This window comes from Panthera tigris, chromosome X (assembly GCF_018350195.1).
Source record: "Panthera tigris isolate Pti1 chromosome X, P.tigris_Pti1_mat1.1, whole genome shotgun sequence".
Classification (NCBI taxonomy): Eukaryota; Metazoa; Chordata; class Mammalia; order Carnivora; family Felidae; genus Panthera; species Panthera tigris.
Genome location: NC_056677.1, coordinates 41,997,138 through 42,067,230, shown reverse-complemented (window position 1 = coordinate 42,067,230; position 70,093 = coordinate 41,997,138). Strand labels below are relative to the sequence as shown.

The 70,093-nt window shown below is 48.0% G+C and overlaps 2 protein-coding genes across 3 annotated transcripts; both read right to left on the bottom strand.

Annotated features, from left to right (window-relative positions):
- Nucleotides 1–30,034: 30,034 nt before the first annotated feature.
- SUV39H1 (SUV39H1 histone lysine methyltransferase) lies at nucleotides 30,035–47,977 on the bottom strand. 2 transcript variants are annotated; one of them, XM_042974258.1, is made up of 6 exons: nucleotides 44,929–47,977; nucleotides 41,114–41,259; nucleotides 38,975–39,637; nucleotides 32,702–32,848; nucleotides 32,490–32,619; nucleotides 30,035–31,766 (listed from the first exon to the last, which is right to left on the bottom strand). In XM_042974258.1, exons 1-6 carry the CDS (start codon nucleotides 45,122–45,124, stop codon nucleotides 31,633–31,635), a joined length of 1,416 nt encoding a protein of 471 aa, XP_042830192.1. In that variant the 5' UTR covers nucleotides 45,125–47,977; the 3' UTR covers nucleotides 30,035–31,632. The 2 variants fall into 2 exon arrangements, with proteins under 2 accessions (XP_042830192.1, XP_042830193.1); XM_042974259.1 differs by lacking the exon at nucleotides 44,929–47,977 and adding an exon at nucleotides 43,289–43,410 and having other exon boundaries at nucleotides 30,036–31,766.
- A 128-nt stretch (nucleotides 47,978–48,105) lies between these two features.
- WAS (WASP actin nucleation promoting factor) lies at nucleotides 48,106–54,848 on the bottom strand. The gene is made up of 12 exons (XM_042974257.1): nucleotides 54,659–54,848; nucleotides 54,200–54,340; nucleotides 53,266–53,352; nucleotides 53,063–53,165; nucleotides 52,909–52,950; nucleotides 52,766–52,816; nucleotides 51,945–52,119; nucleotides 50,879–50,921; nucleotides 50,519–50,672; nucleotides 49,922–50,325; nucleotides 49,545–49,659; nucleotides 48,106–48,332 (listed from the first exon to the last, which is right to left on the bottom strand). The coding sequence occupies exons 1-12, from the start codon at nucleotides 54,788–54,790 to the stop codon at nucleotides 48,277–48,279; spliced, it is 1,503 nt and encodes a 500-aa protein (XP_042830191.1). The 5' UTR covers nucleotides 54,791–54,848; the 3' UTR covers nucleotides 48,106–48,276.
- Between the last annotated feature and the right edge of the window lie 15,245 nt (nucleotides 54,849–70,093).

The following is a 70,093-nucleotide window of genomic DNA, read 5'->3' as shown; positions in this document are numbered from 1 at the left end:
CAGGGTGTTAAGTCTCTGCACTGTTTTGGAACCTTTCTTCCAGGGTGTGGAGTCTCTGATTTTTTGAATGTCTGTGTTCTTGAGTGTAAAGTCACAGAAGCCGTTTAGAGATGCTTCCAGAGTCTGAGGTCACTGTGTTATTTTTTGGTTCTGTGTCTTGTCCTGGGGTTGGAAGTTCCTGAGTTGTTTGGGAATTTATGTGCAGAGTGTCACCTTCTGAGTTGTTTGGGGTCACTATGCCAGGGAGTGGGTCACAAGGTTTATGTCAGAGCTCTTTGAGCTGTTTGGGTGTGAGGTCTCAGAATACTCTTCAGGGCTGGGGTTCCTGAGTGGCTCAGTCAGTTAAGCGTCCAATTCTTGATTTCGGCTCAGGTCACGCTCTCACAGTTCAAGAGTTCAAGCCCCGAATCGGGCTCTGTGCTGTGTCAGCACGGAGCCTGCTTGAAATTCTCTCTCCCTTTCTCTCTGCCTCTACCCCACTCATGCTCTCTCTCTCTCTCAAAATAAATAAACTTAAAAGTTTTTTAAAGAAGACTTCTCGATGCTCCTCTAATGTCTTTGAGCATTCTTTTCCCCACCTGCTCCTCCCTCATTAACAGTATGTCCTTTGGACAGTCCCTTGAGCACATACAGGTGTGTCGCCCTCATTCTGTGTCCAGGCCTCTGAATTGTTTTGTGATCTGTGTCAAGGGTACGAGGTCTTTGCCTGGATGTTTTATGTAGATCCCCGGTGGGGACATCTCTGAGCTGTTTTGGGGATTACTGTGTCCATGGTATAAGGTATGTAACCTATTTGGGGTTTGTGTCTTAGTGTGGAAGGTCCCTGGGGTGCTTTAGTGTCCTAGGGCATGAGGTTTCTGCGATGTTTGTAGTAGTCTGTAGCCAGAGGATGAGATTTATAAAATAACTGGTTATCTATGTCTTGTTACATGAGTTCTTGGGGGTTTTTTTTGCTTGTTTTTTTTTTTGTTGTTGTTCTTTGTTTGTTTGTTTTGGCCAGCCTTTGGCCAGAGTGTGAGGTCTCTAGGCTATTTTGTGGTCTGTGTCCACAGTGTGAGACCCCTGAACTGTTTTGGGCTCTGTGTCCCGTGGTGTGAGGTCTCCAAGCTTTTCTGTGCTCTGCGTTCAATGATATGACGTCCCTGAGCCACCTGGGATATGCTTCCAGGGGCAAGGTCTCATTCTGTTTCACAGCCGGCTGGTACTCCATGCTATAGCATGAATCACCTTGATTAATTTACCCTTTTTCCTCTAGTTGTTCGCTGCTCCCATTCTTTTTATTTTTTTTAATTAATTTATTTTGAGAGAGAGAGAGAAGGGGAGGGACAGAGAGAGAGAGAGAGGGAGAGAGAGGATTCCAAACAGGCTCCATGCTGCCAGCTCAGAGCCCGTCACAGGGCTTGAACCCACCAACCTTAGGATCATGACCTGAGTGGAAACTGAGTCACCTAGGCGCCCGCTCCTCCTTGTGCACACTGACCGGCGCATGTGTATTTCCTTAGAACACATATTTAGAAGTGGAATTGCCAGGTCCAATAAGTTATTTATTCAGCAATATTTATTTACTCCCTTTTGAGTACCTACTGTGTGCAGGGCAGTTTTAAAGTGCGTGTAGAGACACCACCACATGCACGATGGTGATACTAGTGGGGAGGGATATCCACTTTTATTTTGATAGATGCTGCCACATGAATTCACACTTCTATCAGTGGCATCAGGAGAATTTGAGTACCTCTTTATGCGCCAGAACTCTGCAGCGGGGGGGGGGGGGGGGGGGGGGGGGACACCCCGGAGTCGCATTCAGCTAAATCATCTGAGGATGGGGCTGGGACGGTCCATTGTGGGATATGAGGGGGAGCATGGAATGGAACGTGTGCAGGGGGAGGAAGACCTCCGAGTCTATTTAGTTGTGTTGGCGTGAACTGAAGATTGACTGACTCCTGGGACATTAACATGAAACTGCCCTTCACGGGCCGCACACATAAAAGAGCTTGAAGGGTGGGAATGAAGAGTTAACCAGACAGTGCAGCTCTGGGGCATACCATTGTGCGACATGGAAATGGAACGGTCTGCTCTGGGAGGTACCACGGGTGGAGGGAGGGTGTCGTGTATTTTGGAAGAAACCACTATGTATGTAGGGACACGAAAGGTCTCTTCGTTTTGCGCGTGCATCGGCTTGGCTCCAAAACGAGAAGACCATAGCGCTGCCCTGACCGACCTGAGCCTCAGTGAGGGCGATGGTGGACCCCACCCTCAGCCTAAACCCTCCACCCATCCGGAAGCCACCGCCCACCAGGATCTTACGTCTGGTTGGCTCTGAAGACTCGAATCAACAGCAGGGGTGGGGTGGGGTAGAAGGCTGCGGAACAATGATTGGCTCCGCTATGAGAAGGGCGGGATCAAGCTCTGCTCTGAGTGCTGATTGGCCACCGCAAGATGGCCCACCCAAGCTCTTCCAGGGTACCGAGGTTTTCGGGAATCACTTATAGGCTACGAGCGGGTCGTCTGGCTCCGTGCTGCTATTGGCTGCTGACTTGGCGCAGGCGCTATGGCCCCTGCGTTGGCGTTCGCGGTTGCAGAGGCAGGGCTTTGGCTACGGGAGACCATAGGTTCGAATCCCGCCTGGGAACTTCAGTTTGCGCACCTGTAAAGAAGCTGGCATTATTGGCTAGCACAGAATGTGTCGGGTAACCTTTTCTATTCTCTTCTACCTGTTCTCTTTTTAAAACAATGCTTATTGTGTCCCATTATATTGATTTCAGGACCCACTCACTGTTCACAGCAGCACTGAGAAAAATTCTTCACTGGGGCTCCTGACAGCTGTATTTCAGGCTACCTGTAGGTCCGAGTTCTGCAGAGAAGGTTCAAGGTGATCTCATGATTCTCCTCTAAAACATCTCCTCCTCCCCCCAGAGAGGATGACTTGGAGGCTCCCTGCCCCCTCTGGACCAGGCCTGAGTAAGGGTGTGTGGAGGAGTGTGTGTGTGTGCGCGCGTGCGTGCCTGTGTGTGTGTGTGTGTGTGTGTGTGTGTGTGTGTGTAGGGGAGTAGGGAGAGGGGGTGGGCCATAAATGCATCATAACTGCATGATTTCATGCTCTGGGATGGAGAAGTGTGTGGCATTTAAAGGGGAATTTTGAAAAGGGCAAGATGTAACTGAATGATAAACTTTTTAATGATGGGATTTTAGGCATGAAGCAGGGGAGGTGTTTGGCTGAGTGTAGGTAAGTAGAAGGAAAGTAGTTCTCAAGCCAGTCAACTCATCCTAAGGTAGCTCTTACATGCTACATGCAGCTTGGAGGTCTGTGTCACAGAGATCTAGGTCTTCCAGGTGTTTGTGGGGCTCTGTCTCAGGGTGAGAAGTCTCTAAGCTGTTTGGGGATCTTTGTATCAGGATGTGCAGGGGTTTTTTTTCTCTTAAAATGGAATTTCATTGTGTTTTGTTGGCATTTCTCTGACTACTGTTGGGGCTTAATACTGTTTTCTGAGCTTGTTGGCAAGATGTGTTTCTTAAGTTTTACAAATTCCCTTTTACATCCTTTAATCTTTTTGAAAAATTATTTTAAAATCATTTTAGACTTAGAGAAAATTGCACAAATAGTGCAGAGAGTTCCTGTATACCCTTCACCCTGCTTCCCCTAGTGTAAAGGACTTACATAACCACAGTGCGAGCTTAAAACCAGGAAATGAATACTATTGTTCATGAACTGTTGCTCACCTGTTTTCTGTCTGTGACCACGGTGTGAAATATCTATTTTGGACCCAGTGCTCTCTTGGGTTCTGTGTTGCATGCCGTGATGCCTCTGAACTTGGTGTATGTTTCTAGATGCTGGGTCTCTCACTTCCTTGGGGGTTTCTGTCTCAGAGAATGGTATCTTTGATCTGTTAGGGTCTCTTCAGGGCATATCCTCTCTGAGCTGTTTTGGGCTTTCGTGTTCAGGGTGTGAGGTCTCTGAGCACTTTTTTTTTTTTTTTTTTTGATACAGACAGCAAGTGTGAGCACATGAGCCGGGGAAGTGCAGAGGGAGAGGGAGAGAGAATCTCAAGCAGGCTCCATGCTCAGCATGGAGTCCAACATGGGGCTCGATCCCATGACCCTGAGATCATGACCTGAGCCAAAGTCAGACGCTTAACCAACTGAGCCACCCAGGTGCCTGGGTCTCTGAGTACTTTGGTAGTCTAAGTTCAAAGCTATGTGAAAAAAAAAAAAAAGCTATGTGTACTCCCAGCTGGTTTTTATTGGTCTCTGTCAGAGATTATGAGGTCAGTCAATACTTTTGGATTCTGTGTCCAGGGCAGGATTTCTCAACCTCAGCACTATTGACATTTTGGACTGGAAAATTCTTTGTTATGGAGGGCATTGTGGGATGTCGTGCTAGTTTGCTAGGGCTGTTTTTTTTTTAAAAAAAAAAAAGGTACCACAAACTGGGGGGCTTAAGCAACAGAAATTTATTTTCTCATAGTTCTGGAAGCTGGAAGTCTGAGATCCTGGTGTCAGCAGGTTTGTTTCCTTCTGAGGGCTGAGAACAACAATCTGTCCATGCCTCTCTCCTAGCTTCTGGTAGTTTGCTGGCAGTCTTTGACGTTCCTTGGCTTCCGCTGCATCAGCCCAGTTTCTTCCTTCATCTTCACATGGTGTTCCGTGTGTGTGTGTGTGTGTGTGTGTGTGTGTCTGAATTTCCCTTTTTTTTTTTTTTTTAATTTTTTTTTCAACGTTTTTTATTTATTTTTGGGACAGAGAGAGACAGAGCATGAACGGGGGAGGGGCAGAGAGAGAGGGAGACACAGAATCGGAAACAGGCTCCAGGCTCCGAGCCATCGGCCCAGAGCCTGACGCGGGGCTCGAACTCACGGACCGCGAGATCGTGACCTGGCTGAAGTCGGACGCTTAACCGACTGCGCCACCCAGGCGCCCCTGAATTTCCCTTTTTTATAAACACACCAGTCATATTGGATCAGGGGCCCACCCTACTCCAGGAATACGACCTCATTTCACATCTGCAGCGACCCTCTTTCCAAATAAGGCCACAATCTGAGGCCCTAAGGGTTAGGACTTCAACATATGAATTTGAGGTGTGTGGGGGGCATAATTCAATCATAAAAGATGTTTACCGTGGGAAAGAAAGGAAAGAGGGAGGGAAGGAGGGAGCAGTCCCCAACATCCAGTGTTGTCTTGGTACTCCCGGCTAGGCCGTGTTATTCTCCTGTTAGATATAAACAGTCTCAAGAATACTCTGAGACCAAGGTTACTCTGAGACCGTGATAAAATGAGACAAAGCAAAGCTACTTCATAATGTTGTCTAAGCACAGACAAAAACTGGTCATTGTGCCACCTCCCCAGATACCAAACATCCCCCTCTCTTGGTTAAAACGAATGACTGCTGCTTCTTTACTGATTTCCGCTTTATCCTTACTGTGGTCTGCCCTCGCTGTAGATAAGATTTATTGAGATACCTAGTCATCAAATTGCTCTCACTTTCTGACAGTGTCCAATCTAGAGTGAGCCCCACTTCTTTCGATCTTCCACCAAAACCACTCAACTGAAGTCCTGATCCTATAACTGGTTCTTTCTTTTTAAAAAAATTTTTTTTAATGTTTATTTATTTTTGAGAGACATAGACAGAGCATGAGTGGGGGAGGAGCAGAGAGAGGGGGAGACACAAAATCCAAAGCAGGGTCCAGGCTTTGAGCTGTCAGCATAGAGCCCCACATGGGGCTCAAACCCACGAACCGTGAGATCATGACCTGAGCCCAAGTCGGAGGCTTAAACGACTGTACCACCCAGGCACCCCTGGTTCTTTGTTTATTGTTTTTTTATTTTTTAATGTTTATTAATTTTTGAAAGACAGAGAGAGACAGAGCACAAGCAGGGGTGGGACAGAGAGAGAAGGGGACACAGAATCTGAAGCAGGCTTCAGGCTCTGAGCTGTCAGCACAGAGCCCGACGCGGGGCTCGAACTCACGGACAATGAGATCATGACCTGAGCTGAAGTCAGATGCTCAACTGACTGAGCCACCCAGGCACCCCTCTTTGTTTTGTTTTGTTTTTTTAATACTTTTTAATTTTTTTAGTAAGCTCTATGCCCAACATAGGGCTTTGAACTCATGACCCTGAGATGAAGAGTCACATGCTCTTCTGACTCAGCCAGCCAGGCACCCCTGATTGGTTCTTTCGGATACCCTCTTACTAAGGCGTCTCTTGGCTCCCATGGTGTGCGTTCTCCCTCACTGAAATGCATAATGAACCCTACTTGTTCAATTATAGGTATGTTCCCGGGGGGTCTTTGGCTAAAGGTGGCATCCCTGATCTCTACCCACTAGATGCCAGTAGCACCTCTCCCCTCCCAGCTGTGACAACCCAAAATGTCCTCAGGTATTGCCACATGTACCCTGGGGGGAAAATTGCCTCTGGTGGAGAGTCACTGGTCCAGGGTATGAAGTGTTTGAGCAGTTTGGGGGGCTTTGTCTCAAGTTTGCATTCTCTGAGATGTGTTTGGGTCTGTTCCTCAGGATATGAAGTCACTCATCTGTGTTAAAGTCTCTGTCCCAATGTTTGAAAGCCCTGAGCTCTTTGGGGTGCTGTATAAGGAATGAGTGATCTCTGCCAGAATTTGGACATGAGGTATTTGTGGTGCATGTGCGCACATGCACACACGCACCACCACCACCCCCCTCACACACACACACACACACACAACACCATCCTGGCTATACGCCAGTTCAGAAAGGCTGTGAGAAATGGGGGTCGTGTGATTGGTAGTGAAGTGCTCCGCATGAATTCACAGCCACCCCAGCTTCCTTGTCTAGACCAGGAAATACAGGTGGCCACTTCCTTCAGAACCTCTGTCTTGCCCTTTGTTCTGGAGGTCACAGAGTCTCCCTTGGTCCCATTTGTGGAGATTATGTTGTGGGGAGGTGTTTGTTGTGTCTCCTCGCACCAGCCCCAGAGTGGAGAGCCCTGTCTTGGGATGGATTGTTCAGATGGATGTTGGAGTCTATTTCTCCTCAGGCCTTGTCCACATCCAGGACACATGGGTGTTTGGGGCCTGGTAGAACCTGTTTCAGAGCCTGGAACCCCCAAGTCCTGGTTGGATAGAAAGGGAGTCCAGTGTTTTGGAGGTTTTGCAAGATTGCTCTGAGTACAAATGGACTCTCCTGATTTCAGCCCCCTCCCCCTAATCACGCATCCCTTCTGAAAGCAAAATTCAGGGTTGGGGAAAGGGGTGAGGTACAGGTAAATGCCATCTCTGGCCAGGGGGCCAGTGTGTGTCTGAGATGGTCTCAGTTGGACCATGGGAGTCATGTGCACATATTGCTTAATATAAACGTGCGTTGGGTTCAATAAAGAGTAAATATTCTCTAGAATTGTGTTTCCATCTCTGGTAAACCCATAGTTTTCCTTCAGCTGAACCTTTGAGAACATACATAATAGGCTGCACACGATGGGGCAACAGTGAGAAAAAACACTGTTTTTCTTGTGAAAACTGTAAATCCTGTTATAAGAGAGACAAGTTTGTCCTTTTATGCAAGAGACAGGGTCTGAGCTCTAGAGAGAGGCTTTGGGGGAGGGCGCAGGGCCTCGGTGAGTCAAAGAAGTCAGAAGTTAAAAAATATAGTTTGAACTAAATGAAAATGAAAATAAAACTTACCAAGTTTGTGGGATACAGCAAAGCAGGGCTTACATAGAGGAAATTTTTAAGGCATTTTGGCTTCTGTCTTGCTCTTTCTTGGATCACGCCCTCTAGTGGAAGCCAGCCATCCTGTCGTGAGGACACTCAAGCAGCTGTATGGAGAGATCTACTTACCAGAGAACTGAGGTCCCCCAGCCCAAAGCCATCACCAAATTGCCAGCAATGTGAGTGATCCAGCTTGGAAGCAGCGCTTCCGGCCCCACTCAAGCCTTCCAATGACTGCAGCCTGAGAGACCCAAAACCAGAGCCATGCAGCTAAGCTGCTCCTGAATTCCCAGCTCCCCCAAACTGTGTGAGATGATTAGTGTTCGCTGTTGTTTCAAGCTGCTAAGTTTTGGGTTCATTTGTGGCGTTTCTGAGCTCTCTGAGGGTCTCTGTCTAGGGTTTGAGATTTCTGAGCTTTTTGTGGCCTATATCCATATCTGGGTGTTGGGGACACTCCATGTTGCACATTTTTAGGTCTCTGATCTCTTTAGGGTCTCTCTCTGGGTTTTTAGGCCTCTGAACTATTTGGGGATCTGTGTCTGAAAGCATGGGGATTCTGGGCTGTTTCTGGTTCATGTCCAGGACGTGATCATAACTGTTTGGGATCCTTTAATCCCAGGGTATGATGTCTCTAAGATAACTTTGTACTTGAGTCCAGAACTTGAAGTCTCTGAGCTCCTTTGCAGTCTGTGTTCTGGGTGTGAGATCTTTGAGGTATTTGGGAGTCTGTGTCTCTGATTTCACAGCCGTGAACGCTTTGGAGGACTGTATGTAGGTTTTGTTTGTTCTTTGAGGTGTATGGAGTTTTAAGTCCCAGGAAGAGACATCACCGAGTTGACTGGAATCTGCATCCAGGTGTTCAAACAGTTTGGGCCCCTGAGTCCCTGGATATGAAGTCCCTGCTGTGTTTGAGAGTCGATGTCCAGATATTGATATTTCTGGTTTTGAGCGCAGGCGGAGCCTGTGTTTCAGGTTGCCAGCTCTCTGAACTATTTCTGGGTGTGTGTCCCAGTATGTAAAGTTCCTGAGTTGTTTATGGGTGTGTGTCCCAAATGTGTGGGGTCCCGGACATGGCTGTGGCTCTGTGTTGTAGTATATGAGGTCTCTGTTCATGGGTGTATGTGGCAGCATGTGAGGTAACTGAACTCCTTGAGTGTGTGTGCACAAGATCATAAGGTCTCTGATCTGTTTGGGTGTGTGTTTCCCAGCATGAGAATTTTTTATTTGTTTGCGGGTGTATATTCCATGGTGTTAGTTCTTTAATCTGTTTGGATGTGTATGTCCTGGGTGTGAGGTTTCTGCTATGCTCGTGGGTGTATGGTCTAATGGTGTAAAGGTTTCTGATCCACTTAGGGGTATATGTCCCAGGGTATGAGGTCTCTGATCTGTTTGTCATTGTATGTCTCAGGATGTGAGGTCTCTCTTCTGGATGCATGTCAAGGGTAGGAGGTCTCTAATCTGTTTTTAGTTTTATGTCCCCGGATGTTAGATCTCTGGTTTCTGTGGGTATATGTGCCAACGGGTGAGCTCTCTGTCATGTTTGTGGGTATATGTCCCAATAGATGAGGTCTCTGAGGTCTTCGTGGATATATTTTCCTGGTTGGTATGTTTCTGAGCTTTTTTGGTTATGTTTTGGTTATGTTCTCTCAGGGCACTCTGGTCTATTTGTTGGGTGTATGTTGCAGGATGATAAGGATTGTCTGTCTGAGGGTGTATGTCCCAGGGTGTGAGGGTCTCTGCTGTGTTTGTGGGTGTAGGTCTCTGAGTGTGAGATATCTAAAATGTTTGTGAGTGTAGTTCCCAAAATATAAGTTCCCTGAACTCTTTGTGGGTGTGTGTCCCAGAAAAGGAAATCTATGATCTATTTGTGAGCATATGTTCCAGAACATGAGGTCTCAGAGCTGTGTATCCCTGTGTGTGTCCCAATATGTGAGGTCTCTCTTCGTGGGTGTAGATCAAAGGTACGAGTTCTCTGGTCCTTTTGTGTTGGTACCTCCCAGGGAATGAGGCCTCTGAGCTGTCCGGGGTGGGGGAATTTCACATAATGTGAATTCTCAAGTATGGTTGTGGCTATATGACCTAGCATATAGGTCTCTGATCTCTTTGGGTGTGTATGTTCCGTAGTTTGAAGTCTCTGAGCTCTTTATTGATATATATTCCAGGATGTGAGGTCTCTGATCTTCTTGTTATATACTGCTAGTACGCGAGTCTGCCTTCACTGGTATATGTCAAAGTCCATTTGTGGGTGTATTTCCCAGTGTATGAGGTCCCTGATCTGTTTCCAGGTGTATGTTCCAGAGTAAGAAGCCTCTAATATGTCTCTAATCTTTTCATAAATGTATCAGGAGCTTGAGGTCCTTCATCCCTGTGGTTGTAATTGCCAGAGGCCTTGTCCGTGTTGTGTGTGTGGCTCTACGTCCAAGAATATTATGTATCTGTATTGTTTCTGCAAGTATGCCCCAGTTGTGAGGTCTCTGATCTCTTTGTGGGTATATTCATCAGAATGGGAGATCTCTGATATGTTTGTGGGTGTATGTCCCAGAGTGTGAGGTCACTAATGTTTGTGCATGTAAACCCCAGGATTTGAGGTCTGTGATATGCTTATCACTATAATTATCAATGTGTGAAATGTCTCTAATGGGTGTATGCTAAAGGCATGAGCTCTCTGATATGTCTGTGTTTATATGAACGTGGGTGTAAGATCTCTTATTTGTTTATGGGTGTGTGAGGTTTGTGAGGTTTTGGGGGGTTATATCCCATGGTCTGTTCTGTTTGGGGGTTATTTGCTGGGATATGACGTGTACGTATTTTTATCACTGTATATCCCAGTATGTGAGGTCTCTCAGATGGGTGTATATAGAAAGTGTAAGATCTTTGATCTATTTGTGGTTATATATCCCTGGGTGTGAGGTCTCTGATAAGTTCGTGGATTTAATTCTTTTTTTTAAGTTTTATTTTTTAATTTTTTAATTTTTTAATTGTTAATTTTTATTTTATTTATTTATTTATTGAGAGAGAGAGTGTAGGAGGGGCAGAAAGAGAGGGAGAGGGAGAGAATCCCAAGCAGGCTCCTCACTGTCAGCTCAGAGCCCAATGCTGGGCTCAAACTCACAAACCATGAGATCACGACCCGAACTGAAACCAAGAGTTGGCCGCTTAGCTGACTGAGCCACCCAGGCACCCCACATGGATTTAATTCTTACACTTTGACATTGCCGATCTGTTTGCAAGTGTTATGTCACATGATGCGATATCTCTGATCTTTTCGAGGGTGTAGGACCCGCAGTGTGAAGTGTCTTTCTCTTCCTCGTGTATTTCCAAACATGTGAGGTGTCTCACCTATGTGAGGGTGTGTGTCCCATGATGTGAGGCCTCTTACTTATTTGCAGGTATATTCCCAAGATGTGAGCTCTTTTTCCTCCCTTTTGAGCATATGTCCCAATTTGCTTCGTTTCTGAGTATATTTCCTGCTCTGTGATGTCTCAGCTGTTTGGGGTGTATACTGCAGGATTTGAGCTCTCTGGTGTATCATACATGTATGTCTCAGGTTCTGAGGTTGCTAATGTCTTTGTGGGTGTGTATCACAGAATGGGAGTCTCTGATCTGTTTGCGTTTGCCAAGGGTATAAAGTCTTATATGGTTGTGCATATATGTCTCAGGATGTTAGGACCCTAGCTGTTTGTGGGTATATGTCCCAGGATGTGAAGTGTCTGACCTGTTTGGGTGTGTTCGTCCATGGAGGTGAGATTTCTGATCAGTTTTTCAGGCGCATTACATCCCAGGATGTAATGTCTCTGATCTCATTATGGGTCTAATTCCCAGGATTTAAGGTCTCTGATCACATATGGATATATGTCCCGAAATGTGTTTCTTTACTTTTTACAAGTATATGTCCCAGGTCGTAGGTTCTCTGATCTGCTAGGGGGTTCTTTGCCAAGATCTGAGGTTTCTGATCTGTTTATGGGTATGTGTCATAGAATGCGAAGTCTTGGCTCTTTTATGGTGTGTTTTATGTCCAGAGTGTCAGGTTTCTGACTTCTCTGTGGTTGTGTGTCATGGTGTGAGGTCTCTTCTCTGTTCCTTCCTGTGTTATTCAGTATGTGCTCTCTGGTCATGAATTTTGACAAGGATGTAAGTTCTCTGATCTGCTTGTTGCGTATTGCAGGATATGAAGTCTCTGATCTGCTTGGTGGTGAGTATCCCAGTGTGTGAGGTGTCTGAGCTCTGTGTGTGTGTGTGTGTGTGTCCCAGGTTGTGAGGTTTCTGGTCTGTTTAGAAGTGAATGACAGCAGGTGCCATATGTGAACTCTTGATGGGTATATGTTCCAGGCTTTGAGGACTGTGACATGGTAGTCGGTATATGTGCTGGGCGCGAGTGGATGTGAGAACCATAATCTGTTTCTGGATGTACCACCCAGCGTGTGAGGCCTCTGAAGTTTGTAGGTTTCTGTTGCAGGATTTGAAGTCTGTGATTTCTTTTTTATCTTTAAGTAAACTCTACGCCCAACGTGGAGCTCAAACTCGTGACCCTGAGATCGAGGGTCGCATACTCTACTGACTGAGCTGGCCAGGTGCGCCTAGTCTATGATTTCTTTATGGCTAAACTTTCCAGGCTGTTAGGTCCCTGATCTGTTTGTGGGTGTATATGTGAGGTGTGAGTTCCCTGACTGGTCTGTGGGTGTATGTCCCAGGATGTCACATCTCTATCAGTCTGTGCCATGTACGTCGTGTCTGAATACTCACCTCCCCAATGATATCCACGTCCCAATCCCTGGAACCTGTGATTATGTTAACTTTCTGGCAAAAAGGACTTTGTAGGTATAATGAAGTGAACCACTTTGAGATTGGGATTTCATCCTGGACTATCCAGGTGGGCCTAACATAATGATTAAAGTCCTTATATGTGGGAGGCAGGATGGTAAGAGTTGGAAATGGCAGTGTGACAGTGATACAAGCTGAGTCAAAGATGGTGACATAAAGATGGAAACAGACTCAGAGAAAGAGCTACGACAACTGAATCAGAGGGAAGCGAAATCGGAGAGAGATTTGAAGAATGAAACCCTGCTGGCTTTGAAGATGGAGGAAAGGGCCATGAGCCAGGGAATGCAGCAGCCCCTAAAACCGGAAAATGCCAGGAAATGGATTCTGTGTTGGAGCCTCCAGGAGGAAGGCAGGTCTGCTGACAACTTGATTTTATCTCTGTAAGACTCATTTTCGGGTTTCTGACCCATAGAAATGTAAGGTAATAAATGTGTGTTATTTTACAACACTAAGATTGCAGTGGTTTGTTTGTTACAGCAGCGGTAGGAAATGACTGCAGCGTCCCAGGTTGGGAGGTCTCCATCTGGTTGTCGGTGCACATCCCAGGATGTGAACTCCGCCATCTATTTGTGAGTGTGTGCCTGATGGCAGGAGGTCTCTGATCTGTGTGCAGGTGCATGAACCAGAGTGTGAGGTCTCTGACCTATTTGAGGGTGTATGTTCCAAAATTTGTGGTCTCTGGGATGTTTGTTGGTGTACGTCCCAGAATGTGAGGTCTCTGATCTGTTTGTGTGTGCGTGAAGTCTCTGAGCTGATTTGGGGTGTACGTCCAGTATGTGAGGTCTTTATGATATTTGTGGGTTGCATCCTAGGTTATTAGGTCTCTGATGTGTTTCAGATATATTTCTGATGGTGATGAACTTTCTGCTTTCAATGGTGGTATGTATGCCAGAATCTGAGGTCTTTATTTTCTTAAATATTGTGTTTTTTTTAATGTTTATTTATTTCTAAGAGAGAGCATGAGCAGGGGAGGGGAAGAGAGAGAGGGAGACAGAGGATATGAAGTGGGCTCTGTGCTAACAGCAGATAGCCTGATGCGGGGCCCGAACTCACAAACTGCAAGATCATGACCTGAGCTGAAGTCAGACGTTTCACCCACAGAGCCACCCAGGCGCCTCCAGAATCTGAGGTCTTTAATGTGTTTAGTTATGAATGTCCAGGGTATGAAGTTTGAAAGAGCTTGTTGTGAGTGTATGTCCCTTGGCCCGAATCCTTTGATCTCTTGTGAGTATATGTCTCTGTATATGAACTCTCTTATCTCTTCATGGATATATGTCAGAAGAGATTAGTCCTGTGGTCTGTTTCTGGCTCTTTTTGCTTTGCTTTGCTTTGCTTTGCTTTCTTTTTCTTTTTTTTCTGGCTCTTTTTTTCATAGCGTGTCTTGTCTCTGATGTACCTTGTAAGCTTATGTTGCAGGATTTGAGATCGCTGATCTGTTTGTGGGCATCTGTTTGTATATAGTCTGTGATGTGTTTTGGGGTCTATCCCAAGATGTGAGCCCCCTGATCTGTTTGTTGGCATATTTCTCAGAGCGTGAGGTGTCTGATCTCTCTGTGGGTATATGTTGCGGGGTTTGACGTCTGTGGTCTCCGGGTTACATGTTTGAGGCCTGTGGTCTCCTGGTTACATGTCCAGGTTGTGAGGTCTCTAATATGTTTGTTGAAGTGTATCCCAGGATGTGAACCCTCTGATCATTTGTGTGGGGGAGGGCATATAATGCAAGACGCTGATCTGTTCTTCTGGTAAGTGAACCAGGCTGAAAGGACTCTGGCATGTTTGTGGATGTCTTCCAAGATGTGAATTCTCTGCTCTGTTTCTGAATCCATGTCCTAGGATGTGAGGTTTTAGAGCTATTTGTGGATGTATATCACAGGCACGAGTTCCCTGAGCCGTTTGAAGGTCTCTATCTCAGCTTGTGAGGCCTCTGATGCTTTTGGCTTTATTTGCGAGTATATGAGATTTCTGATTGTATCCTTGAACATGTAACGGGATGCAATATTTTTTGTTAAGGTTTGTGTATCCAGGGTGTGAGGTTTCTGAGCTCTTTGTGGGTACCCATCTCAGGGGTGAGGCTTCTGATCTGTTTGCAAGTATGTGCCTCAGGATTTGAGCTCTCTCATCTACTTGTGGCTGTGTGCCCCAAGACGTCAAGCATCTTTAATTACCCTGGGTCTATTTCCCAGGATATGAGGTTGTCTCTAATGTGTTGTGGGTTACTGTTGCAGGGTTTGGGGTCTCCAAGCCATTAAAAAAAACTTTTTAAATTAATTAATTAATTAATTTTTTACATTTATTTATTTTTGAGAGACAGAGCACAAGTGGGGGAGGGGCAGAGAGAGAAGGAGACACAGAATCCAAAGCAGTCTCCAGGCTCCTACCTGTCAGTACAGAGCCTGATGCGGGGCTTGAACCCACAAACCGTGAGATTGTGACATGAGCTGAAGTCAGATGCCCAACTGACTGAACCACCCGGGCGCCCCTAATTTATTTATTTTTGAGAGAGAGAGAGAGAAAGAAAGCAGCAGGGAGGGAGAGAGAGAGAATCCCAAGCAGGCTCCATGCTGTCAGCACAGAGCCGAATGTGAGGTTCGAACTCACGAGCTGTGAAATCATGACCTGAGCCAAAACCAAGAGTGGGACGCTTAACTGACTGAGCCACTCAGGAGCCCCTCTGAGCCATTTTTGCTTGTGTTTCTCAGATAAGGTCTCTGATCCGTTTGCGTGTGTATATCACAATATACAAGAGGGTTTTTTTTTGGTGGGGGGGCACTTTTGCTTGTTGGTCAATGGTATGAGGTCTGTTCTGTTTGTGTGTATGTGTCCCAATTTTTGAGGTCTCAGACCTGTTTATGGGCATATGTCCCAGAATGTGTGTCTCTCTATTCTCCTTAGACTCACGTCTGAGGGAAGGAGGTCTCTGGTCACTTTCTAGATGTATGACTCCAGCTGAGGGGTGTGAACTATTTCTAGTGCATGGCCCAGGATTTTGGGTCCCTGAGCTCTTTTGGAGGTGTGTGTTTTGTGATTGGAGGCCTCTTACTATTTGTGCGTGTGTGTGTCTCTCCTCTGCTGACTTAAGGCCTCCTAAAGATGCCCATGTCCTAATCCTTGGACCCTGTGAAGATGAGACCTTACATGTTAAAAGTTACTTTGAAGCTGTGATTAAATTAAGCATTTTGCAATGGGAAGGTGTTCTTAGATTTTCTGGGTGGGCCCACTGTAGTCACAAGGGTCCCGAAATGAGGGGGACAGGACGGTTATTGTCACTGAGTGCAAAGTAATGACACAAGCCAGGTTAGACACGGTGATCTGATGATGGAGAATTTGTAGGTGTGCATCCCGGCTTGTGAGATCCTTGAGATGTTCATGGGGGTATATTCTGGGATGTGTAATTTGGTACTGTGTGTATATGTCTGTACTCAGCCAAATAATAGGACTCCAGAGATGTCCAGTAAAGGACATGTGACCAGGAAGCCCTAGTCAGGGAGGAGATTGATGATGGGGACAGAAATCAGAGAGATTTGAAGATGAGCGCTGAGGGCTTTGCAGGTAGAGGAAGGGGTCAGGGGCCAAGAATACAGGCAGCTCTGGAAAACTAGAAAAGGCAAGGAAGTGAATTCTCCCCTAGAGTCTCCAGAAGGAACACAGCTCTGTTCACACTTGAGTTTAATACTCTGAGACCCATTTTCGGGTTTCTAACCTCCACAAATATAATATAATAAATAAATTTGTGTTTTTCCCCGACACTAAATTGTGGTGATCTCTCACAACAGCAATAAGAAGCAAATACAGTGTCCTGGGTTGTGAATTTTCTGTCTGGTTGTCTGGACATATCCTAGAAATGGGTGTGTGAGGGTGTCTGTTGGTGGAGGCCTCTGATCTGTATGTGGGTGTATGAACCAGGGCAAGAGGTCTCTGGCCTGTTTGTGAGTATGTGTCCTCAGATGTGAGGTCTCTGTGCTGATTTTGTGTTTATATGTTAGGTCTCTGGAGGTGTTTGTGAGTTATGTCTAGGCTGTTAGGTCTCTGATATTTTATGGATATTTCCAAGATTTCTGCTTTGTTTGGTTATATATGTCCCAGGATGAGAGGTCTCTGATCTACCCAAATGTGTATATCTAGGTGTGAGGCTTGCAGCTCATTGTATCTTTCATTTGGCTCGAGTCTCTGATCTTTTCGTGGGTTTGTGTCCCCACAATATGAACTCTCTGGACTCCTTGTGGGCATTTTATGGTATCAAGTACATAATCAGACTCGAGGTATTTCTCCTAGACTGTGAGGTCTCATACTTGATCGTAGGTATACGTTGCAAGACTGTGGGTATGTGTCTCGGGCTGTGAGGTCTCTCATCTGTTTGTGGGAACATTTCTCAGATGAGGTCTCCATTCAGTTTTTGCCTTTCTATCACAGTATTTGAGTTTCTGATATCTTTGCGTGTGTAAAGGTGTGAGGTGTCTTCTGTTTGTGGTTACATGTCCCAGGGTGAGAGGTCCCCACCCTGTGTGTGGGTATATGACACAGAATGTGTGCCTCACTCTTTTTCTGGATGTATGTCCAAGGGTGGGAGGTCTCTGATCTCTTTGGAATCATGTGATATGGGTGTGTATATCTCAGGATGGGATGCTTTTTTTAAAATTTTTTAAGTAAATTCTATGCCCACTGTGGGGCTCGAACTCACGACCCTGAGATCAAGAGTCGCATGCTCCAACAACTGAGCCAGCCAGGCACCCCAGGATGGGATGTTTTTAATTGCTTGTGTATACATCTAAGGTTGGTAGAGTAAAGGTCACTGAAAGATGTCCACGTTCTAATCTTTGGAACATGTCATTATGTGACCTTACATGTCAAAAAGGTCTTTTGCAGGGACACCTGGGTGGCTCAGTCGGTTAAGCATCCGACTTTGGCTCAGGCCATCATCTCGCGATTTTGTGAGTTCGAGCCCCACGTTGGGCTCTGTGCTGACAGCTCAGAGCCTGGAGCCTGCTTCTGATTCTGTGTCTCCCTCTCTCTCTGCCCTTCCCCCACTCACACACACATACTCTCTCTTTCAAAAATAAATAAACGTTTTAAAAAATTTAAAGAAAAGGTCCTTTGCAAATGTGATAAAACAATTATCTTGAGATGGGGGATAGTAGCCTGGATTTTCCAGGCGAGTCTAATATAATCACAAGGGTCCTTACAGGAGAGAGGCAGGACATTCAGCCTGAGAAGCAGATGTGGCGACAGAAATAGAAATCAGGGGCGCCTGGCTGGCTCAGTTGGCTAAGCATCTTGCTCTTGCTTTTGGCTTGGGTCATGCCTAATCTCTTGGTTCATGAGTTCGAGCCCCATGTTGGGCTCCACGCTGACAGTGCAGAGCCTGCTTGGGATGCTCTCTCTCCCTCTCTCTCTCTGCCCTGTACCTCTCTCTCTGTCTCTCACAGTAAATAAATAAACTTTAAAAAAAAGAAATAGAAATCAGAGAGGATGAGAGAGAGAGAGAGAGCATTCTGAGAATGAAACACTGCTTTGAAGTTTGAGGATGGGGCCATGAGCCAAAAAATGCAGGCAGCTCGAGAAACTAGAAAAGGCAAGGAAATGGATTCTGTCCCTAGAGCCTCCAGGAACAATGAAATTCGGCCAACAACTTGATTTTAGCCCTTTGACACCCATTGTCGGGTTCTGACCTGTGGAAAGGTAAGATAGTAAATTTGTGTTGTTTCATGACACTAAAATTGTAACGTGTTACAGCAGCGGTAGAAAATGACTACAGTGTCCCAGGTTGTGAGGTCTCTATCTGGTTGTCAGTGCACATCCCAGGATGTGAACTCCACCATCCGTTTGTGAGTGTGCATTTGGTGGCAGGAGGTCTCTGATCTGTGTGTGGGCGTATGAACCACAATGAGAGGTTTCAGAATGGTTGAGGGGGTGTGTCCCAGACCTCGTGGTCTCATAGCTGTTTGTGGGAATATGTCTTAGAATGTGAGGTTTCCAATAAGGTTGTGTGCACATGTCCTAGGATGTCAGGTGTCTGAGCTGATTTGGGGAATGTGTTCTATTATGTGAGGGTTCTCAGATATTTGTGGGGTATGTTCCAGTTGTTAGGTCTCCGATCTGTTTGGGGGGTATTTCCAGTGGTAGGAGGTTTCTGATTTGATCACGTATATATACCAGCATGTTAGATCTCTGCTTTATTTAGATTCCTATGTCCAGAGCACACGAGGTCTCTGAACTCTGTGGGTATCTATCCCTTGACTTGAGGCCTCTGATTTGTTTGCTGATAAATGTCCCAGCACATGAGCTCTCTGATATGTTTGTGGATCTGTGTTGTAAGATTTCAGGTCTATAATCTGTTTCTGGTGTTTCCTTAGCCTGTGAGGTCTCTGACTTGATTGTGGTTGTGTGTTACAGGATTTAAGGTCTCTGATCCGTCTGTGGGTCTGTGCCTCGGGTACAGATGGCGTCTGCGTTGTTGGGGGATTATATCCCGGAATGTGAACTTTATGATCTATTTTTTATGTATGACTCAAGGCTTAAGGTTTCTGATCTGTCTGTGGGTACATGTTGCAGATTCTGAACTCTGTGGTTTCTTTGTGGTTACATGTCCAGGTTGTAAGGTCTCTAATCTGTTTGTGGGTACATATCTCAGGATTTCAGCTCCCCGATCTGTTTGATGGTACATGTCACATGGTGTGAGGGCTTTGGGCTCTTTGTGGCGTTTGAAGTCTCTGATCTGTTTGCGGCTCCGTGTCCAAGTTGTGAGGTCTGGAATCTCTTTGTTGGTGTATGTCCAAGATGTGCATTCCCTGATGTGTTTGTGGGTATTCTGATGGTCCGAAATGTCTCATGTGTTCACTGGTCAGTGAACCAGAATGTGAATCTCCTGACCTGTTTGAGGGTGCTCTCCTAGGATCTGAGTTCTCTTATCTGTTTGCTTTCAGCATGCCCTAGGAAATGTTTGGTCTCTGAGCTCTTTTTTTCTTAGTTTATTTATTTATTTTGACAGGGACAGAGAGAGAGTGCAAGCAGCGTAGGGGCAGAGAGAGTGGGAGACAGAAGATCCAGAGCGAGCTCCGTGCTCACAGCAGAAAGCACCATGCGGGGCTCAAAATCACAAACCATGAGATCACAACCTGAGCTGAAGTCGGACGCTTAACTGACTAAGCCACCCAGGCGCCCCTATATGTTGATATACATGTATCTGATCTGAAGGTGTATGTCCAGGCTGTGAGGTTATTGAGCTCTTAGTGGGTCATTTTCCTTGGTTTGAAACCTCTGACCTATTTGAGAGCATGTCCCAGAATACAACCCCTCCGATCCTTTTATGGGCATATGTTGCAAGATCTCAGGTCTGTGATGGGTTTCTGGCTCTTTTTCTTCACATTGAGGCCTCCAACTTGATTGTGGGTGTATACTGTAGGATTTGAGACCTCTGGTTTGTCTGTGGGCAGCTATCTTGGGTTGTGAGGCTTCTCGTCTTTTGGTGGGTGTACATCTCCAGGTATCTGCACTTATTCTGGCTGTATGCCCTGCATGTAAGGCCTCTAACCTGTTTGTAGTTTCAGGTGGCAAGATTTGTGGGCTGTGATCTCTTTTTAGTAGTATTTCTCACATGAGGTCTTCTGATCTGTTTGTGAGTGTATATCACAGTATGTGAGTGTCTAGTCTCTGTGCGGGTTTATCAAGGGTGTGAGGCCTATTCAGTTTGCTGTTACACGTCCAAATTTGTGAAGTATGACCTGTTTGTGGGTTTATGTCTAAGAATCTGTTTCTCTTTGCAGTTTGTGTGTGTGTGACCTGGGTGGCAGGTTCTCTTATGTTTGTGAGTTTCATTCCAAGTGCTTAAGGACTCTGAGCATTTTTTTTTTTGTATTCGTCCCCAAATGTGTGTGTGTCTGTTCTTTTCGGGTGTGTGTTAGAGGGAGGAAAGCATCTCCCTTATGTGGAAGTGTATGGCTCCAGATGCAAGGTCTGTGAGCTGTTTGTGCATACATGTCTCTGGTGACTGAAAAGCAATACCCCAAAGATGTCCACTTCCTAATCCCTGGAACCTCTAATTATGTTAATCTACATGGAAAAGGGGACTTTGCTGATATGATTAAGTTAAAGGGGACTTTGCTGATATGATTAAGTTAAGCATCCTGAGATGGGGAAATTATTCTAGATTATCTGGGTATGCCCAGTGTAATCACATGTGTCCTTATATGAGGGACACATGAAGGCAAGAGTCTGAGAACACAATGTGGGAAGAGAAGCAGAGTCAGAAAAAGTGACATGAGGGGTGCCTAGGTAGCTCAGTCAGTTAAGTGTCTGACTTCGGCTCAGGTCATGATCTCGCGGTCCGTGAGTTCGAGCCCTGCGTCGGGCTCTGTGCTGACAGCTCAGAGCCTGGAGCCTGCTTCGGATTCTGTGTCTCCTTCTCTCTCTGCCCCTCCTCTGCTCACACTCTGTCTCTCTCAAAAATAAATAAACATTGGGGCGCCTGGGTGGCTCAGTCGGTTCAGCGGCTGACTTCGGCTCAGGTCATGATCTCACGGTCTGTGAGTTCGAGCCCCGCATCAGGCTCTGTGCTGACAGCTCAGAGCCTGGAGCCTGTTTCAGATTCTGTGTCTCCCTCTCTCTGACCCTCCCCTGTTCATGCTCTGTCTTTCCCTGTCTGAAAAATAAATAAAACGTTAAGAAAAATAAAAATTAAAAAAAAAAATAAATAAATAAATAAACATTAAAAAATAAACAAAAAAAGAAAAAGTGGCATGATGAGGGGTGCCTGGATGGTTCAGTCTGTTGAGCATCTGACTCTTGGTTTTGGCTCAGGTCATGATCTTGTAGTTCATGGGTTCAAGCTGAAAGCGTGGAGCCTGCTTGGGATTTCTCTCTCCCTTTCTCTCTGCCCCTCCCTGGCTTGCGCTTGCTCTCGCGCGCTCTCTCTCTCTCTCAAATAAATAAATAAACATTAAAATATAAAAAAAGAAAAGAAAAAGTGATATGATGACATAAGCGGAGATCAAAGAGAAATAAAGGTGGAGATAGATGGATACAGAGAGAGAGAGAGATTTAAAGATGAAATACTGCTGACTTTGAAGGTGGAGGAAAGAGCCACGAGCTCAGGAAGGCAAGCGTCCTGTAAGAACTGGATTCTCCCCTAGAACTCCAGAAGGAAGTCAGCTCTACTGACACCTTGGCTTTTACCCTGTAAGACCCCTTGTCAGTCTTCTGAGCTGCAGAAATGGAAGATAATAAATTTGTGTTGTTTTACAACAATAAGATTTGGTGATTTGTTATAGCAGCAAGTCCAGAGCCCTGACGAGATTAAGGCCTGCACCTTCAAGAAACAGCAGGGGGAGGGGCACCTGGGTGGCTTGGTCAGTTAAGCGTTTGACTCGATCTAGGCTCAGGTTGTGATCTCACCGTTCCTGGGATCAAGCCCCGCATCCAGCTCTCCGCTGATGGTGAGGAGCCTGCTTGGGATTCTCTCTCCCTCTCTCTCTGCCCCTCCTCAGCTGGCACTGTGTCTCTCTCTCTCAAAAAATAAATAAACTTACAAAAAAAGAAATGGGGTAAATGTGGCCTTCTTTTCTTTTCTTTTTTTTTCTTTAGTAGGCTCCAGCCCAACATGGGGTTCAAACTTATGACCCCAAGATCAAGAGTTGCATGCTCTACCAACTAAACCAGCCAGGTGCCCTGTGGCACCTTTTCTTAAAAACAGTAAGAACAAAAAAAGCCAAACCAAAACAACAACAACAACAAAACCAGGCTGAGAGAGAAACAACTATAGTGTCCCAGGTTATGAGGTCTCTATCTGGCTGTCAGTGCACATCCCAGGATGTGAACACCTCTGTTTATGAGTGTGTGTCTGATGGCAGGGAGTCTCTGATCCATGTGTGCACTTATGAACCAGGGTGTGAGGTCTCTGATCTCTGTAATGGTGTGTGTCCCAGAATTTATGGGTCCAGCTGTTTTGGGGTGTATGTCCTAGGAGGGGAGAATCTGATTTTGCATACAGTTCCCAGTATGTGAATTCTCTGAATTGTTGAGATATGTGTGTTCATGGTGTAAGGATTCTGACCTCTTGGTCTTTTTGCTCAAAATGCCTGATCTGTTTCTGGGTTTATGTCCCAGGATGTGAGACTTCCTGATCTGTTTGTCTCTGTCTCGTGGTGGGAAGCCTCTTGTATGTTTGCTGGTGACTGAAGCAGGAATTAAACAGAGTGTGTAGCCCATGACAGAAATTCCCTCATCTTTTTGTAGGTATTTGTCTGATAGCGTGAAGTGGTTGATCTTTTCACTGGTGAATGAACAAGGGTATGAGGTCTCTGACTTGTTTAATGTTTTAGCTGTGTTTTTCCAGGTGAGTTCTTTGATCTGTTTCTCAATGCATGTCCTAGGATGTGAGATCTGTGATGTTTTGTGAATGCACATCCCAGAGTGTTAGGTCTCTGAGCTGTTTGTGGGGGTTATGTTCCAGGTCATCAGATGATGTTTTATGGGGGTATTTGCAAGCATTTCTGATTTGTTTGTTGGTATATATACCATGAAGTGAAATTCTTATGTTAAGGTCTACATATCCAAGGTGTGAGATTTCTGAGCTCATCCTGGGTGTATGTTTCAGATGTGAGGCCTCTGATCTGTTGCTGGGTACATTGCCAGTACATTGCCAGGACTGTTGCTGGTCCCCCATTGCCAGCTCCCTGAAATGATGTTTCTGGGTGTATTTCTATGCATGGGAGGACTTTCACCTCTTTATGGGAGGATCTGTTTGTGGGCATGTATCCCAGGATCTGAGCTCCCTGATATCCTTGAGACAGTATGCTCCAAGATTTCAGGTGTCCAAATTTATCTGGATGCATTTATCAGCATGTGAGGTCTGCAACCTGTTTGTTGGTTCATCCCGCAGGATTGAAGGTGTCTGGTGTGGTTTTGGTTGTATTTCTGGGATCAGGTCTTTGATCTGATTGTGCGTGTATGTCACATATGCGAGAGTGTAATCTCCTTGGGTGTGTTGGTAAAGGGCATGAGGTCTGATATGCATGTGTTTCTGTGTCCCAGTTTGTGAGGTCCCTGGTGTGTGTGTGTGTGTGTGTGTGTGTGTGAGTGAATGTCAGAGAATGTGGGCCACTTTTCTGTTCTTTTTGTGTATTTGTCTCAGAGTCAGAGGTCTGGTCTGTTTGGAGGTCCTAGAATGTGGAGTCCCTGATCTTTGTGTTGGTGTATATCCCACAGTATCAGGTTCCTGTTCTCTCTGGGTGTGTATGTCCCAAAGAGTGGGTTCTCTTATATCTTTGTAGGTTTAATTCCCAGAGTGTGAGGGATTTAGAGCCCTTTTGGAGCATTAGCTAGTAAATGTCTCAGAATGTGGCTCTCTCATCTTCTGCATGCATGTCCCAGGGTGGAAGGTCTCTGATCTCTTTGGAAGTATGTAACTCCGGGTATGAAGTCTTCAAGTACATTATGTCCGAGGATGTGAGGTTTCTCTTTGTTTGTGCATGTATGTTCTGTTTGATCAAATGATGGCTGACCAAATATAAGTTCCATTCCTGGAACTTATAAATATGTTGTTTTACCTGGAGAAAGGGACTTTGCAGATATGTATTAAGTAAGCACTGTGAGATGGAGCAGTTATCCTGGGTTACCCAGGAGGACTGATTCTAATCACAAGAGTCTTTACATGAGGGAAGTAGGACCTTTGGGGTCACAGAAAACTAAGCGACAATGTACACTGAGACAGGGGGCCATGTGACGATGGAAGTAGAGTCACAGAAAGCAATGATATGGCAGGAGCAGAGGTCAGAGGGAGAGAGAAAGAGGTTTGAAGCTAAAACAGTGAACCCTCTGATCTCTTTGTGGGTCTTGCCCCAAGATGTCACGTCTACCCTCTGGGGTATTTTCTGGGTGTATTTTTCAGCACATGGAGTGTCTGACTTGATCGTGGGTTTGAGGTCTCTGGTCTGCCTTTTTGTTTTGTATGCTCCAGCACGTGGGCTTTCTGAGCTGTTTGTCCATGTATGTTACTGGATTGGAGGTCTCTGACCCATGTGTGGGTGCGTGTTCAGGCTGTGAAGTCTCTCTAGAATCTTTTGTCCGTGGACATCCCAGGACATGAGCCCTTTGATGTTTTTGGATGTATTCCCTGATGTGTGAGGACTGATCTGCTTCCAGGTGTGATTGGTAGGTTTTGAGGTATCTGCTCTGTTGGTATATGTCCAAGGATGTGAAGTCTCCAAGGTGTTCATGGGTGTATTTCCCAATGTGTGATTTTTCTGAGCTGTTTGTGGGTGTGTGTTTCAGAATGTGTGTCTCTCTCCACTTTATGTGTGTATTTTGCTGGTGGGAGGTCTCTGATCTGCTTATGGCTATCTTCCCAGGATTTCAGGTCACTGATATGTTTCTTTCTTTTAATGTTTATTTATTTATTTATTTATCTTCGAGAGAGTGAGAGAGAGAGAGCATAAGCGGGGCAGGGGCAGAGAGAGAGAGAGGGAAACACAGAATCCGAAGCAGGCTCCAAGCTCTGAGCTGTCAGCACAGAGCCCCCGATACGGGGCTCAAACCTACAAACCGCAAGATCATGACCTGAGCTGAAGTTGGACACTTAACTGACTGAGCCACCCAGGCATGCCCCCACTGATATGTTTCTGAGTGTGTGTCTCAGGATCTGTTACCTGTATTCTCTTGGTAGGTATAGTCCTGGATGTGAGGTCTCTGATTTGTTGCTTCTGTTGCAGGATATAAGGTTTGTGAATGGTCTGTGAGTGAATTTTGCAGGACTTTATGTCTGTGAACTATTTGAGGGTGTGTGTCCTAGGATGTGAGGTTTCTAATCTGTTTTTGTGCCGATTTCCCACCATATGAGGTCCGTGAACATTTTATCACTCTATGTCCTGGGATGTGGTATCTCTGATCTCTTTAGGTGTACTGTCAAACATTTGAGGTCTCTAGTCTTTTTGTGGATGCATTTCCCAGGATATCTTAGTGTATTTCCTAGAATGTACACCTCTCTGCTCTTTTTCCATGCATGCCCCAGCGGGTAGTATTTGGTCTGTTTGTGGGTGTACATCCCACTGTGTATGCTCTCTGATGTTTTGCAGGCACGTCTTAGGATCTGAAGTCTCTGTTATGACTGAGTATATGTCCTAAGACATGATTTCTCTGACCACTTTTTGGATTTATGTCACAGGATGAGCAGTCTTTCGTCTAGTTCTGTGTGTATGTCCAACTTCCAAGGTTTATTACCTATCTGTGGGTATCTGTCCAAGGGTGTGAAGACCCTGAGGGTCCGTGTCACAAAATGTCAGATTTGTTTGTGGGTGTACATCAAGATAAGAGTTGTCTGATCCCAGGGCGCCTGGGTGGCTCAGTCAGTTAAGCATCCAACTTTGGCTCAGGTCATGATCTCGTGGTTCGTGAGTTTGAGCCTCGTGTCAGGCCCTATGGTGACAGCTCGGAGGCTGGAGCCTACTTCCGATTCTGTGTCTCCCTCTCTCTCTACTCCTCCCCTGCTCATGCTCTGTCTCTCTCTCTCTCAAAAATAAAATAAACATTAAAAAAAAGAGTTGTCTGATCCCTTTATGGTTGTATGTCTCAGGATGTGAGGGTCTGTTCTTGGTATGTGTGTCAACAGTGTGTGGTCTCTGATCTGTTTGGGGCTCTGTGTCCCAGATCGTAAGTTTTGACTTTTCTTTGTCCCAGCATGTAAGGTCTCTGAGGTGTTTTGGGTTTATGTCCCAGGATTTGAGTCTCTGGTCTCTATGTGGGTGTAGGTCCCAATATGTGAGGTCCCTGATCAATTCTTTGGTTTATTTCTCAGGATACAAGTGCTCCAAACTGTTTGTGGGTGTATATCCTGGCATGTGAGGTATCTGATATTTTTATGTGCGTATGTCACATAGATTGAGGTCTATGTGGGTCCCTGGACATGGCCCTGAAATAGTCAGGGGTATCTATCTCCACTTGTGTGGTTTTGATCTTCCTGTATGTCACAGGATGTGAGGTCTGTTCTTTTGAGGTGTGTATTTCCTAGAATTTAAATTTTCTGAGCTGTTTTGTGTGTACATCCAGGGTATGAGGTCCTTGATCTGTCTACATGTATGTGTCCCACAATTGGAGGTCTCTGAATGCTTTGATGCTCTGTATCTAGCATATTCTCTGAATTCTATTTTGGTGTCTATACCCTAAGTCTTGGAAGGATTTCTGAATCCTAGATCCAAGGGTTCTGAGCTCTTTCTGGTCTGCATTCCAGGGGTGAGTTCACCGAGACGTTTGGGTGACTATGCCTACACTGTATGATCTCTGAGATGTCTGGCCTGTGTTCTAGCGTATGTGGTCTCTGAGCTCTTTCTGCTTGAGAGTTTGACATGTTTGGGGGATATTTTCAGGTGTAAAGTCTCCTCCTTTTGGGACATCTCAGTCCCAGAGTGTGATACATCTGACTCATTAAGCATTTGTTCCAGGGTCACGGTCTCTGAGCTTTCAACTGGAGGGAGAGGGGTGCCAGTTAGTTTTCTGCGCTGTTTGGAGGTCTTTATTCGGTGTGTGAAATCTCTCAACTCTGATGGTCTGTGCAGAGTATGGTGTCTCTGAGCTACTTAGAAGTCCCTCCTTTCAGGTTGAGGTGGCTGAGCTGTTTGGGGTCTGTGACCCTCATATGAGGACTCGGGTGTGTTTGAGTGTCTTGGCTCAGCGTGTTTCTCCCCCCTCCTGAGCCCATGTCCCAGGGGATTAGTTCTCTATGATGTGGGTTTGTCCCCGGGTTATGATTTTTTTAGAGCAGTTTCAGGGTCTGTGTCAAGTTTGAGGTCTTTCTACTGTCTTTATACTTTCTTGGGCCTCAGAGGTGCTTTACCCTCTGTGCCCCAGAGTGTGAGATCTCTGATCTCTGCATTCCTGGGTGTTGAGTTCCCTGTTCCCAGGGGTGAGGTAGCTCCTGTTGGGAGTCTCAGTCCCAGGGTATGAGGTCTCTGACTTACCAGGGGTCTGTTTCCAGGGTTTGAGGTCTCTTGAGTGGTTTGGGGTTCTGTTACTAATGACATCTCTTGGGTGTTTTTTTTTTTTTTTTTCGTGGGGAGGGTCTTTGTCCAGGATGTTATGCTTCTGAGCTGGGTGTGGGGGTGCATTCGTGTCCTAGAGTGTAACATTTGTTAACTCTGAGCGTTTTGGCATTGTATGTCTGATAGGTGAGGTCTCTGGCCTGTTTGTGGGTCTGCTTTCCAGATTGTGAGGTTAATGAACTCTTTGAGGGTTTCTGTCCCATTATGGGAGGTGTCAAGCTGTGTGGGCATACATTGCCAGGATGTGCTGTCTCTGAGCTCTTTTTGTGTCTGCCTTCTGGGTTAGAAGTTCACTGGGTTGAGAGCCTGTGTCCACATTGTGACATCCCTAAGCTGTTGTGGGTCTGTGTCCCAGTCTCCTCTGTGGCAGACTTTGAATAGAATGTGAGGTTTCTTGGCTCTTTGGTGATGTGTCCATTGAGCGTCAGGTATCTGAAATCTTTCTGGATAGGAGTACAAAGTGGGAGTTCCATAAATGGTTTAGGGGTCTGAGTTCAGGGTATATTTCTGAATCATTTGGAGGTCTGTTGAGAGTGTGAAGATTCTGAGCTGCTCAGAGATGTAACCCTAGGATAGGTTTCTAAGCCATTTGGTGTCTGTGTCCAGGATATGTGATCTCAGAGCCGTTGGGGGTCTGTATTACACGGTGTGAAGTCTCTGAGCTATGTAGAGGATTTGTATCCACATTTTCAGTCTCTGAGCTTTTCTGGGAACCACAATGGAAGGCCTCTGAGTGGTTTGGGGATCGGTCTCTGTGTATGAAGGCTCTGAGCTATTTTGGGGAAATCTGCGTCCAGTACATGACAGGACATCTGTGAACAGGAATCTGTATCAAAGGTGTGAGATCTCTGAGCTGGTTTAGGGCCTATGTTTCAGTGTGTATGATTTCGGGGCTCTCTTGTGTTCAGAGTAGGCCTAAGTGGTCTGGTAGTCTGAGAAGAGGGTGTAAGGTCTCTGAACTGTCTGTCCATCCTTATCCCAGTTTGGAAGTTCTTTTGAGAAATTGGTGGGTCTTTCTTTATCCCTAATTGTGAAGCTTTGTGGAGGTCTGTAATCAGATTTTCAGGTCTTTGAGCTCTTGGGGAATGTGGGTTACAAAGTGTGAGGTCTCTGGGGTTTGGTAGTCTTTTCCTAGGATGTCCTGAGTGAACCGTCTAGGGGTGTCAGAAGGTGTGGGGTCACTGAGCTGTATGTATATAGATGTTTCCCAGGGCTGGAATTCTTTTTTTTTTTAATGTTTATTTTTGAGAGAGAGAGAGAGAGCATGAGCAGGGGAGGGGCAGAAAGAGAGAAGACGACACAGAATATGAAGCAGCCTCCAGGTACTGAGCTGTCAGCACAGAGCCCGGACAGGGGGCTTGAACTCACAAACCATGAGATCATGACCTAAGCCGAAGTCAAATGCTTAACCAACTTAGCCACCCAGGCATCCCAGGATTGAAATTAACAAGGATCTGTTTCTGGGCTGTGAGACCTCTGTGCTCCTGGGGGTCTGTGTCTAAGGCTTGAGCCTCTGAGTTATTTGTGGTGCTCTGTTCTAGGTAGAGGTCTCTGGGATTAGTGCTCTCTTTTCCGGGGTGTCCCTGAGCAATTTGGGGGGGGGGGCCTGTGTCCAAGGTTTCAGAATCATTTAGGGATCTGTGCTCTGAGCATGAGGTCTGTGTTTGGGCCATCTATGTCCAGGGTGTCACATCTCCACTTTGGGAGCACTGCCCCAGGATGTGAGGTCTCCAACAAAACAGTTTGGGAATTGATCAGGGTGTGAAGTTTCCGAGTGGCTTGGACAGCAGTATCCCAAGTTGTGAGGTCTGGGAAATGTTTGTGCATCTCTATCCCAGAAAGTTGTTCTCTGACGTGTATGGAGTCTGAATCCTAGTGTGCAAGGTGGCATTCGAGGTCCTGGAGCTCTGTGGGAGTCAGTGTCCCACAGTTTCAGTGCAGCCTGAGTTGCCTGGGGTGTCTAGATGTGAGCTCTCTGAGCTGCTTGGAGATAGATAATCCAGGGTGTGAGGTCTCAGAGGTCTAGGGTCAATATCTGGGCATAAGGTCTATGAGCTGTTTGGAGGCGTGTGTCCTAGGTGCCCTGTGAGGTCTTGGACCCATTTAGGATTCTGTCACCTGTGTGCACAGTCTTCAAAATAGGTATCTGTGTCACAGCATGTGAGGTCTCTGAACAAACCAAAGGGCACTGGCTCACATTCCCGACTGAGGGGTGATGGAAACAAGTTTAACAGGAATGTCATCTCTGTTCTCGGTTTTCTACCCTGGCACCTACAGGCACTCAATAAGTATTTGCAGAAAGTTTCCCCCAGCATGCGTAGACTTTTCTCTTTGAATGCAGTAGGTAGGCTCTGGGTTCAAAGCCTGTAAGAGCAAGGGAGAGTCCAGCTCAAATTATATCCTATTTCTGTATTTCCACCGTCTTTCTCTTAGTGATTTTTTTTTATGGTAAATGATAATAGTCCATTTAAACAACAGTGGATTTACTTCACTTTTACAGTATATTTGAAAAATTAAAAGGCAAGCTTATTTTAGGTCACACGTTACATGGGTGATGGTGCAAATGGTACCCTGTAGGGAGCATTGTACCAAATGGCTGCAGTCTGAGGAAAATGTTCCCAGGCACCCCAGCACCCAGCCTCTTGTGCCCCCCCCACCCCCACCTACACAAGGCCTTCAATCCCCACACCTTGCTTTGTTCAGTCAACGATTTATTGATGCCCACCCCAGGCTGGGTAGGGCCAAGGGATATACAACAGGAGAATCAGATTCAGTCCATGCCTGAAGGTCAGTCTGGGGGGCAGGAAGCACGGACACAGACAGACACACAGACACACAGACCTGGCATCTGGTGGCAGGGCACACAGTCTCACGTAGGGGCACTCTGAGCACAGGTGGTCAGGGAAGGCTTCCTAGAGAAGACCTCATGGGGGAAGCAAGGGGGCAAGGCAGCCATCAGAGCCTTTGCCTTCTGTACGTTTGCGGGCAGGTCACTTTTGAGGCCAGCGGACCGAAAGGGAGTGCAGAGGGCTGGGGCTGGCAGAGGCTTCCCTCTCACCTCATCGTACCCTCATGGATAAACCATGCCCGCCCCACCCCCATTCTTGGCCTGCACTTTGCCTTCTGCCACATGCACCCTTTCCTGGGGTCCACCTCCATAATTTCCAAGGCTTCCCTGAGACAATCCACGTGGAGCAGGTGCTCTGCCCAGTGCCTGGCACCTCATCAACACCCCATCAATGCACATTTTTGTCCTAAGTGCTATCTACAGCCTAGCTAGGTCTTGGTTCCAGCTCTAAGTAGTCCCAGCAGTCATCACACCCCAGGTCAGGGCTCCCATTACCCTCCACACTCTCAAGAGCCCCGGGTGCCTTTCTATATGCACTCCCAAGGCGAGTTCAGACCCAGCCCACCTTAAGCACTGGCAAAATCTGGACTGCCTTCCTCTCACTGGTCAGTGGGCTGTGAGCACCCACTTCTCTTCCAGTGGCATAAGAACGTCCATTTCTCAGCTGTGCAACCCTGAAAAAGACCCTAGGACTCTTGGGCACGACACGACCCGGTACAGGAGCATAAGCAGAAACCAGCCGCAGCCCCAGCCCTGGAGATCCCCTTTCTTTCACTAGTACAAAGTTTCTGTGGTAGGGGAAACATTTGGGCTGGGAACTCCAGGCTCTGATGTCCGCCTGCCCTGGGACTGCTTCCCCACACCCTTGGGGCAGTAGGGAGAGAGCCTGCAACAGACCCAAGTTCCAGGCAGAAGCAGGTGCAAAAACAGTTCTATTCTGGGGCTGGGCTGGGGCTCATCCCTTGGACTTCCTGTATAGGCCATGATTCTCAGCTGCAAAAAGTCCTGGTGTTCTGAAATTACTTCTGAAGGTGGGTGGGGGTTTGTAAGTGCAACCCACAGATGGGGCTGGGACAGGGAAAAGGGGCTCCTAGAGTCAGTCAGTCCTCACCACAAGCCCACAGGCCCAAGCACGGGGCAGGTGGGGGCAGGTAGAGGCAGGCAGGAGGCCCAGGCAGTCATTCCTCAACAGGAGGGCAGCGGTGGGTAGGTGGGGCAGGCGGCTTTAGGCCCCCACTGTCAGTCTGGTCTCAGACTTCAAAGGGCTAGAAGAGGTATTTGCGGCAGGATTCAGTCCCACACTTGCATTCAATACGGACCCGCTTCTTGGGGGAGCCGGGGAGCCCGGCCAGGCCAAAGTTGGAGTCCATGCGGGTGCTCTCCATGTCCACGGGGTCCACTGTGGAGTCACAGCCAGGGAAGGCAGGGGGGAGGGGACTTGTTAGAAGGCCAAGGTGAAGTGTCCCGCTGCCCTTTTCACCATAAGACCCAGGAATCTTGGGTGCTGGGAGCACATCTGGGATTTGGGTCAGGTGGGGGTTGTGGGGTTGCTGGTCTGGGCTCAGCACTCGTGGTGGATGGGGTGTTCAGGTGTTAGTAAGATGGCTGGAGGTAGGGGTTTTGGAGGGAGGCAGGGGGCTGTCATGGGGGAGGGCCATGTCAGACAGAAGTCAGGAATGGTCACCTAGACGTCCAGAGGGACATCTGAACTCTCCTGTCAAAGATCTCCCCCCACCCCTTGAGTGTCTCCGAGGTGGCTAGCTTGTCAAGAAGGGGACTGGTTGGAGACCCCAAGAGTGTCCAGATGCTTGGAATGAGCAAGGCCAAGGGGGTTAGGAGTGAGGAGGGTTGGGTGACTGGGGAAATTCAGATGAGTCAGGAGGAATATCTGAACTCTCGAGCCAAACATCCTCCCCAGGAGTCTTTAGGAAAAGTCTGTATGAGTGTCTCAGGGTTGGGGTCCAGGGATTGGAAATGAGGGGACCCCCGAAAGGTAGGCAGAGGTCCAGGAATCCAGATGGGAGGCTGGGAGTCAGGAAGAGCATCTTAAAGCTCCTTGGGGAGGGGTCCTTGTGTCCCATGTCATTGTATGCCCCTGCCCCCAGTCCCTTGCCACCCCCACCTTGCATGTTGTAATCAAAGGTGAGCTCCTCGCCTGCCCGGATGGTTCTTGTGGCAAAGAAAGCGATGCGGGGCAGTCGCTCATCAAGGTTGTCTATGAAGACGTTGTACACCTGGAGGTTGGGGTCACACTAGGCGAAAAAGAACAGCGGGAGGGTGAGGAGGGGCCCCAGCCTGCTCCTCCCGACCCCCGCCCGCCTGTGGGGTACCCACACTGTGGTTGACAAAGTGGGAGATGTTGCCATAATAGGCTGCATCCACGGTGTACACATCCTCCACGTAGTCCAGGTCGAAGAGGTAGGTGGCGCCCTGGCGGTCGTAGATCTGGCCCCGCCGCTCCGCCTCCTCTGAGGTAATGATCTGGGGAGAGGGCCGTGGGGGAGGGGAGAATGGCCAAGAAGGCTCAGGAAAACCAGCACAGCTCCTGACCCCCAGCCTGGCCCCCCCTGGGCCAGGAGAACAAGTGAGCAGAGCTGTGGCTGGCTCAGCAGGGGTAGCAGGTATGGATACATGGCGGGGGGGGGGGGGGCGCTGTGATGCAGAGGGTCTGTGAGCCCCCCTTAAGAAGGGCGCTGGGCCTCAGCTGCCCACCACCCATCCCTCCTCAGGCCTCTGGATGGCATGGTGTCTCTCAATGGTGGACAGAGGCTGGCCACAAGGTCCAGGAGTGAGACAAAGAGACCCATAGTGAGACACGCTAAGCAGATAAAAGGCAAGAGAAGGACCCAGGGCTCACAGAGAGGGGTGGGCGAGTGGGAGAGAAAGAGGCTGCAAGAGAAGAGAGCCTGAGGTGCTGTGAGACCCAGCACAAGAGAAGGCACCAGCGCTGGGCTGTGAACAAGGAGGGGTGGAGGACACGGAAAGGAAAAAGTGGCCTGGACCAGTGGGAAAGGGAGATGGAATGAATGGAAAGGAGACTCAGACAAGAGAGCTCAAGGCAGAGACTTAGACAGAATCTTAATACTAAAGACCCTGGTCCAGAGAGAAGATCAAGACCCCTGTTGAGAGTCTAAGATAAGATAGCAAGAAAGAAGCAGAGGCCAGAATCTCAGAGGCAGAAGGTGTAAGAAAGGAGGCAAGAACACGGGAAAGAGACCCTCCTTCAGCCCTGATGCTGCACAGTGCCAGCAGCCAGGATCTAAGACAGCAGTGGGCATTTCCTCTTCCCCAGATGGGTCCCTGGATGTCCTGGAAAGCCCCCGCCTCTCCACCCCTCGTGTTCCCTCCTCCACCCCCAGCCAACCACAGCCTTGCCTTCTGGTAATTCCCAGGCACAGCCAACCATGCCCGACTCTGGCTGAGGGTCTTGTGGACCCCAAGACTGCCTGCTCCTCAGCCTAGGTTGCCTCCAGACTGGGGCAGATCTCATTCTCCACCCCTGGGCTTCCAGCTACCTCTGCGAACCCCTCAGAGACAAGTGCCCGCACAGCACAAAGCAGAAACACCATGAGTACCCTTTATTTTTACTCTGCTCTCTAGCCCAGTAACCTATCCTCAGTCCTGCAGAGGTCCTAAAAGCAACTCCAACACTCTCTTCCCCCCACACCCTTTCTTCCCCCCTCCCTTCATCAGAGACCCACTAGCCACCACCACCCCTGCCACTCGACACAAACCCAAAGCTGCCCTGGCTTCCTTCCTTGCTCGCCCTCATGCCAGCCATGACCATGCCCTTCCTACTTCCAGTCCTCACCACCCTCCACTTTTGCCAGCCAGGATGGCTGCACTGGTGTCTGGTCTCCTCCCTGCCTCTTACACCAGCACCTCCAGTCTCTGCTCTGATCCAATTCCTAATCAACACCTTGAGAAGACCAGGGTCTACCCCTCGGGCCACAGTGCTCACTGCCCTGCACTCAAGCTCCATTCTGAGGAACCTGCCTCCCTGACACTCCCAATTTGTGCTGGTTTGTTCACTCATTCATTCGGTGCATTTTTTTATGAGGCCTATCCTGTGCCTGGTCCCAGTGCTCAGGGGCCAGTGTCTGCAGGGAGAGAGACAGGGACCAGGCTGGGCCCCTGTTGGGAGTCACAGTTGGGTCAGGGGAGACAAAGGAACCAGGCTTGGTCCTGGCCCTCAGGGGTCACAGTCTAGTAAAAGAGAAATGGATTTGGATATCTGCAGTGCATGATGCTGATCGGAAAACACGGTGCTTAGGATTCCCAGGGCAGTAAAAAAGCAATACACCATCTAAAGCAAGCTACAGGTCAGAAAAGGGCTTTGACACCAGGTTGAAGAGCGGGGACTCTCTCCTGAGGGATGCAGTAGGAGCCACAGAAGTGTTCTGAGGAGGAGTTCATCAGGGTCAGTCTCCCTTCACCTCCTGAGAACACATACTCTTTCCTTGTTGAGTCAGCACAACAGACGTGACTTCTCTGCAGTATTCTTGAACCTCCTGATCCCCAGTCGCCGTGAGGAAGCTGCTGCCTCCCCGAAGCTCTCTGAAGCCCTGGGACTGAAGGGCAGCCTCTGCTGGCTCACAGCATGCTGGGTGGTGTCCGAGCCAGCTATTTCCATTCCACATCCTCCCTGGTCTCCATCTTCCCGCCTGTTCTGCCTCTACCTGCTCCCCGAGTCTCACCAAGAGTGAGTCACAGGGTGAGCCCTCCAGGGCACAAACGGCTCCTTCTTGGTCTTCTTTCTTTCCAATCCCACTCTGTAAGGGCGGGTGTGCCCTGAAAATTCGGAAACAGAGCAGGCCATGTCCCTGCTCCCTAGCAGCTCTCCAGAATGACTGGGGAAGACAGATGGGCTATAAGCTAGCAGCCTGGAAAAGGTGTTGACGGTGAACAGTAACCAGAAGACTTAGAGTCTGGTCACTGCTCTGCCCCCATCTGGATATGGGATCCTGAATGTTCTCTCCTTCTGCCTGTTTCCTCAGCCAAAACAAACAAACAACAACAACAAAAAAAACCCCACAACCCTTCACCAGGTCTGGCAGCACACCAACTTTAGACACTTGGACCTTCTTTTTTACCTATTAGCCTGATGACTCTGAGCACGTTACTATACCTCTCTGGGACTCAGTTCTCATCTGTAGAATGGGGGTGACAACGACAATAATCCCAACTGGCAGGAGCTATTACTGTAAACATCCAATGCAATCGGGGTCGTGAAAGAGGTTTCTCTTTTTGCTTTAGCTAGGACACGGAGCAATGTTAGGAATGGCTGAGTAGTGATTTTGTCCGAATCTAACATGCTCCCTTATTTTATGTGCCCTTTCCCAAGAAAGGAAAAACAGCTAATTAAATGATGCGCCATCATTTAATTAAACTAATTAAGTGAGACTCATCTTCATTTCAGCGTCGTTAAAATATGAAGAGAATTCAGGTTTCAGAATGGATAAAACGGGCTGTTGTTCTCTTCTGGGTGAGGGTGGGGATGTTCGGACAGAATGTGGAAGGGTGCGAAGGCAAGGAAGGGCAGCTCACATATGTGGAAGGGCTGTTGGTGCAGAGACGGGTGAGTGAATGTTATGTCCAGAGCATAGAAGGATAGTGTGGTGAACAGGTATGGGGTGCATGCCCTCCATTACAGGACATCAGGTAGGGTCTGGGACAGCACCATGGAACGGAGTAAGTTAATAGTTCTACGATGAAATTCACGAATATTCACCCCAAGTGGGATAAATAAACAACAAATAGGCCCCTATCAGGTCTGGTTGGGTTTTATAGCCAGATGGGTTACAAAAAACTTTGGGGTTTCTGAGCATTTGGGATTTTCTGGATTTTGGACTGTAATGGCTAACACATATTGAAGGCTTACTGTTAGAGGGCTTCCTCCAAGCGCTGCACACATCATAACTCATTTCAATCTTATAACAAGTGAATGATGTGGCTGCTACTATCACCCCCATTCTACAAACTGGGAAACAGACACAAAGAGGGTAAGTGACTGCTGCTGAGTGGTGAAGCTAGGCTCCAACCTCAGGCAGTCGGGCTCCAGGGCTCCACCCACCCCCCAACCATTTGGCTGTGCTGCCTCCTTACAGGGGACGCACGAAGAGGAGTTTGGCTCTGGCAGTGTTTGAGGGCCTATAGTGCCATCAGGAAGCCCCACAGCTCTGAGAGTGTCAGAAGGGGGCCTGGAAGTCACAGAATGTGGCAGGAAGGAGGTCAAGTAATAGCTTGAGGAGAGTGTGTGGAGTGGGAAGAGTGGGGACTGAGGTGAGAAGCCCCGGAAGCCCCAATGTTTATAGCATAGAACAGTAGACACGAAGAGCAGCCAGAACAGCATCCTGACCAGGGGACTCTGGGGTGCCTGGGGACTGTGGACTCTCCCTCTTCTTCACTTGTCAGGATCCTCTGTTATAAAGAACTTTTCCTCAAGATTGTCAGTACAGCGAGGCTGGAGACACTCCCTTCTCTGAACTGTCAGGTTCCTGTGGGGGCTGGATACGTCCTCCTCCAGACTGTCAGGGGCTCTGGAGTGTACACACATATTTCTTCAGACTGGTGACATCCCTCTAGGCTGTTAACATCTACTCTACACTGTAGCATCCCTCCGAGGTCTGGACACCTCCTCCAGAGTGTAAGGACACTGAGGATGTGGACATTTCTTCCAGGCTGCCAGAGTTCTCTTACGTATAAACCTGACCTCCTTTAGACTGTCCTGATCCCTCTGGGGTGAGGACACTTCTTTTTCCTGATTGTCAGGACAGTATGGGTGTGGACACTTCCTACGTCGGACCACCAGGGTTCTCGGGAGTGTGGAGAGCTTGCTCTCTTCCTCCTGGTCACTCTGGGACATAGACCTCTCTTCCTGCAAATTGTCAGGACCCCCACCCCAGACTGTCAGGAACCCTTTAGGGTGTGGCCACCTCCTCCTCCCCCAAGACTGTTAGGTCCTTTGATGTGTGGACATTTCTTTCACCAGACCATCAGGATTATCTGGATGTGGACTTCCTGTCTAGACTATCAGGGTCCTCTCTGCAGTGTAGACTGCTCTGCCTCTAGGTCATCTCTGCCCCCTGGGGCTATGACTCTATAGTTCATCACTGGAAGCCTCTCCCCTCCACCAGTGTCATTACTATAGTGTGGACACCCTTAGGTGTGTGTCCCTTCCCAACCATATCACACCCCTAAGAGACCTGTGTAAACAGGAAGATATTTGGGTTGTCACCATGACAGCACACACATGGATTTAAATGGTCAAAACCCAGGGATGTTAAATGTTCCCCAATGCAGGAGATGGTCCTACATAAAAAGAACGGCTCCACCCCCAAATGCCCACCACATTTCACCTTAGAACATGACACCTGCTGTTATAGACCCTTGCTGGTTACTCGAACTCCTTTTGTTTTCCACCTGGGCACATAGCTAAATCACAGTTCCCAGCCTCCCTTGCACCGAGGTTGAAGCCAGTGACTCAGTTCCAGGCAGTGGGTGTGGGCAGAAGTGATGGGTACCGTGTCCAAGCCTGGACCATTAGCAACCTCTCCTTCCACCCTCTCAGCCCACTTGCCAGCAATGCTGAGTGAGGATCAGGGGTGGCTCCAAGGCTTGAAGGCACAGCAAATACACAAGAGGGAAGGAGCCTAGGTGGCCTCACCACTGTATAGAAAGATACTACCCAAATACCCATGATGGACTGACTGTTATAGGAGCAAACAGACTTCTAGTGTGTAAAGCCACTAAGATCTGAGGGTTGTTTGGTATATCGGTTAGCCTGCCTAATACAGCTGACCCTTGAATAACACAGATTTGAACCCTGTGGGTCCACTTACATGCAGATTCTGACAAATACAGTGTAGTACCGTAAAGGTTACTTCTTCTGTTGTAAGAATACAGTATATAATACACGTAACTTATAAAATATGTATTAGTCAACTGTTTATGTTATAGGTGAGGTCAACAATAGGCTGGCTATTAGTAGTGAAGTTTCTGGGGAGTAAAAGTCACATGCAAATTTGACTGCATGTGCTGGGAGCCCCTAACCTCCCCCTCGCCCCGCCTCCCCTGTGTTGTTCCAGGGTCAACTGTATACACAGGCTTTCCCCAGTGTCCCGCAAGTCTGGAGAAAGAGGCAGCCAACATAAGGCATGTGTACATCCTACTCCAGAGTGATCGTGTTCCTTTGGGCAGATTAGTCAAAGGTGCTCCTCCTGGTTAGACACTGCTTGGCGGTAAGCTGGACCCTTGTGAAATGAGAAATAGTGCCTTTTTGGGTGACGCAACCTTGTGCAGACCACAATGCCTGTTAAAAGGAACGCTGCCTGGATTTCAGTTCCCACTTTCCTCGTTGCTAGGTACCCTTAGGAGGTTAAACCCAGTCCAGAAGTACTTCAATGTGCTTTCAACTACCAGCTTGAAATACGTGCCCCTGCCAGGGTGTCCCTATCACACTCAGGTTAAACACCCCCACCTTTCCCTGGACAGGAAAAGCAGGGAAGTCACAGGCACACAGTGAGGCGAGCTGGGCACACACAATGTGAGCACATGGTGGGAAGAGCTACACACGCGCGCACACCACACCGGGTCCCGTCTCCCTACCTCTCCCACGTACTCCATGACGAAGCTGTTCTTGCGGATCTTCTCCAGCGTGCGGACACCCCAGCCACGCCCATCATCCGTGCGGAAGATGCAGAGGTCATAGCGGATGCCTTTCTGTACCACGCGGTTGGGGCAGTCATAGCCGCAGCGGCAGCGGGAGTTGCACTCGTAGATGGGCAGCCCGGCGCGCAGCCGCACCTGACCCTGGTCATTATAGGCAAACTTGTGCAGTGATGCCCCAGGGCAGCAGCCTCCAGCGGGTGCCCACAGACAGTCCTGGCACTCACAGCCCACTGCCACCTGGTTGAGGGTGATGCCCTCACCCACACGGTACTCGTTGATGTATACGAAAGCCCGCGGGGGGCCGTCCAGGTCCACCTCGTTCTCCACCGTGATGCGTCCCAGGTGGCTGCGTTTGGCATTGAGCTCCTGCTCCCAGCGCCGGAGCGCCCGCCTCTGCTTGGCCTTCTGTACCAGGTAGTTGGCCAAGCTTGGGTCCAGGTGCCGAGGTGGCTTTGACCGTTGGTGCCGCCGGAGCAGCTCCCTTTCTAAGTCCTTGTGGAACTGCTTGAGAATGCGCACACACTTGAGATTCTGCCGTGGCTCCCAGGTGCTCTCTGAGTCTGGGTATCCACGCCATTTTACCAGGTAATACTCTTGTTCCTGTTGGGGGACCAGGGGATGGAGGGGGGCACCATAAGTGGCAAAACCCTTGGACCAGCACTCCTGGGACTGACATCCCAAAGCCAGTGGAGAGCACCCAAACCATCCCCTCATCTCTTCTGGAATGACTCCATGCAGTGGTTAAAAAGCATGGGCTCTAGGGGTGCCTGGGTGGCTCAGTTGAGCAGCTGACTCTTGATTTCGGCTCAGGTCATGATCCCAGGGTCAAGGGATTGAGCCCTCTGTCAGGCTCTGCCAGGAGCATGGCGCCTGCTTGAGATTCTCTGTCTTGGTCTCTGTCTCTCTCTCTCCTCTACACCCCACCCCACCATATAAAGAAAAAAACATGGGCTCTAGACTGAGGATCCCTAGGTTCAAATCCCATTCTCCGCCTTATTATTGCCCAAATTTCAAGTTTTAATTTAACCTGCTTCCTCCCCTTTCTTCCCTCTCATCAGCTCCCTCCCTCTAGCTGTTCAGGCCCCAACTCTTGGGAGTCATGACTGACTTCTTCTCACACCCACATCCACCCTCAGCAAACCCTGTCAGCTCACCTTCACACTACATCCAGAATCCGACCACTTCAAACCATCGTCACTGCCACCAGTGTCAACCCTTGCCTGGATTGCGGTAGTATCCTCCTCACTGCCCCCCCCCAGGTCTACCCTGGCCCCTACAGTCCACTCCCCACTCAGCAGCCAGAGGGATCTTTTCTTGCAGAGAGGCAGCTATACGATACAGTTTAACTACACAGATTCTACAGTCAGACCCTCAATCTGCTGCTCCCTGGCTGTGTGGCCTTAGGCAAGTTATTTAACTGTGCTGGGCCTCAGTTTCCTCATCTATAAATAAGAAAAAAAGCTAAACATTTTTACGGTATCCAGTATGTAGTAGGTACTGTTCTAACCAGTTTAATCCTCATAACTCTATAGGAGCTAGACACGGATAGTCATCATCTCCACTTTACAGATGAGGAAAATGAACCACAGAGAATCTGTGTAAGTATCCCGGGGTTACAGGGCCAAAACCTGAACCCAAGCATGCTGGCTCCACTCTTTATCCTGCCATTACCTCCTCTGGCGCTGGTAATAGTTCCCATTTTGCATTGTTGTTGGGAGGATTAAAGCAGTTTCTGAGAGGAAGTGCCCAGCCCACTCAAAGTGCTCAATAACCGCTAGCTATCATCATCTCTAGTCCTGGACTCAGCATCTCAATCTTTGGTCTGTATTCCTGTGGAGGTGGCAAGAGAGACTTATTTATTTGGGGATTCATTCTGGCTCCTGCCTCCCTGAGGAAGCCACTTAGTTTCCTCACCTGTAAAACAAGGATGATCTAAGATGGCCTACTAATCCTAATTTTTTAAAATCAGAGGAGAAAACTCCCTTTGGAAACAGATGCAGGCAGTGGGGAGCAAGGGGGCAGTAAGCCAGCTTCCTTGACACACCCCTGCCCTGGCCATGGTCACCCCAGACTCACGCGGATCTTTTTGTAATCACACAGGTACTCGACTTCAAAGTCATAGAGATTCCTCTTGGAGATGCCGAGGGCAGGGCAGGAGAGCTTGGCCAGGCGACACAGGTCCTGTAGCTGATTCCAAGAAGACTTGCAACACACACTGCAGCCTAAAACAAGGAAGCCAGAAAGAACTTACTGGGCATCCTGGTGAAGCCAGGGATCAAAGGGGACCTCAAATCCTCTTTGGAACTTCTGAGTGAGACTTCATCCACAGGCTTTACCAATGCTAAGACCCTTCTACCACGAAATTGTGCCACTTCCTTCAAACCCCAGTGCTCATTCCAGAGCTACCCCTAGTACAGCAGACCTCAAAGCAGACCTGCTGCAGGGATTGTCCTAAAGCAATCTATTCCCAGAGCTTCCGTACTGTTCCTAAAACTGCCAGCAAACCTGCCTTGGGTTCAGGACCTAATCATCCCTCTCCCCACTTAGCAAAATAAAGAGAACAATCCCCCACCTCAGTAGGGTGCATTGCCCCAAGGGAATGGGTGGGGATGGGATTACAACCTCTAGGCACCAAACAAAAGCTTAACTGGAAAGACTGGTCGGGGATCCCTTATCTGAAACTCCTGGGGCTAGAGGTGTTTAGGAATTCAGATTTCTTGGATTTTTACAAATGTAGTTTTAGGTATACCCCATACATTACCTAACACCCTCTGTATGGTCAGGGACATCAATCCACAAACATATTAATAGTTCTGCAGCAATAATCAGAATTTTCACATTAAGTAGGAGAAATAAAGAGGCAAGACAGTCCCACTTTACAATCCAGTTTTGACACCAAACTTAAGTTTTCAGGGCTTTTTAGATTTCAGGATTATGAATAAGAGATTGCGGAGTGGTATTAGATTTCAGGAAGCTTCCTTGAATGATTAGTCTGGGTGCCTTAAACCTACAAGGTACATTTTTTCCCACGGCATTTTGATGGTCTGTCTCATCTACATTTCTCTGAAGGGTAAAGCTCACCCAAAGGAGTATGCTCTGAATTCAGGAACCAGCAGAACAGTACAGGTAATTGACAATTCTTTCAAATATAACTGGAATGTTTCTGGGGTTGCCAGAAATTTTCAAGACATGGATTAAAAAAAAAAAAAAAAAGGGCTTCTGATTCAAGGCACAATGTGCTTTAGAAGCCATTTTATCAAATCGTTTCACAGGAACATTTATTCTAAATGCAGTCAGTCCTCATCCTATTATTATTCTCTACCTCCCATTACGAAAACCAAACATTTGAAGTCATAACGAAATACTATAGACGTCACCCTGAAAATGTACAAGAGCTTTGCAAAATTATTTCGTGTGCACATCCCCCCCCCCACTTAGGCAGGCCTAGTGGAGACTCAAGCCTGTGCCCACGCTTTCCTCTCCTCCCTATGATGACTCTCCCTTTCAACCCCCTTAACTTGCATTTGAAACCCCACTGAAGCGGTCCCAAGTAACATCTCCAGCAGCTGGCTCCGCACTGACCACAGGTGGATTCCTACCCCTCAGACGTCCCCCTCACACTGTGGACCCCACCCTCCCCGCAGCTCTCCTCACCCAGAGGAGCCCACCCTCCCCAACATACTGGAAAAGTCACCCCTCTTTCCCTGCACACGAGGGAGTCCAGCTCTTCTATTAGAGAAGCCCCCTTCCCCTCTTCCTGGGGGAGTCTTCGCTACAGCAAACCCTTCCCCCATCACGCTGAAAAAAGATACCCTCTCCCTGAAGAGTCCCCTGTCCCCTCACTCTGAAAAGGAGGTCCGTCCCCTTCCCTTCCCTCCCCTTCCGGCGTCTCGCGTGGACACCAACCGGGTAACGGTCACCGGCGGCCGATTTTCCCGCGCGCGGGCGCGGCCTCCCCGACAAGCCCCCGCGCGTGCGCGCGCCGACTGGTCGCGATCAGAGGCGCGCGCCCCCCTCCCGCGTCCCCACTTAGCCCCGCGCCCGCCGCGTTCCGAGGCACGCGCCCCCTCCCCTCAGCCCCGCCCAGCCCCGCGCGCCAGGCCCGGGCTCCCTGAGCCCCATCCTTTCCGCGCCAGGCTTCCGGCTCCCGGCTCCGTGGCCTCGGACGCCGGGGCCCCGAGCCCGCGACGCCACCCCTCCAGCCCACCCGGCCCGGCCAGCAGGCCCGCGCCGCTGCCGCCACTGCTTCACCTTTTAAATTTTCCGCCATCTTTCCCCACGGCTAACGACATTCGGGCCTAACCGGCCTCGCGAGAAGAGAGCTCGCGCGGGCGTGGCCGAGAACACGCAGCCTATTGGCCGCGCGGCGCCGCGAGCAGCGCCCGCGCGGACCAACCGGCGAGCCGTGACCGGACCCCTCCCCGCCACCCCGCTCCGTCCCGGAGGCGGGTGCTCGCCAGAGCTTTCCCAGAGTGCGTCTGGGCGGTGGCGGCGGCGGCGGCAACTGAGTTCGCCGGAGGCCCTGCCCGTACGCAGGCCTATTACGTCGTCAGCCAATCACGTTGTCAGCCCGCCGTACGGGGGATTCTCTGTCCTGTCAGACCCCCAATTACCACCGTCAGTCAGTCGTCACCACATTTTAACCCAAAGCAGGCCGTGACTCCCAAGATGGACTGTCGCCACGGACAGTCCCCAGACTCGAATCAGACAATGGGCCCATCACCGCAGAGAACTGTTTAGACTCCGCCACCACCACCCCCCCTTCACGCTGTCTGCCAGTCAGTCAACAGCAGCAGCATCCATTCCTGCCTCCAGGCAGACGCACGGCGCTAACAACTACCCTGTCATACAACCTGTCATTCCCTCTCTCTCTCTTTCATACAGTCCAGCAGCCGCTCTCTCCATTTACTCTTGCTCTAGGGGCAGCTCTGAATCCCCCTGGGAAAACTATCTCAGAGCCACCAGCCATGCCCTCAGGCAGGCCGTGATTATTACTTCAGGACAGTCTGTCACTGTCAGCATCTTCTGTCGCCCTCTCAGGCAGTCACGCATCCAATGCTAGTTGGTCACTCTCTAATTCCCTCGGGTTACTCCTCATTCACACCATGATCAGGCAGTTATTCCCTCAAAGCAGTCACAGCAACTAAAGCCTCCACGCCACCTGACAGTGGCTCAGCAGCCTGTCCCTTCTCAGGCAAGGTATGCCCAACATTGGTCAGTCATTCAATCAGTCTCCTCTGACCCAGGGGGCCGCCTCAAGGCGGCTTTGATTCCAGCCTGGCACAGCCATTGAATCCAGCAGCTACACTGATCTTTCAATTGGTCGGTTGGCCTGTGACTCATTCACTGCCCTTCATCATATTGTCAATCAGCCAGGCAGCCATTCTCAGCATCTGACTACAGGGTCTGTCAAGCATGCCGTGATTTGGCCAGGGTGGACAGTCACCAGATACAGCTACCTATCAGGCAGTCACAGATCTCTCCATCAGGCAGCATGAAATTCCCTCTTACGCCTCATCAGAGAGTATAACATCCAGACACTCCCTCAGGCCAGATGTGACTCCTAGCAATAGTCAGGCCATTCACAACGTCCTGCCACCCAGGCAGGCAGCCTGGCAGTCCTTCAGGAGGCTGCCCATCCTTTACACTATCTGACCACCAACCAGCCCCAGACAGCCCCAGGCCGGTGTAATTTAGTTAGACATTGAGTACCCCACAGCATCAGGAAATTGCACTGTCAGTTCCTCAAACTGCCCCTCTCCCTGTTGGTCCATGAGTTATGTAGTCAACCAAACAGTCATACAGTTAAGCAAATGGCCTGCTAAGTCTAGCTACGAGCTGGTTGGAGAAACGGCTGGTCAGTCTGACGTTGCATGTCAGCCCCTGCTTACCACGAGTGGAACAGTCAACAGCGCACATCCCACCACGCATCTTCTTGCATTCATTATTCCTTCTAGAACACATGCTGGTCTTCGCATGTCCCCCGGTCTCCCTGGACGGGTAGAACTTTCTCATCCCAGGAGTCCAGGACGCCTGTCCAACCCACAAGGATGATTTAAAGCATGACCGAGCCTGGGGGGGGGTCATGTAGGGGGTCCGTGGGTATTGGGAAACATTCCTTTGTTAAGGTTAAAAACCGCCAGTTATTTAACAAGCAACAGCTGCATTTATTCAGGAATAGCTGAGAATTGCAATGCAAGACTAGCAAGGTGTGGCAAAACCATATGCCAGTTCAATAAACAAAGGAGAGGAACGTTACATTCTGGAGAAGGAGGAATTTGGGAGGGGTTGTTTGGAACCAAAGTCTATTGGATAAAAGTAAGAGTTCCTAGTGATGATGGGTTGTCATTGGCTGAGTTGCAGGACTAGTCTGTTTCTTGTAGGAGATACAATGTACATCTCTCCCTGCAAGGGGCCTGTAATTGATCATTCTTGCCTTTTGACATACTTCTCTTGGGGGGGGGGGGTGTGTGTAATTGACAACCTTTCTTGTAATTGATATTGAGTGGTAAGCTTCTTCTACCAGCCTCCCCTTCTAGCATCCTGAGTCCATTTTAGAAATGTTTCCCTCTATTAATTTTTTATACCTCGGTCCTCCCCAAACATTGTATATAGTGTAGTGGATCCTGGAGCCTAGCTATCTGGTTCAAATACTAGCTCCATCATTGTGTGACCTTAGGCAGTTTCTTCATCTGTAAAACCTCAGATGAGTGACCTTGGGGTGGGGGCATCTCTAGCTCATGTGGAAAAGAATCTTTCTCGACTAGCATCTGTTCAGATATCAAAAGTAAGATGCCACCTTGTTATTACTGTGTCCCACTCCCAGCCACTTGTCTGTTCATTCAGCATTAATTTAGTGCCAACTGTGTATATTGCCTTACCTAGTGCTGGGGCCAGTATAAGGTCTTTTCCATTCCAAGCTGTACAGGTTTGATCTGTTTTTAATGTAAACCTCATATTTGATTGTACTACACATACATGAGTGCACAGACCATGGGTGACCAGTATCATGAGTTCTCACAAGCAAACATCCATGTGGAACCAGAACGCAGGTTAAGGAACATCCCCAGCCAGTGTTCCAGGAGCATGTCATTTTTAACATCTCTGAAATCGGGCTGCATCTCTCAAGCACTGGTGTCATAATTCAATCCGCAGTTTTTTGTCTTTCTTAGTGATACATAAAATAATGGGGCATTTTATAATCAGCGGTGACTCAGGATCAGTGACAACCGGTAAGAACAAGAACAGTAGCAGCAGCAGCATCTAATGTTTATAGATGACTCAAGGAGCCAGGCACTCTGCAGACGCCATCTACTTTAATTCTCTCCACAACCCTGGGAAGTAAGCATTTTTAGTCTCCATGGAAAGACTGAGGAAACTGAGGTCCAGAAAGGTCAAGCAACTTGTCCACAGTGGATACTTTTAAGCCAAGTCTGTGCCTGCTCCAGGCAGCGCTCCTGGGGATTCAGAGGTTGTGTGATGGAAGTTTCTTCCCCAGGACAAAGCCTGCTGAGGGGGTCCCAGAACACTGGATTTCTAGGGTTTCCTAGCAGGGGGTGGGGAGGCAGGTAAGTGATACTGACAAGCCCTTCCTAGACTTAGCTTGCTCCTGGGACCTGGACGACCTGCGGTGGGGAGGGGAGTGAAAGGTGAAGAACAATGAAAGCATTAAAAAGAACCTGAGATTCCCTCCTTCTTCAGCTTCTGAGGCTGCAGGCGAATTCTTAAGGAGCAAAACCAACTCCCACCTCCCACACCTCCCCCTTCACCCTGGCTCTCCTTCATTCCCTCCCCTAAGCCCCTGCCTGCACCTTGGATGGTTCAGAAATTCTTCCACTAGTCTTGCAGATGGATGAGGCCTTTCCTCTCTGGATTCCTCCTCACTGTTATCTTTCTCCCCACTCCCCTCCTTGTCCTCTAAAAGGTAGGATACTTGAGATCTTGAATCCACCAGATGTTAGAAATGGGAAGGAGTAGGCACCTCTTCTAAGGCTCTGGTGAGCAAGAGGTACTAATCACTCCCTTGGAAACAGCTTTAAACACCAGGGACAGTTTTGACTTGCTCCTTTTTTCTTTCTGGTGAGTAATTCCTAGAGGAGGAAGGGTGACTCAGTGCGATCTCAGTTGGGAATCGGTTACATACTGTAAACCTCCATTGTATAGATGAAGAAACTGAGGCTCAGAGGTGGGGCATCTTGCCTGGGTTCTAGAGCAGATCTATCTGATTACTAAGTCTTTGCCTCTTTCATTGCCATCGGCCAGGACTTGGTTTGCACTGAGAACTGGGCAGAACCAAATTTAAAAATTGAGAGGGGGTCCTGCCCATCAGGATCCTGGTGTGTGAGTTGTGGGCATGGAGAGTAAGTCTGACCACTGAGTAGTCTCTTGATCTAATATAATGCTGATTTAATGTTTTGGGTTTTTTTTAATTACTAAATAAGTAAATTAATAATAAATAACTCCTGCTCATTCACCACACTCACCCTCACACCAAGCACCTCAGGGCCCTTGCACTGGATGTTCCCTCCAACTAGAGTGCCCTCACACTGGCTGTTCCCTCCACCTGCAGTGCCCTCCCCCCAAATATTTATTGGTTGACTCCTCTCTCTTTAGGTTCTGCACAACTGTCACCTCCTCCAGGTGGCTTTCCATGAAGTTTCCATCTGAATGTCATTCCCCCTCAGCATATCACAGCACTTAACCATGATCTGTATCTTTTGTTTGTATTTGATTCCTTGTTTTAGAGCTGTCTCCTCCACTAGAATGTTGGCCTCACTAGGTTTTTTTCCCCACTGCCTTATCCCCAGCCCCTAAAGTAGTGCCTGGCAGTAAATGTGGAAAGAAAGAAGGACAAAAGGAAGCAAAGAAATCAATGAGGGAACAAATGAGTGAATATATACATGTAAGGCTAAATAAATGAAATGGTATAGATGAATAAAAGAGACTATATGGAAAAAGGACCCCAACTTTCCATATTTGGAATATAAACAGATTGAGAGAAACAAAAAGACAGTTATTTTATTTCTGTTTAAAAATCCTTATGTGAGGAGAACTAGAAATTTTATATAAAAAGGGGCCCTGGCAATTTGCTAGGGTGAATGTTGGGGATCAGTCAGAGATGACAGCATTGGAAGGGTCGGTGGGGGAGAAATGGGGCTTGAGGGCCTGGAGGCCAGGAGTGGAGGGCAGGAAACAGCGGCTGCCAGGGGAGGAGGCGCAGAACAGGTGGGCAGGGTGACTCAGTCGTCCCACTCATCGTCCTCATCCTCATCACCGGCCTGGTCCTCCCCTTCGTCTGGAGGGACAGAGAAAGCAGGTCTCAGGATGAGCATAAGGGTTCAAGGGACCTGAGTGGGGTGAGGTTCCTGGGGTCTGAGAGTCAGGACTCAGAGTCCTGGGGGACTGAGGTCTCCTGCTGGAAATCACATCCGGGGCCTGTGCAGTTGGATGAGGAAGGGACCCCCTCAGAGGAACAAGAGTTAGGGTATGGGTTGGAGTTGGAGTCGAAGTTAATGTCATTGTCAAAAATATGGTTAATTGGGATATTACTGTCGCTCACACAAGGGTTAACGTTAGCGGGTTTGTTACTTAATTGGGTGGATTTAAATATTATTAGCAAAGATGGAGTATATTACAATATTACTATTTCATACCAAGTTAATGTTAATATTGTTGATACATAATGGGTTATTGACAATATCACTATCAAAGATGAGATTCATTACAATATTGTCATATAATGGATTCATAGTGATCTTGTGGATGTACTCTGGGATACATGTTAATACTGCCAATAATAGGTTGAGGTCCATATTACCCTCATATAATTGTCATATAATGACAGTATCGTTGACACATCAGGGGATTAATGTTAACATTATTATATGAAGATTGGACTAGTTATATAATTATCACATAATGAGCTAATGTTCACCTATTGACACATGGAGTTAGAGTTAATATTATTGTCGAAGGCGGGGTTCTTTATAATATCATCACATGTGGACTAATGTTAACACTACTGAACATACAGGATTAATATTAATACTGTGGACATGCCTTGGCATTAATGATAATATTATCATCAAAGATAGAGTGAAACAGGGGCGCCTGGGTGGCTCAGTCAGTTAAGCCTCCAGCTCTTGATTTCAGCTCAGGTCACGATCTCACAGGTTTGTGAGTTCGAGCCGGTCATCAGGCTTTGCACTAATAGTGCAGAGCCTGCCTGGGATTCTCCCTCTCCCTCTCTCTCTCTCTCTGCCCCTCCCCCTCCTACATATGCCTGTGCCCTCACTCTCTTTCTCTCTCAAAACAAATAAACTTTAAAAAAAGATAGAGTGAATTATATTATTGTTCCATAATGACAATGTTAACATTGTCAAAAAGGAGATTGATACAAGAGTCATGTATGGATACTATTACTATTGATGGTAACCGTTGGGGTTATTTTTACACCAACACTAGCCTTGGGAACCAGGCTCTGTCCTGGCAAAGGGCAGGCTCTCACCTGAGGAGTGGATGGCTCTGCTTCTCTTCTGCATCACGTGCATCAGGGCTCCCACCAACCCTTCCGATCTCGGAGGTGGAGGCTGCAGCGCTGAGCTCTCTGGGGCCCCAGGGGTCTGCAGCAAGCAGGGTTCAGCACAGAGGGTTCAAAGCCCGTGACTGGAGCACTCCTCCCTGCCCCTTCATTACTTCCCCTCCCATACACTCCAGTCCCCTTCAAGGTTCCCAGCCTACCTTGCCCCACCAACCTCCCAGCCCTGTTACTGAAACCCCAAAGACTGGGACCTCCATTAATTTCAGCCCTGGCCCCCTAATATCCTGGCTTGCCCAGCACACCCGAGCCCCAGACCCCCAACCCTCAATCCTGCCCATCTTCACCTTGTTCAGCTGAATTCCCTGCCGGATTTGATCCAAAAGTGCCCCCCGACCTCCACTGGGGGCCAGGCCCCCCACAGGCCCCAGAGCAGGAGGAGGGGGAGGGACTGGCCCATCATCAGAGCTGGGTGGTGGTGGTGGTGGTGGTGGTGGTGGAGGCACAGGAGTCCCTCCAGGTCCAGAGGGTGGAGGGGGCGGTGGTCCAGAACGTCCAGTGGCTGGAGGGGGTGGTGGTGGAGGGCCCCCTCGGCCTGGGGGTGGGGGTCCCCGGGGAGTTGGCGGGGGTGGAGCACCTCCCAAAGGTACAGGGGGCAGTGGACCAGAACGACCCTTGTTGTTCCCAATAGTAGGGGGCCGGGGGGGCTGGTTTCCTCCTCGGGATGGCGGTGGGGGCGGTGGAAGCGGCTCTGAGGGGGGAAAATAACACATAGCTATTGTTATAGTTTTCTTCAGAGCCTCAGTTTTGCTCATTTATAAAATGGGTACCCCAAATGATCAACTCCTCACTCAAGCAGTATAAGGGTTTCCATGAGGACTGAGTGACTATATCTCTTAAAAACCAGCTACTAGGGCTGGAGAAGAAGGGGTGGGGGGACTCACCCTGGCGCCTCATCTCCTGCCGCACAGCCTCCAGCCCACCCTGGTCCTCAATGAAATCGTAGATAAGCTTGGAGGTCTCGGCATCTGTGAGCTGGGCCTCACTGATTCCTGCCCTGGAGAACAGACTCCGCAGATCCGGGTCCAGGTTGTTTACCTGCCCAGGAGGAAAAAGGCCAGGGCAGGGGTGGGGGAATAAAGTGGATAGGGAAGGGGCACAGATTATCAATAGGTCCACCCCCCGAGAGGGATCTTCTGAGAGGGGTGTAGAAAGGGTGGGGTCTAGGGGTAGGTCTGAGCCAGTGGACTACGGAAGGGCAGGTGGGTAGTTAAGTGGGTCAAGGGGTCTTTGGAATTACTCACGTCAAATCCATTCTGGGGGTCCCACCCCACGTGGCTGACATGTCTGGGGGAGGTGAGGAGATCCCAGTGAAACCCCACTGCGTTTCCTTTCCTCCCTTCCTAGTGAAGCCCTCTTGCCTTCTGCCCAGAGAGACTCCGAGGAGCCAGAATTAATGAATGAGTCACAAGTGAATGACTGAGTGACTGAATGAGAGCAACAGTTATAGAATTAGAAGGGGTCCATAGTTTGTGATGCCCATCTGCCTACCCATCCCTTTTTCTACCATCCATCACCCATCCATTTGCCCACCTAGCCATTTGCATCCACCTGTCAGACCACTGATCTATTGTACATTTGTTTCTCTACTCATCTTCCTATATACATCTGTTTACCCATTTGTCCACCAATCTATCTTCACACATACTTGATCATCCACCCAACCACTTACCCATGTGCCCACCTTTCAATCCATCTACTCTTTTGTCCACCCACTCAACCACATACTTTTGTCTATTTATCCATTGAACTGTCCATTCATCCACATATCTGGCCACCTGTCCATCCCCATCCACCTTGTTTGTGAACCAACCAGATATCCATCCATCTGTCCACACACTCATCCACTCACCCATCCATCTGCCTACCCACTTCCCATTTACCCATTCACCCATCCATCCACCCACCTATCCATTCATTCCCCAACTCACTCACTCTTTCATCCATCCATTCATCCATCCATCCATTTACCCATCTACCCACCCATCCATTCACCCACCAGCCCACCCAGGGTGGGACTAAGGTGAAGCAAGTGAGGTGCCTAAGGCGTAAAATTTAATGGGGCCCTCACTCTCAGAGTCATTAGTTACAGTTGCATGACCCTTAGAGTAACTACCTCTATAAATTTTGCAACCTTGGCACCTCGCTTGCCTCTCCCTAGTCCTGGCCTTGCATCCACCCACCTATCCACACATCTACCTACCCACCCACCCATGTGCCCATCCTTCCATCTACTCAGCTCTCTTCCTGTCCAACTTTTCATCCACCCCCCCAGAGGGATCTGTGGGACCAGTGGGGAGAGGTTCTCACTTGAATCCACTGGGTGCTCCAATATCAGCTTTGCTGATCTTTTTCTTCCCTGAGCGTTTCTTATCAGCTGGGCCAGGCCCAGGTGCTGGGAGCCCACGGTATCGTGAACTTGTGATGTCTGGGTTTTGGATGTCCACTGTTACTAGCCCCAGGGACAGGGGGCCAGCTGCTGGGCCTGTGGGGAAAATAGTGTGATTGAGCCATTGACCTACTTAACCTACCAACCAAAGCATAGGGGCAAGAGACAGGAAGAGTGTTGAGGGAATCTGTGTGTGTGTGTTTGATGGTCACAGAGGGAGTGGGTAAGGGGTCCAAGTAGGGTTTATGGAGAAGTGGATGAGTGGATTCTACAAGCCATTCTTACATTCACCAATTCATTTATTTATTCATTCACTCATGCTTATCACTTAAGTATTGATTCATTCATTCATGGCTCATTGACCCAATTATTTGTGAAATTATTCATTCGGTCAGTCGTTCATTCAATCATTGCTTTATTCACTGATTGAAATGTTATGTCAATTATTCATTTATTTGCTGTTCAATTCATTCACTTATTCATTGATTTACTCAATCATCCATCCATCTATTCATCCATATATCCACATACTCATTCTCCTATACATCTATGTTTTCATCTTCCCATCAATTCATCCCCCACTCAACCATCTATCCACCACCAATCCATCTACCCACTCATTTGCCCACTTATCTCTACACCCACCCAACTACTCATCCATCCACCCACTCCCCACCCATCTATCCATCCACTCCCCCACCCACCTGTCCACTCAGAGACACAGGAAAGAATCAGCACTCACCCCCTTGATCTCCACCTGGATGCGGAGGCAGGGGTGGGGGCCCTCTTCTCTCTGGAGAGATGGAATGGATAGAGAGCTATTACAACCCTGCCACAGGTTCCTGGGCTAGCCCCTTATTACCTTCCTTGAACTTGAGGACTCACCTTCATTGGCTGGTGCTGGTGGTGGGGGTAGCTGGCGTCTATCTGTGGAGAGACGGATGGACTGGGAACCAGAACCATAAGAGGAGCTTTTCCAGCTCCCTACCCTTGCATGTACTCCTGCCCAACCTCGTTTTCTCCCCCAAGGCCTCCTCACCTCCACTTTGCCTCTGATTCCTTTTTTGTATCTTCTCCTGCACCAGGGCCCGGAAGGCCTGGGCCTCGCCCTCGTCTGCAAAGTTCAGCCCTGCTTGGCAGTCCTGCACATATCTTGGGCTCAATAGCCTTCCAGGCCCCCCACACCTTTCCCATCTCCTCCCCACATCCCAACTGAGGCCCAGGGGTTGAGTGGCCACTTACATCTCCAGCAAAAGTGTGGAAGTAAGGGGTGGGAGTGGAGTAGACCAACTGTGAGTATAGTTCCTGTTCCCAGAGCAGCTGGCCAGCCTGGAGAGGTGGGAAACACATTGGCACTGAGGCCTGCCCAGGGTGGCAGGCCTCTGTTATCTGGGCAAGGAGAATGATATCATAATTTGGGGCCCCAGGATCGCATTAGAGATTTCCAGCTTAGCATCAGGGAGTTGGGGGTCTAGATGTCAGATGTGGAGGGTTGAGGTACAGTATGGGAGTTGGACACTGCAGTCAGAGATTTGGATTTGGGGTTCAGGGCCCTAGATGTGGGACTTGGGGGCTTGAATAGGAGGATTTAGGACTCTAGTCCTAGGAAATTGAACCCATTCACAGACTCCATCTTACATCCTTCCTTTATGGGGGCCTTCATTTGGACAGGTAGGGCTCCAGTCCTGGGAGTTGGGGTTGATATTTGAGGTTCAGACATACAGACTTGAAAGCTTTGGGGGTGGGGGATTCAGCCAAGGTGTATGTGCGATTTGAGGTTTGTGGAGCAGAGCTATGGCTTAGGAGCTAGGCAAACATTTAGGGTTCAGGAGTTATGATAGGGAATTTATGGGACCCAAAATGTTGAGTTTAGAACAGATTTGAAGTTAAGGTAAAAATACAGGGCTCTTTTTGTTTGGAGTTCATGAAACAGAACTATACTGTTAGATTTAGGAGTTATACTAATATTTGGGGTTTTATAGATCTTGACATGGAGATTCTGGGTCAATTATCAAAAACAAAGAAAGGCAAACCAGAGTTTGACATCTGGATGAAGTCTTTGGTCCCAGGGCTCAGGTTTACTGATCTGTCCAAGGCCTTGGGGCTATGGACACAGGTATGGGTTTGCAGGGTTGAAAACTGGTTTGCATGTCCAGTGCGGGGAGGTGGGAATCACCTGAAGGCCGTAAAGACGGATGAAGTAGGACTTCTGGGGGTTATCCTTCACGAAGCACACAGCCCCACAATGCTCCTTGGTCCAGTGCTCTGCTCCAGGAGGCAGTGCCAGGTAGAGCTGAACAACGGCGGTGGCCAGTGTCTGGGAGGGAAGAGCAGGGCTCATTGGAATCTGGTCAGCCAGAGGGTCTAGTTCTCCCATGTCCATGGCTGTTAGGGCTCCAAAGGAAGAGCCACGGCCAGAGGGAGAGTTGACAGACTTGGAAATCAAGATCTTCCTGGGATCGGTGAATGGGGCTAAGCGGATTCTAAGAGAGGAGATGATGGAGAAGGGAAGGAGGAGAGGAAGAGGGGAAGAAAGAAGAGGAAAGGAGAAGGATGGGGAAGATGAGGCAGAGAGGAGTAGAGGAAGAGGAGGAAAGGGAGGGAGACAGGGAGGGCTAGGAGATCCCCAGCTCACCCAGCATTTCCGACCCAGCATCTCGAAGAGTCGCTGGTTCTCGTGGTCCTGGAGGAGCGTGGAGGGTACGTTCTGCTGAACCCCTGGTCCTCCGCGACCCCCAGACCTGCCTCCCACAGGGCCCCCACTCATGGTGCCTCCTGCCCTTGTCCTCTCCGGCTAGGCTCTGGGTGCAGGGTAAGAAGAGGAACTTCCGCAGTGAGCAGGGGAACAGGAAGTGCAAAAAACCACAAGGGAAACAAGTCCTCCAGGGGCCCCTGGGTGGGCCTGGCCTCCTCCTCCCTCCCTAGAACAGGCTTGGACCCTCCTCCCTCAGACTGGGGCCCTCTTCCATTCAACTGGTTAAGACCCATCTTTTGGACCAGCTCAGGTCCTCTTCTTCTATTCTTACTCCCTGAGGCCCATCTCCCTCTGACTGGCTCAGATCCTCTTCCCGCTGATTGGATGACAGCAAGAGCTAGGCCACTGCTGCACTTCTGCCGGGGGACACTATGGCAGGGAGCAGTCATGGAGCTGGGCAGTCTCCTTCCTCCCCAAAGCATCCAGTTGGTCTGGGCCTGAGGCCCAAGGCCCCTCATGCTGAAGAATTACTGTGTTTAAACCTTTCTTCTAATGACACTGGGAGTGCCTGGGATCCCACCCCTCTCCTGAGACCCCAACAATGCATTTGCACCCAGCTCACTTCCCCATCCCTTACTCTTGCCTCCCCACAGTTCCCAAATGATTTTCTGCTTATCATCCCTTTATAGCATATATGAATGCCTAGTCAACATCTTGTTTAGTTTTCATTGCTTTTGAACTTTTAAAAGTCAGTCATCTTCAGAGCCTTGCTTTTTCCCCACACAACATTCTATTTTTATCCAACGTTTATGTAGCACTGAACATGTGTGCCACACTGTTCTGCCCTCTTTGTAAATATCGACTCATCTAAATCCTCATAACAGCCTATGGGGCATACACTCTTACCATGTCCATTTGATAGTGGGAAATGAGGGAACTGAGGCACACGGCGGTTCCATGATTTTTCCCAGTAGCTCCCAGCTCGCAAGTGGTAGTTCAGTCCTCACTTCTCCATGGGCCTCAGTTTACCATTTGGGGACATGAAGCTCTCAGGCACATACAGCAGTCTGGGGCAGCTGAGCAGGTCTGGGGTGTGACTGACATTCTCTGGTACCTGCAGGGAAACAGCACATCTCAAGGTGGGACCCACACTCGTGCCTGGAAACCTTCAAGCAAGTATAGAGCTTCTCTCCCAAGCCGAAACTCAAAGTTCCTTCTGATGGGGCAATTCCAGCCTCCCTCCCTCCCCTCCTCACAACTCAGCCTTGGGCACCCACAACTCACCAGACAATTTAGGCAATTTCGTACCTCTGCCTGGAGCGCCTTCTGGCTTGTTCATAGGGCAAAGCTCTGCTTTGTTGCTCAAAGAGCCATTGTATTCATTCATTTTAATACTGCTCATCATGCTCTTGCCCTGTGCCATGTGTATCTCCAGTATCTGGCACAAACTAGACACCAAATAAATGTTTACTGAAGGAATCAATAAGGGATTAGTGTCGGATTTAGGTTTTCTTTTTTTAATTTTTTAATTTTTTTGCGGGGGAGGGGCAGACAGAATCCCAAGCAGGCTCCACACTATCAGTGTGGAGCCCAATGTGGGGCTCAGAGTCACGAAACATGAGATCACGGCCTGAGCCAAAATCAAAAGTCAGATGCTTATGTATGTTAACTACCTTGAATTTTTTTTTTTTTTGAGAGAGAGAGAGAGAGAGAGAGAGAGAAGGGCACAATGAGTGAGGGGCAGAGTGAGAGAGAATCCCAGGAGGAGCAGAGGGAGGGAGAGAGAGAGAAAAGAGGGGCTCACCCAATGCGGGGCTCAAGATCACCCAAAGCAAGGCTCAAGCTCACCCGATGGGGGATTCAAACCCACAAACTGTGAGATCATGACCTGAGCCGAAGTCCTGAGCCACCCAGGCACCCACTAACTTGAATTTAAATAAATAAATAAATTAATTAATTAAAAAAGTCTGATGCTTAACTGACTGAACCACCCAGGTGCCCCTGATTTAATGTTTTCTGAGCTTTTTCTAAGTGCCTTACATTTATTAACTGGTTTCACTTTCACAAATGACCCCACGAGGGAAACACTGCTCTTATCCCCCTTTTACCCATAGGGAAGCTGAGGCCCAGAAAAGTTAGCTAACTTGCCCAAGATCACCCAGCTTGTGAACGGTGGAGCTGAGGCCAAATACATGAGAAACGATTCCTAATCTGTCAAGTGCCACGTGGGAGCAGAGAGAAAATTCTTCTGCTCCTTCTCGGCCTTGTGTTCTCAACCTTCCACCTCCTTCTTTCTCTGCCACTAGATCTGTCTCCCTTGAGTCTACATCAGAAGGCCTTAAACCTCTGCCACATTTGCTGGTTGTTTTTTAAATTAACATTTTTTTAAATGTTTATTTATTCATTTTTGAGAGACAGAAAGAAGAGTGAGCAGGGGAGGGGCAGAAAGAAAGAGAGAATCCCAAGCAGGCTCAATGCTGTCAGCACAGAGCCTGATGCGGGGCTTGAACCCACGAACCGTGAGATCATGACCTGAGCAGAAATCGAGTTGGACGCTTAACCAACTGAACCACCGAGGCACCCCTAAATTAATATTTAAAAGTTATATACTTCCAGTTCTAAGTAGCAGACAAGTTTAAAATTTATATTTTTTTCCAAAAATAAATAAATAAATTTTATATTTTTCTCTAAATAAAAAAACCTAGAGTTTTATTTTAGTCCCTCATAGAATGAGTGTCCCCACCCTGGAATATAGTGACTTAGAAATCATTTTTCCCATTATCCAGATTATTGAATTACTTTGTTGACCTGCATTAATAATTTGGAGCTGGTTTATTTTACTTTTATGTATTCCCATCGATGCAGTGCTTTTCTATACTGGATGACAGTACTTGGTGAAGTGAGGACCTCAAAGGTAATTTGCTCTCCAGGACCTTCAAAAAGACTTAAAAGAACAAAAACCTCAATTTAGCTTTTATGGTTCGCAGCAGGAGGGTGGGTCCAATACCAGTCCACCACAGCTGGGAGCAGTGGTTCAAACTCACTTCTTAGCAATCCAGTGAATACCCAGGAACCCCCCAGAACCAGTATATAACCAATAACTTATGCCATCCTGATGTCCCTCCACCCCTCCGGGGTCACCAGATGGAGAACCATTTCCTGTTTATATCTTGTGCTTATTTTGCTTTATTCTGAGAGGATCTTGCCTACAAGATCCTGATTGCCACACCTCAAGCCCTGAGTAGGAAATAAGACACAGTCAGTGATAAGACATGGGGTGTCTTCCCCACTTTGGTCCTACCACATGACTGAGTCCATGGAGGAGAAGTAGGCACAGGTAGGGCCCTACTGGGGGGCCCTACTGCTGTCCCATAAGACCAAACTGAGGCCAAGATGGCAAAATGTCCTTTGCCATGCCATCCTTCTCCCCTTCCTTCCCTGCCTCTCCTGGTCCTCTGTACCCCTGACTGAGGGGTGCTTCCTAGGGACAGGCCTAAGGAAACGGCAGTTTCCAACCATCTGACCCTATCCTCTCACCATCCTGGAATGACATTCAGGTACATTACAAGGGTTGGTGGTGTGGGACTGTCCCCCAGCATCCTAGCCACCCCCCCCATTCAATGCCAAAGCACCCCCATCATTGTGACAACCGAAGTCTGCCTACCAGGAATTCCCAAAACACACCCCCAGGTCAGGAAGGAACATGACCCTTGTCTGTCTGGTTCTTTGCCAGTATCCCCACCACCCTAGCACAAGACCCTGCATGCAGCTCAGTCAGCATTTGTTGAGTAATCATCGTACAGTCCAGCTATCTATGCTGTGATTTACTGCCCGCTGTCCACAAGGCTCCCCTGTCCTCTCTTCACCCCTCCTGCCTAGGGAAAGGGGGAAGAAAAGAACTCAAGAGTGTGCAGGGGCCAGCCTCTCCCACAGAGGTGTCTAAACTGTTCATGGATATAATGGGCAAATGGGTACTTTAGGGGTTCTCAGGAGAGGGGCTGATTTCTAGTCCTGATGGGGATGGAGTAAGGACAGGGGGTGCACAGAAAAGCAGAGATACCTGAAAAGATAAGAATGGTTCAGTGGTGGGGTGTCTGGCTGGCTCAGTCAGTAGAGAGTAGGTGACTCTTGACCTCAGGGTCATGAGTTCAAACCCCATGTTGGACTTAGAGCTGATATTAAAAAAGAAAAAGAAGAAAAAAAATTGAGAGAAGAATGGCTCAGTGGTTAGAACCACAGATTCTGGGGCCTTACAGCCTGGCTCTGGCTCTGGCTCTGGCTGTGCCACTTACCAGCTGTTAAAAGTCTGGGAACCTCTCAGTGCCTCCCTTGTCTCATCCGTAAAGTGAAGATAATAGCAGTTAATGTTGTTTTGAAGGCTAAATGAGATAATTCATGTCCAAGTGATTAGGACAGGGCTTAACATGTTATAATCACGCATGGTTGTTTTTATGAAACAGCAGTGACTTGGATAAACGAACTATCATCCCTTCAGCCTAGCATTCTCCCACCCTCTCCCCCTTCCTTTCCTCACCCTCCTCCTTTGCACTTTAATTGGTGGACGGTCAGAGACCCAGGGCACACGACCACCTTCCCACTGCCCTTTTTCAACTTTCCCTTGCATCCCTGAGATGCAAAGACCATCTCAGAGAGCCATTCCGTGGGCCCTGGCCAGACTCCTCTAGGGCTGTGACATGTTCCTGGCGCCCTCCCGGCCAACCTGGGAGATGCCACCCACCACTTGTTTCCTGCCCTACTCCCCCTGGCCCAGCACAGGAAAACACCGCCAGGCAAGCCCTCCTACCCCCTTCTAGGTTTGTGTCCCCTCCAAGTCCCTACCCTGTCCACAACCTCAAAGTCACAACTCTCCCTAGATAGGTGCCCGCTACCTCCGTGCACCCCAATGTGTGTGTCCATTCCCTAGTCTGTGACACCAGAATTGTACACACCCGAGTGTGTGTGACCCCTTGCGTGTCCAAACCCCTGTGTGTGTGACTCTAGGAACATCCACTTGTGTTGACACCCTTGACTGTGAGCCCCGAACAGCCATAACGCTGCAGCCTGGAAAGCACCACTGCTGGTGTGGGGAGGAACGCAAAATGGAACAGTCCGCCCAGGATCATACCACTAGAAAGGGGATGGCCACCTTACAACATACCGTTTGTTTGTGGGGGAGGATTGCGACAGCTGCCTCATCCCCTAATGGAGAGGGGAATGTCGCAATCTTGCTTGTCCCAAGATTCCCGTCCCGTCCTCCCAACTCCCACCCGCCTCAGGCGTGCCTTGCGCTCGGGTCGCGCCCTCAACCTCTCTCGCATCCGCCATCTTAACCACTCTCACCCCCCTCGATTTCTTAGAAGCCTCTGTCATTGTACCGGAGCCTCCAATTGGCTCAGGGCTGGGGAATCAGAGACTGCCGTGGGCTCTTATTGGTCGATGGTAGAATTCCGCTTGGGTCTCAGAGCCTAACAGCCCGCCTCCGCTCGCGCGCGCGGGTCTCCCATTGGTCACGGGCTCGGGCATGTGCAGTGGGTGCCAGACCCGGGTGCCCAGCCACTGAAGCGAGACTTTGGAGATTTCGGATGGTGGGTTCGAATACCACCTCAGAAGGGTCAGTTGGTTCACCTGTAAAGAAGTGGTGCTTCCTGTTGGGGGTTAGTGAGATGACATACCGGGCCATGATGCCCTGTGTAAACGCTAAATTGTAAACTCTAACAAAGCCAGTAGGGTTTTCCTGCCTGTACCCAGTTGTTCTTGGGTGCACTTATTCTGTAGTTAACGCAGAATAGAAAGTATTCTCTGAGTTTGGGTTCTAGGAAATACTCTAAGAAGTTACTTTAATAAAATAAAATTAAGCCGCAGTAGGACGGGCACAGGTTGGTTGTCTGGCTCTCCCAATACCATAAATTGCAGAGTGAACATCTGTGGTCTTTGGGTTCAGTGTGCTAAAATCATTAATTTTACTCCTCTGACAGATGGGTACAAAACTGACAACAGTTAAAATCCCTCATGGCGAGGACTTTGACAAAATATGTTTAAGAGAATAAATATTTTCCCTAGTTTTCGAACCAGAGGGGACAGGATCATTGTGATTGACATGTGTTATTTAATATACGTAGGTGGCTCAGTCTGTTAAGCGCCGACTTAGGCGCAGGTCATGATCTCACATCTGTGAGTTCGAGCCCTGCCTCGGGCTCTGTGCTGACAGCTCAGAGCCTGGAACCTGCTTTGGATTCTGTGTCTCTCTCTCTCTCTCTCTGCCCCACCCCTGCTTGCTCTCTCACTCTGTCTCTCAAAAATGAATAAACGTTAAAAAAATTTAATATACATCGTAGGTGATCTAGCCAGTTACCTGTCTTAAAGTTTGCAATTTTTACATTATATATGTATGTAAATTAAAATTTAAGCATATATATGTGCATTATAAAATACATACAAATAATAAATACATGATTCATAGGGATGTAGATGATGTAGATGGAGGAGTGGGGCTTCGGTTCACTGTCCTGGGTCAGTTACATGCTGAAAGTCAAGTAACTGTTGATAATTTCACATGGTGACCTCAATTTTAGGAAGCCTGAGCCCTGAGCCCCCTGCCTTCACCAGGTGGGGCACATTTCCTTTAATTTGCTTGGAAACTCCAAATCTATGGCCAGTGCTGCCTCCACTGCTGAAAACACAAGCTGACCTCTGCGTCAGCTCTGATCCTGGGAAGATTATTTTAAGTGTGTGTATGGGTGTGTGGCGTGCTGGGTCAGGGTACTTTGTCATCACTGGATGTTTCTGATGGTGGCTGGGTTTATAACATTATATACTTCAGTTTAATATCTCCCCCCCCCCCGGGGGGCCATTGTTGGTGAGAGGTGCATTGTTTTCGTTTGGGATCTTGCCCTAATTATTATACTATGGTATAGCCCAACAGGCGATAAATACACCCCAAAGTGATACAATTGAAGAGGACTGGAGGGGAACTAAAGACAATCTTTAGCCTCTGAATAAAAGAATGAGCCTATCTAAAATAAAGTGCTTAAAGGAAACCTCCAAGAGGGGCACCTGGGTGGCTCAGTCAGTTAAGTGTCCGACTTAGGCTCAGGTCATGATCTTACAGTTCATGAATTTGAGTCCTGCTTTGGGCTCTGTGCTGACAGCTCAGAGCCTGGAGCCTGCTTCCGATTCTGGGTCTCCCTCTCTCTCTGGCCCTCCCCCACTCATGCTCTGTCTCTCTTTCTCTCTCTCTCCCAAAAATAAATAAACATTAAAAAATATTAAAAAAGAAAACCTGCAAGAAATGTAGTTTTCGTTGTTCATCTGTAGCCCTTTAAATTACACAGATTTCATCATCAACCCCAGTTTAGACCTTGATTACAAGCAACTTGAAAAAAAATTGGTTTTTGTTTATTTGCTAGGTTTGGCAGCTATGGGAAAACACAGTGTGTGCCTTTATAATTTTATGATCAATGGAGCTTTTAGGAAATGGGGTGATAGATATGCACATATGCTTGCTTGAGTCCTGCAAGTTAGTCAGGAAGTTTTAATGTCTCTTTCTTTCTTTCTTTCTTTCTTTCTTTCTTTCTTTCTTTTGCCAACGATGGTCTTTTAAAGTCGAAGCAAAACCTTCTCAAGCTTTTTTTTTTTTTTCTCCTGATTTTCTTTGATTTGTGACTGAAAGATACTTTGTCAATGTTTGCAAATAGGAGTCTGGGCCTGGGGTCTAGCTCCACAGCAGGGAGGGATGGGACATTTGGGAGGTCAGGGATTTAGTGTTTTTTTTTTCTGATTAATTAGTCATAGTCTTATCAAAGACAGATGAACTCCTATGTAAAATTTGAATTATAAAATAATTATAGTGGCGTGGGGTATCTGGCAATGAGTGAGGCCAGGTACCAAACAGAATTTCTCCTTCCTCCTGAATCAGCTCTGAATATCTGCTTGTGAAATCCCTGAACGCCCTAGCAGTTTGGGTTCCACAAAGAGTAAAAATAGGTGCCAGGTAGGGTGCAGTGAGTGGCCAGGTGGCTTCTGAGCCTCATCCCAGATTTATTTTCCCAGATGAAGGAAACCACGTGTTGAAATCAAACAACCAATTGGAGTAAAATATCTTGTAATTGGTTTGTAACTAAGTGCACTTGGGTAGGTTGTTTGCAAAGATGAGCGTTATGGACTGAATTGTGTCCTTTGAAAATTAATATGTTGAGGCCCTAACCCCTAATGTGACTGTATTTGCAGATGGGGACTTTTAAGAGACATCTACGGTTGAATGAGGTCACAAAGGCAGGACCCTTATCCAATAGGGCTGGTGTCCTTACAAAAAGAAGAAGAGAGGGATGCCTGGGTGGCTCAGTCGGTTAGAGTTAGGCATCTGATTTCAGCTCAGGTCATGATCGCACCATTTGTGGGTTCAGGCCCGTGTTGGGCTCTGTGCTGACAGCTCAGAGCCTGGAGCCTGCTTCAGACTCTGTGTCTCCCTCTCTCTCTGCCCCTCCCCCCTCAAAAATGAATAAACATTAAAAAAAGGGGAGGAAGAGGCACCAGAGGTTTGTGTACAGAGAAAAGGCCACGTGAGGACACAGTGAGAAGGTGGCCATCTGCAAGCCAAGGAGAGAGACTTCAAGAGAAACCAGACTTGCCAACACCTTTGATGAGGGAGTGCTGAGCAAGCTGAGGGCGAAATACAGGCTAACAGCACCCTCCCCCTCAAGGTGGGATATGTGTGATATTCCTCAGACACTCCCAGCTGCCCAAGAACAGGGGAAAGGAAAGAAAGCAAATGGTTGACTGATAGAGATCACAGTCGTGCAGGACAGGAGTCTCCTTCAGTTTACGGACAACTTAGTAAAGTCACAGTATACTGCAAATAAAAGGCAATCTAATCCATAGCCTAATCTCCAGACACCTATAGACTCTGTTTCCTGGAGCCCTAATATCACGCTCATCAAGATGTAAGGGAGTTTAAGTGCTTGCCATGGTGATGTGGGAAACAAAGGCAAATGAAAAAGTATATTCCCTTACTGCCTACAGCCCATTGACGAGTCTTTCAAACAGGCAGAGTGACCTTCTTCTAGGAACCCAACTGCCTCGATGATGACACTTTGCTAGGGGCAAAAGAAATCTTGGCTTAACATTATCCCGACCCCCCAGGATCCTGTGAGTCTCTTCAAACACAGAAAACTTCCTTTGCAAACCTCCTTTATGTTTAACCCCCAAGTATATGTTGGCAATTATACTCTAAGCATATGGCCCCTGATATACATATCTGAAGGCTCTCATGACTGAGGTTTTACTAAGCAGTATTAAATGACATTTTCCTAACAACAGCTAGCCCCTCAAGGTCCTGGATACCTGGCTCCTAAAATTCCTTAGAGACTTATGCTGTCCCTAACCCCCTCCCAACCTGAAGGTATATAATCAGTCACTCTTCCCAACCCCAATGCAGCTCCTTCTGCCCACGGGTCCTGTCCCCGTGCTTTAATAAAATCACCTTTCTGCACCAAAGACGTCTTCAAGAATTCTTTCTTGGCCATTGGCTCTGAACCCCACCATCACCCCAAAACTCCATCACCTTGATCTTGGACTTCCACCCTCCAGAGCTGTGAGAAAAATATATTTCTCTTGTTTAAGCCAACCAGTCTGTGGTATTCTGTAATGGCAGCCCTGGCAGATGAACAGAGATGGCCACAAACATTCCCCCGTATCTGCAGTCCTGCCCCTTAGCGATGTGATTTTGCAGCTACCATATCCAGAGCTGGAGTCTGTTTCCTCACCCCTTGAAACTAGGCTGGCCTTGTGACTTGCTGTGACCAACAGCATACAGCAGAAGTGTCATTATGTGAGATCCAGAGACTAGTCCTCAAGAAGGATGCAGCCTTGGCCATAGTGGAGCAGGGCTCTGAGCCCTCCTGGTGAGGAAGCCGACCTGGCTTCTTGAGAGGAGGTGTGGCAGAGAACCAAGACACCCCTGATGTCAGCCAGCACCAACCACCAGACTTGTGAGCCAACCCTCCAGTTGACTACAGCCAAGAGAGAGCAGGGGAAACTCTAAGAGAGGAACCACCAGCTGATCCCAGCTCACCATACACAGTTGTAATTCAAAGCCACTATGTTCTGTAGTTACATTGCAACAGCAACTGAACTGACACAGTTCTTCTCTCCCTGACCAGGGCTGAGTGGACCTGGCAGTGTTCCTCAAGAGCAAATTTTGTTTTGGTGGCCAAAGGCCCAATCCTTGGGAGGCCTGAACTACCACAAGGAGACGGACCCTCCAGTCCCCCAACTCAACACTTGTCGGCTTCAATTCTCTTTCCCCAGATTAAAAGTCAGTAGTAGCCTTTGCTGTCTTGGAAATTGCGGTGATAACTACTGGAAAATCCAAAAACAAAGAAAGGCTTCTTTAAGCAATTATGAGGCTTTGCTAGAGAAATGGCGCTACAAGGTATATTATGGACAAGTGATGGTATATAATTTGAATACCTAGTTATTAGTGTGAATAACCAAGATGAAGGTGCTGTATATGTTTGTTTATTTGTTTGTTTGTTTATTGAGAGAGAGTACAAGCAGGGAATGGGCAGAGGGAGAGGGAGAAAGAGAATACCAACCAGGCTCCAAGCCCAGCGCAGAGCCTGACACAGGGCTTGATCCCACAACCTTGAGACCATAACCTGAGCCAAACTTAAGAGTCACTCAACCCACTGAGTCACCCAGGCGCCCCTAGTGCTGTAGGTTTTTTTAAGTTTATTTATTTTGAGAGAGAGAGAGAGCACAAGCAGGGGAGGGGCAGAGAGAGAGGGAGTGAGAGAGAATCCCAAGCAGGCTCCATGCTGTCAGCATAGAGCCAGATATGGGGCTCAAACTCATGAACCGTGAGATCATAACCTGAGCCCAAATCAAGAGTCGGATGCTTAACTGACCGAGCCACCCAGGTGCCCTTAGTAATGTATAAGTTTAAATGTAGAAAGGGACACCTGGCTGGTTCAGTCCAAAGAGCACTGACTCTTGATCTTGGGGTTGTGATTTCGAGCCCCATGTTGGATATAGAGTACTTAAATAAATAAACATTAACAAAAAATAAGTGTAGAAACAGCATTTTTCAAAATCAGAGAGAAAAGTGTTAAAATTGCCTGATTATTTTAATACATTCGCTCAGCATGTTACAGAGTGCTTTACATTGTCAAAGAGTAGTTGGAATTTTTTCTTGATTTCAAGTTAAATCCACAATGTTAAAACACATTGTGGGGCACCTGGGTGGCTCAGTTGGTTGAGCATCTGACTTTGGCTCAGGTCATGATCTCACAGTTCATGAGTTCAAGCCCCACATCAGGCTCACTGCTATCAGCCTGTCAGCTCAGAGCCTGCTTCAGATCCTCTGTCCCTCTCTCTATGCCCCTCCCCCGCTTATACTCTGTGGGGGAGGGGCAAATATAAAATAAAAATAAATAAATAAAATAAAAATAATAAATAAATAAAAATGTTTTTAAAAACACATATTGTAATTTCCATCAGCAACTTGTTGGCATTGGGTGAGAGGAAACCCCACCTTTTCCAAAGGTGTGATTTCTGCTGAAGACTTTCAAAGACATTTCTAATGCAGTGTCATTAAGAAGGTCTTTTAGGGGTACCTGGGTGTCTCGGTCAGTTAAGCATCTGACTTCATCTCAGGTCATGATCTCACCGTTTGTGGGTTCGAGCCCCGCGTTGGGCTCTGTGCCAACAGCTCAGAGCCTGGAGCCTGTTTCAGATTCTGTGTCTCCCTCTCTCTGACCCCCCCTCCACTCACACTCTGTCTCCCTCTGTCTCAAAAATAAATAAACATTAAAAAAATTTTTTTTTAAAAAGAAGGTCTTTTATTTCTCTGCCCACATGAGCACTGACTTTCAGGCTGAGACTTTCCATTTCATATTTTGATTAAGCAGTGAGTAGGTTTGTGTCCAACACTGATTGAAATAGGAAACTGAGGGGCACCTGGGTGGTTCAATCAGTTAAGCATCCAACTTTGGCTCAGCTCATTGTCTCACACACAGTGCAGAGCCTGCTTCAGATCCTCTGTCTCCCTCTCTCTCAACCCCTCTCCCGCTCTTTCTCTCTCAAAAATACATAAGCATAAAAAAGGTAACTGAAATACATCCCCAGGTTGCAGAGGGAAAGGTGAGCCACATGGCTGAGAGATCTCCAGAAACTCTGGCAAACGAATGTGTGTATATACTTCACATGCATACTCACACACAGACAGGAGCGTGCATGTTTGTGTGGCTCATAGAGCCGCAGATTGGTCAGGGACCTCAAGGGGGAAAAACCTAATATTGTCACTGAAGTGATTTGGTAGGTGACACCACCATCCTCAGTACCTAATTATTTTCCTCAAATAGTTCAGTGAGTAACTGCACAAGAATTCAGGATTCAATCTTAGGCACGAGAGGAACACCTATAAAATTTGTAGAATGCATTAGATCCACCGAACCAAAATGTATCCATTCAACAAATATTTTTGAGTGCCAGCTCTGTCCCAGGCACTGCGTTCAGCCTGGTGGTTAAAAACCTGAGCAGAGCTGCTGCCCTCACAGGGCTTCCATCCAGAGGTGAAAATGGACAGGTCAGCAGGCAAGAATTGATTGCTTGGCTCCAAAACAAGAGATTCACGATTAAAGTTTATAAACTATCTCATTCTTTTTTCTTTCCAGCTTTACTGAGAGAGAATTGACAAATAAAAGCAGTATATATTTAGAGTGTACAATGTGATGGTTTGATAGATGATACATTGTGGAATGAGGACCACAATCAAGTTACTAACACATCCCATCACCTCATAGAGCTACTGTGTGTAGATAACACTTCATTTCTATTCTCTTAGCAAACGTCAAGTATACAATATAGTATTGTTAACTATAATCACCACGCTGTGCCTTGGATCTCCAGATTTTACTCATCTTATAATTGGAAGTTTGTACCCTTTGACCAACATCTCCCCATTCCCTTCACCTCTCTCCTCCTGCCAGGCCCTGGCAGCCACTATCGAATTCTAAAGACATCATTACAGGGCACCTGGGTGGCTAAATAGGTGGAGCATACAACTCTCCATCTTGGGGACCCCGAGCCCCACATTAGATGTGGAGATTACTTAAAAATCAAATCTTCTAGGGGTGCCTGGGTGGCTCAGTCTGTGGTGTGTCCGACTCTTGATTTCAGCTCAGATCATGTTCTCATGGTTTGTAAGTTTGAGCCCCATGTGTGGCTCTGTGATGGCAGGGGGGAGCCTGCTTGGGGTTCTCTCTCTCCCTCTCTTTCTGCCTCTTCCCTTCTCTCTCTCATGCTCTCTCTCTCTCTCAAGGTAAATCAACTTTAACAAAATAAAATAAAATAAAATAAAATCTTTTTTAAAAAAGATATCATATGGGGCTCCTGGGTGGCTCACTGGGTTAAGTGTCTGACATTGGCTGAGGTCATGACCTCACGTTTCGTGGGCTCGAGCCCCGTGTCAGGCTCTGTGTTGACAGCTCAGAGCCTGGAGCCTGCTTCAGACTCTGTCTCCCTCTCTCTCTTCCCCTCGCGTAGTCATGCTCTGTCTCTCTCAGTCTCTCAAAAATGAATAAATGTTAAAAAAAGAAAAGGACATCATACAGCATGGTGTCTTTTAAAATACAGTTAACTATGCTTCCTGAATTTGGCGAACTCCACAAAAATGTGGGATTTTTCAGTCTCCATAATTTTGATTCTATTTTAGGCACAGAATTGAGCATTGAGCATTTCCCTGCTTGGGTAAATCTGATCTGCTCACTTCCAGGGAAATTTGGGACCCTAAACACCAAATCTTCCCTCTTATTATAGAATGTGAAGCTGCTGCCAGTGGCGAGAGGTGGTAACTAAACCGACCAGAGCACCATCAGTGGTCCCTTCCCCAGACTCAGGGTGCAGATTGGCCCGTCTCTGCATCCACAGGTTGAAACTTTCAGGATCAATTTCCCTTTTGGCAGACTGTATAACTTGTGAAATACGGTCTGATGGCCTGCAATCGTGGACCTGCTACATGCTGCACATTCTGCTGGATGCTTTATCTACATCCTCTGCTCTAAACCTTCATGACAAACCCACAAGATAGCTATTTTGTCCCCATTTTACTAACAAGGAAACTGAGATTCAGAGAATGTAGGTGACTTGTTTGCTCAAGGTCACAAAACCAGTACGGATAAGGCTGGGCCCTGTTTTCTAAAATCCGGCTCCCAGCGCACCCCCCCCCCCGCCCCCACCACTGCCTCTCAGCCCCATTCATCTATCAAACTCCTATGCATCCTTCAGATCTTAGCTGCAATCCCATTCTCCCAGGAACTCCTTCCCTGGCACACTGAGTTCAGGTTCTCTGCTTCTTCTGCATACTCCCCAGGCTTTCTGGACTTGCCCCATCACATTTACTACCAACTCGCAGATCCCTCCTCTGTCAGTGAGCAAGAGAGTTACAGCCTCATTTTGCAGTTTCAGGTGTATGAGGACATTAAAGAAATAGCTATTGGGGTGCTTGGGTGGCTCAGTTCGTTAAGTGTCAGACTGTTGATTTCGGCTCAGGTCATGATCTCACAGTTCATGGGATACAGCCCCGTGTTGGGCTTGACTGCAAAGAGCCTGCTTGGGATTCTCATTCTCTCTCTGTCTCTCTGTCTCTCTCTCAAAATAAATAAACATTAAATAAAAAAAGAAATAGCTATGGGGGTACCTGGCTGGCTCAGTGGGTGGAGTGAGTGACTCTTGATATCAGGGTCATGAGTTTGAGCCCCACGTTGGGTGAGAAGATTACTGAAAAATAAAATCTTTAAAATAAATAATTAAATAGAAACGCCTGGGTGGCTCAGTTGGTTGAGCGTCAGACTTTGGCTCAAGTCATGATCTCGCAGTTCCAGCCTCTCATCGGGCTTTGTGCCGACAGCACAGATTCTGATTCTCTATCTCCCTCTCTCTCTGCTGCTTCCCCACTCTTGCATCCTTTCTCTCTATCAAAGATAAATAAATAAACATTTATAAATAGATAAATAGGATGCCTGTGTGGCTCAGTCAGTTAGGTGTCTGACTTTGGCTTAGGTCATGATCTCACGGTCTGTGGGTTTGAGCCCTGCGTCAGGCTCTGTGCTGACAGCTCAGAACCTGGAGCCTGCTTCGAATTCTGTGTCTCCCTCTCTCTCTGCTCTTCCCCAGCTTGTGCTCTCTCTTTCGCAATAATACATAAACTTAAAAACAAACAAACAAACAAATATAAATAAACAAATAACACTAAGGCATAAACCACAAAACTGGGGAGGCAAAAACCTGAAATGGCTATTGCATGAGTGAATAAATGAACGTGTGAATGATGCACTCCCCCAGTCTCCAGTACCCCACAGTCCACCCCCTTACATAGGG

What these genes read in the sequence shown, in the direction of transcription:
- SUV39H1 (XM_042974258.1), bottom strand. Translation starts at nt 45,124, where the DNA reads ATGACCCCCCCCCAGGCTCGGTCATGCTTTAAATCATCCTTGTGGGTT. An exon ending in CCCACTTTGTCAACCACAGT is followed by an intron (nt 32,620 to 32,701) that starts GTGGGTACCCCA and finishes TTTTTCGCCTAG; the next exon opens with TGTGACCCCAACCTCCAGGT. An exon ending in CTTTGATTACAACATGCAAG is followed by an intron (nt 31,767 to 32,489) that starts GTGGGGGTGGCA and finishes GTGACTCCACAG; the next exon opens with TGGACCCCGTGGACATGGAG.
- WAS (XM_042974257.1), bottom strand. Translation starts at nt 54,790, where the DNA reads ATGAGTGGGGGCCCTGTGGGAGGCAGGTCTGGGGGTCGCGGAGGACCA. An exon ending in GCAGGAGATGAGGCGCCAGG is followed by an intron (nt 50,326 to 50,518) that starts GTGAGTCCCCCC and finishes TTCCCCCCTCAG; the next exon opens with AGCCGCTTCCACCGCCCCCA. An exon ending in AGGGAATTCAGCTGAACAAG is followed by an intron (nt 49,660 to 49,921) that starts GTGAAGATGGGC and finishes TGCTTGCTGCAG; the next exon opens with ACCCCTGGGGCCCCAGAGAG.